The sequence below is a fragment of the Dreissena polymorpha genome, chromosome 16 (genome assembly GCF_020536995.1).
Source record: "Dreissena polymorpha isolate Duluth1 chromosome 16, UMN_Dpol_1.0, whole genome shotgun sequence".
In the NCBI taxonomy this organism is placed as follows: domain Eukaryota; kingdom Metazoa; phylum Mollusca; class Bivalvia; order Myida; family Dreissenidae; genus Dreissena; species Dreissena polymorpha.
In genome coordinates, this window is record NC_068370.1 from 40,048,515 (window position 1) to 40,120,603 (window position 72,089).

At 35.4% G+C, this 72,089-nt stretch overlaps 3 protein-coding genes across 4 annotated transcripts; 1 reads left to right on the plus strand and 2 right to left on the minus strand.

The window, feature by feature from the left end:
- Positions 1 to 7,028: 7,028 nt before the first annotated feature.
- Positions 7,029 to 12,043, plus strand: LOC127862858 (uncharacterized). The gene is made up of 4 exons (XM_052402114.1): positions 7,029 to 7,520; positions 8,629 to 8,813; positions 9,992 to 10,447; positions 10,938 to 12,043. The coding sequence occupies exons 1-4, from the start codon at positions 7,208 to 7,210 to the stop codon at positions 11,334 to 11,336; spliced, it is 1,353 nt and encodes a 450-aa protein (XP_052258074.1). The 5' UTR covers positions 7,029 to 7,207; the 3' UTR covers positions 11,337 to 12,043.
- Positions 12,044 to 18,129: 6,086 nt separating this feature from the next.
- Positions 18,130 to 19,515, minus strand: LOC127861782 (zinc finger protein 64-like). The gene is made up of 2 exons (XM_052400464.1): positions 19,395 to 19,515; positions 18,130 to 18,491 (listed from the first exon to the last, which is right to left on the minus strand). Exons 1-2 carry the CDS (start codon positions 19,513 to 19,515, stop codon positions 18,130 to 18,132), a joined length of 483 nt encoding a protein of 160 aa, XP_052256424.1.
- Positions 19,516 to 34,398: 14,883 nt separating this feature from the next.
- LOC127862861 (uncharacterized protein DDB_G0284459-like) lies at positions 34,399 to 38,292 on the minus strand. 2 transcript variants are annotated; one of them, XM_052402117.1, is made up of 6 exons: positions 38,099 to 38,292; positions 37,866 to 37,947; positions 37,433 to 37,569; positions 36,874 to 37,033; positions 36,063 to 36,164; positions 34,399 to 35,869 (listed from the first exon to the last, which is right to left on the minus strand). In XM_052402117.1, the coding sequence occupies exons 5-6, from the start codon at positions 36,153 to 36,155 to the stop codon at positions 35,234 to 35,236; spliced, it is 729 nt and encodes a 242-aa protein (XP_052258077.1). In that variant the 5' UTR covers positions 36,156 to 36,164; positions 36,874 to 37,033; positions 37,433 to 37,569; positions 37,866 to 37,947; positions 38,099 to 38,292; the 3' UTR covers positions 34,399 to 35,233. The 2 variants fall into 2 exon arrangements, with proteins under 2 accessions (XP_052258077.1, XP_052258078.1); XM_052402118.1 differs by lacking the exon at positions 38,099 to 38,292 and having other exon boundaries at positions 37,866 to 38,081.
- Positions 38,293 to 72,089: the final 33,797 nt, after the last annotated feature.

A 72,089-nucleotide genomic window follows, 5' to 3' on the forward strand; every position in this document is an offset into this window, starting at 1 on the left:
AAAATGCGGGGAAAAAATTGCAAAAAAAAATAGTGTGAGGGTGTGGTGGTCATTTGTGAGAGGATCGTAAAAAAAATAAGGGGGGAGGGGATTCTTGGGTGCGATGGTTGGACGGTATTTCAAAAATAAAACAATAAAAAATAAATATTTGTGTTTTTTAACCGTTTCAAAAAAAAATTGGGAGGGATGGGTGGGGGGTATAGTGTGAGGGTGTGGTGGTCATTTGTGAGATGATCTTAACAAAAAAATTAGGGGGGATTCGGAGGGGGGAGGGCACGGGGGATGGTTTGGGTGGAGTCTATTGTGGTATGTCAGGTAAGAGTAGTTTTGTCAAAGTATCAATCAAATCTAATCATAAATAAAGAAGTTATGGCAATTTTAGCAAAATTTAATAATTTGACCTTGAGAGTCAAGGTCATTCAAAGGTCAAGGTAAAATTCAACTTGCCAGGTACAGTAGCCTCATGATAGCATAAAAGTATTTGAAGTTTGAAAGCAATAGCCTTGATACTTTAGAAGTAAAGTGGATCGAAATACAAAATGTAACCATATATTCAAAGGTACTTAGTCAAAAAAGGGCCATTATTCCGTAAAAATGACAACCAGAGTTATGCAAGTTGTCCTGTTACTGTCCCCTTATGATAGTTTGCGAGTGTTCCTAGTATGAAAGCAATATCTATGATACTTTAGGGGTAAAGTGGACCAAAACACAAAACTTAACCCAATTTTCTAAGTATAAAGGGCCCATAATTCCGTCCAAATGCCAGTCAGAGTTACATAACTTTGCCTGCACAGTTCCCTTATGATAGTTAATAAGTGTTGCAAGTATGAAAGCAATAGCTTTGATACTGTAGAAATAAAGTGGACCTAAACACAAAACTTAACCGAATTTTCAATTTTCTAAGTATAAAAAGGGCACATAATTCTGTCAAAATGCCAGTCAGAGTTACATAACTGTGCCTGCACAGTCCCTTTATGATAGTTAGTAAGCGTTGCAAGTATAAAAGCAATAGCTTTGATACTTAAGGAATAAAATGGACCTAAACACAAAACTTAACCAAAATTTTCAATTTTCTAAGTATAAAAAGGGAACATAATTCTGTCAAAATGCACGCTAGAGTTATCTAACTTTGCCTGCCCAGTCCCCTCATGATAGTAAGTAAGTGTACCAAGTTTGAATGTTATAGCATTGATACTTTCTGAGAATAGTGGACCTAAACGCAAAACTTAACCGGACGCCAACGCCGACGCCAAGGTGATGACAAAAGCTCATTTTTTTTTCAAAAAATAGATGAGCTTATAAAATGACTATGTTTACTTCACATTTCATAGTATCAGTTATTGGTTGCCAAAAACAAAAATGACAATTAAGTTTGTAACCGTCGGAATTATTTAGTGCATTACGACCTTTGCTGATCCGAGTTTTACACAGTTTGCATGGTTTAAAGAGTTACTTCCCTTTACCAGTCATGCCGTTAGAATTTCTATTCAAATTTCGATTTGTTTTTCTAGATTATTTACATGTAATGGAAGGAGAGATTCCAAAACTCGGTATGTTAACAATTCATTAGTATTAAATGTTTAAGTGCGTTAATTGTTTCTATGGCATAATTCTATTTATGTCTTGAATTTGTTTCTAAATGTACCCGACCACTAAGTTTGCAATTTTGGATGCATTTGCATATTCGGATTTAAGACATTATTTCCATATGCATGTTATAATGAAAATTGGTATAAATTTATGATTTTTTTAAATGACAAAGAAGTTACTTATGGTTAGCTTATTAGTTTTTGTCCGGAAACCAATGGAAAATACATGCTGTGCAAAATACATGCTGTATTAAAATCTAATGTGGGTATTCACTGGCTTTGGCGGGAACAGTGGTGGCCTCCGCATGTGTTGCCGGTAAGGATGATACCCTCGACCACGTATACCCGCAGGAGATGGCTGGTAATGACACCTTTCAGTGATTGTTGGCCTTCGAACAATGACTGGTTTATTCTCCTTTCCATTTTGAATGGGAGGAACAACAGCAGCTGGAAAAACAGCCCTTTTCTCCGCTTTGAACTCACGGAGTTCATCAACTAGTTGGCCCAGCAATAAGCCCATCGTATGAACCGCTGATTTCAGTTCAAGAATCTCAGATTTGAGATCATTTATGCAAGTGTCACAAGTTGACGGCGACGATGAAGAAGACGAAGACATGGAAGATACACTCCATGGAGATTTTGTAGGACACACAATTCTTTTATTGGAAGAATGTAAGGGTGACTCTGGAAAGTCAAAAGGTGACAAATCGTGTTCACCTAACGACTAGCGTATGCGATTACTTTTTCTTGTCCACCTTGTATTTGACTTAATACAGCACCTATACCAAAATTACAAGCATCACAATCTAAAATGAATGCTCCATCATTTATTGGTAAGTCATGATATCAGGATTTGTAAGACAATGTTTCAATTTGTCAAACGCTATTTGACATTCATTTGTCCATTTCAAAGAACTATCAGTCTAGGTGGTGACCCCAGCTTTATTCATATTTTGTGTTTATGTTGGTTTGTATTGTGCTGTTTTGTACTATTTGGGCAATCGGTCACTTGCCTTAAATAAAGGACCAACTAATTGTTTTTAATGAAAATTCAATACTGCTCCAGCAGCTGGAGTTTCACTTCTTTATATTGGTGAGATCAAACAATGGTGTTGCAATAGTACTGAAATGGTTTAGATGTTTACGATAATACGAGCAAAGACCAAGAAATTGTTTAACCTCTGTTACATTCTCGGGGACCTTCCATTGTAAAACTTTAGCTACATTACATGGATCTGGTTTGACACCTTTAGCAGACACCCTGTATCCAAGAAATGTAACCTCATCTTTTAACAACTCACATTTTTTAGGCTTGAGCTTTAGATTTGCCTGTCTAAATCTGTTTAAAACCTCAGATAACCTGCTTATGTGGTCATTATGTGCTTCCAAATACAATACAGTCATCAATATAGATGATACATGTTTGCCATTGTAGACTCTTTAAAGCAAGTTCCATAACTCTTTGAAAAGTAGCTCCACTATTGGTCATACAAAACGGCATAGAGGTTAACTCATACAACCCATACTTTGATGTGAATGCTGATTTGGGAATGTCATTTTTATGCAAAGGAACTTGAAAATAACCTGATGTAAGATTTAGTGTTGAAAAATATTTAGATCCTGCTACTGTGCCAATACATTCATCCACTTTTGGTATTGGAAATGCATCTTCTTTAGTGACCTTGTTTAACAAACGATAATCTATGCATTTTTGGTAACTAAACATAGCGGTGAATCCAAAGGGCTGTTTGATGGTCTTATTACCCCTTGGTCAAGAAGTTTATCAATGACCTTTTTTTTCTTCTTGATAAGCAATTGGAACACGCCGAAAAGGTTGTTTGATTGGCCGTGCATTGCCAGTGTCAATAGTGTGCTCAGTTAAATTGGTAAGGCCAGTGTCATTTTCATCCTTTGAGAAAACATCCTGGTATTCTATAAGAACATTTGCAATCTTTTGAATATCAGACTGATTTTTGGCTTTAACTGAGTCAGTGTACAGTGTTTTTAAATGATCCGGTATTTGCTCACTTATGCTGTTATCATTGGATATTTTAATGTTGTCATGAGAAACATTTCTTAGGACTTTGTTTTCAGGTGTTTGAACAAATTGTAATCTCCTTATTGAATTTGTATTGAGGTCCTGCATATTTTCTGACTCAAGTAATTGTACTGGGTCATATGCTACAAATTCTGCTGTACCAATCACAGTGTCTTGATTGATTGAAACATCATTAGGAAATGGATTTATCAGTCTAACTTTAACTGTTGGGGCACTATTGATATTTGCTAAACTTGTGGCCATCATAACAGGGAAATTGTCTTTGAAACTAGCTAATGCCTCAATTGAAATGTCAGCACACTTTCTATTGTCATCCATTTCATATCTGTCTACATATGCATCAATTGTTTGTTCTGTATAGCCATTAATAACATAATGAATGCAGACTTAACTTTCCGTACAGTATTATCACTGTATTGATGACATGTAATTTCTGCGCCATTGAGGAAAATTTTGTTTTGGCTGAGTATAATATCAGCAGGTTTGCCGTTACTTCCTTTTAAAATGTCCATACCAAGTAAAACATCATCTTTTATATCTGCAATTATAACTTCACATTTTGTTTAATATCCATCAATTAGCAATTCTAAATCACATTTTCCAAAATCTGTCAATGGTTCCCCACCTGCATGTAGTAATTTGCCTTTTTTGTAAAGATGGTTTACATGAATCATCAATTTAATTATAAATATTTTTGGAAACTACAGTTTTTTCTGCACCAGTATCAACAACTTAATTAACGTGCACTCCTTAAACACATCCAGCAATATATATACTTGCTGATAATGGGAAACCTCGCCTAATAGGATTATTTGCTGGAATAGCAACATTACTTTGGCCTTCAAAATTGTGGACTGTCTCTTGGCCATTTAAGTCAGTCCTATCTAGTTTAAACATGAGCCAGGGGTAGCATAACTGTAGCTATTGGTGTTGTTTTGATGGTGCCATTGATTTTCACTGCCTTTATTGCTTTGATTTTGACTCATCAGTTGTGTGCTATTGGTGTAGGCATGATTTTCTCTCCCTTTGTGCATATTATTTTGGGATGGGAATGCTGATGCCATTTTACACTTTTCAGTTATTTGGCTTTGCATGTTTTGTAATTGTGGGCAATTTCTTTTTATATGCGACGGTTCATGACAATAGAAACATTTCCTGGCATTGTTCATTCTGCTTTTTATGTGACCTATCCTTTATAAATTGGGCTTTTGGTGCGGTGTTGCAACTTTTGTGAAATTCTACTTGGTTTTGTTGGGCAGTCAATGCATTTAATTCTGCTCTGACAATTTCCCTCAATTTGTCCATGTCATTGGGTTCTATTTTATTTGATAGGTTTTTATGAACACTGTTAACCTCTTTCTTAATGAGCCTTGTTTTAGTTTTACCTGGTGCAATTCTTGCAACATCACATTCTATATCACTGTTATCTGACTGAATCAGTTAGTATGTGTCAAATGTTTTCATTATATGACCTTTTCTTTTGTTTTGTTTCGTGGAAACATACAGCTTCATCAATATGTATGGTTCTTTTATGCATTCTACATGAAAACGAGCCTTATCATCAATTAAACCATCAAGGAATCTTCTTAAAAGATCCTCTTTTCTTGTTTCTTTATCACGATTGACATGGACTTTGTCACACGACATTTTTAATTCAGCAGCATACTCTTCTGCTGTCTCCCCACATTTTTGATTTCTGTGACTGAATTGTACCCAAAATGTTTGAGAGGTTTCAACTATCCTGAATCTGTTTGAGAGTTCTTTGCATAAAGATCTGTAACCTGACCTTGTGTCACGGACCATAAACATATTCACCAGCTATTCCCTGTAATCTAGGTAATATTTAATCTAATTTTTCATCAAGTGTCCATCTTTGCCTTTTTGCAACATCCTCAAATCTGTTAAACCAAACATTCCATGATTCTTTACCTGTGAAGGGAGGTTATTTCGGATAATGTTTGTTTCCCCTGTTAACATGCATTGATGAATTGGACATAAGATTATCTGGGTCAGGAATACTCTCACTATCCGCATCACTCTCACTGTATGCCAACCTTTGACTTTGAAGTCTGTTTTGCCTATGCGAGTCAAGAGATTTATCTCTATTATTTTGCAAATCAAGATTTTTTAAAGCATTTGTTAACTCCTGGGTTACATGTAATACGAATTCTCTAGGCTTGCAACTTTTGCCTCATTGTTTGAAATACTTTGACTCATTGCTTTATTATCATGAGTGTCACCAGCACTCATATGTAACTTTGAACTAGTCATACACTGTGACTGTCCATTATAAGAAAAACTACATTGTTCATCTGTGTTAATAATTTGTAATTCTTCACTTTTTGAATGTTCAACATTCTGCTTCTCATTCCTAATTTGAATGTTATCATTTTCTTCACGAGCTCTATGTCGTGTTAACACCATATCTCTGTCAATAGTTTTGAAAAAAAATGAGAACGGTTTTTAAAAAAATAAATAATTTTCCAAATATAATTTATCCATTTATTCTAATGCAAATCCATTAAATATGAACATTTAAATTCTGCAGAAATGATACAAAATTGGTAGCATGGATTTTTCGCTGCCACCAAAATATGTCACGACTCTGACTTTTGTGAAAGTAAAATATCTTCGGAAGCGGTAGCGAATCGTGTCAAGATAAATTTCTTTTGGTTAAGAAGTGAAAAATAAACACTTATAAATTGTGTCAAACATATCATTTATTATTTTCATCATATCACACATTTATGAACATTATACACTTATGTCAATGATAACATTTCTTGAGAAAAGTTAGAGTTATAAGTTAATTATTATGTTAAAATTATGCATGTTTTCTGTTAAAAATCTGCAAGTTTTCTGTTAAAATTCTGCAAGTTTTCTGTTATAATTCTGCAAGTTTTTCTGTTATATTTGTATGTTATTTCTTTTTCTTATGAGGTTGTTAATTACAAACCATCAACTTTTAAAGCTTTTGTCTTTTATTCTCATATTCTTGCGTTACCACCTACCGACCCAACCGTTGTAGTTAGAGTGATTCAAACTCAGAACTCACGGCCTTTTTTACTCTCAGAAATTATTTTACCGCAGAATTCTGTAAGTATTAGAATGTCATAACGTGAACAGCAGAAGACTGACAGAATCACCAATAACTTTGGATTGTTCAATGAAAAATATAACATTTCAATATGTATTAACCATATAATATATAATACTACATAAATTACCTGCATATTTGCTATTTTAAATGCAAATAGTATTTTAAATTAATAAAAATTAATACAGTATAAAAACAGTTGACAGCAGATTGTTTACGTAATAGTGACGTCATTCTCAGCTACAACGCCACCTAGGTTTAAATAACACTAAGTGAACATCATCGTCGGACACCCCCGGTCTATTCATTACGTTACTCTCCATTCCTAAACCGTGGGAGTTTTATCTAGCATATCGCCGTTTTGACGCGTCATGAACAAATTCGGTTGGCCAATCAAAATAACGTTTACATTTTCAATACTCTCTGCTATGGAGGGAAAAAAGCAGACGTCAACATAAAAAAATGGCTACTAACATGCAGGCCGACAAGAAATGTACCTTTTGTTTAACTACCTTAAAACCAAAATATTATCGCAGTTTAGAATATTTAACTAGCGTAAATCAATATAGTGTCGTTTTTAATGAATTAAGAATAAAAAATCAAGGAGCAGCATGCGGTCTTTGTACAAACAAATTGAATCGAATTGTAAAACTCAATGCCGACGAAACATCAATTATTTTCAAAATCCAAAAAGAAAAGAATGACTTGATAAAAGTATTGAGTGAAATGCCAGGGTTGAAGGCAATGCATGCTGCAGAACAACAGCTTTCTCGAAGTAAGTCAAAATATATTAATATTGCTCATTGTTTCATCAATTCAATACTTATTTAATATACATAGTCGGAACTCGGATAAATAAAATCGGGCAATTGCACTTTACCAGTAAGCACAACACCTAACACCTTATGCACACCTAATAATCCTTTTTATCCTATAAATTTCCTACTGCTCCCAAACCCCTGCTTTGTTGATAGTGGAAAACAACTGTGTACCAGTAAAGTGCAATCTAGCCCAGAAAATAACAAAATTGAAACAAAAGCTATGCATAGCTTTTGACCAACATATGTTGTAAATGTTCTATACAATATGTATACACATAACGTTACTGCACATGATGAGCTTTGTTGATAAGCTCAACAAGTTGTGTCATATTAAACAGATATAGAGTTATTTTTATATGGGCAAAATCCACCCATTGACCTAAATTGCAAACACAAAATAGATATTACATATAATTCAGCAATACTTTACTTAGTAAGAACTGAGTTACTAAGTGAATCAGTTTTATTGAACTTTTTTTTCCAAATTGTCAAAACTTTTCTGATAGCAAGAAATAAATGATTCAGGACAATGAATAGCAATGTTATAGTAGACAATATTTGATTAACTCAAATTGGACGCGATCAACACTTATTAATGCCCATTCACACTGCTATGAATGAATGGACAACACCTTCATAATATATAGGTGGTACATAAAGTCTCAAAGTGGTACATAAAGGGACTGGTACATAAAGGGAATGGTACATGAGGGGTCACACCCGTTGCAAGCTTCCCTTTTTCTGTCTATTTAAATTAATCAATATTTTGATGTATTCAATATACTCCTGTGATAAAAGGAGCGTTATAAATAATAAAACAAATAAATAAATAATAAATTGCAAGGTTGCATGGACTGCAGTCAATAAGCTCGAATAATTATTGATGATACCAAAATACATTTGGTAATGTGTAGCCTGTTGCTTATTCTATCAATCAAATATTTTGCAAGCTGGGAAATTGCAATCTGGATGTTCTTTTGCATGTTCTAATTTTTAGCGTAAAAGGACTCTGACTGACTTATTATTTGTGTTCTCAAAGTGCATATGTATATTGATGAACAGGTTGCAGTACAAATAAAAAGAGACCATTGCCAAGAACCCCAACCGGCGCAACACCCAAAAGTAAAAGGCCATTGTTCTTCACACCTTCAAAACGACCATCTTCTTCTCCTGGGAAAACCTGCCCTAAACAAGTTGCCGATCAAAGCACACAAACAGTACACACGCAGTGTGACTTTCATGTAAAGGTTTGTGCACAATATTTTTCTTTTTGTGTGTTTATTTGAATGTCAGATTAAGGCTCGAATGGTCATTGTCGGCTCGGGTACTACTTGCGTGTACCCAGGGTATTCTTAAGTATACTAACATGTACCCCGGGTACGTTAAATATACTTAAACGTACCCGGTTGATATTTTTCTGTACCAGACTGGTGTATTCACAACCAAAATGTGATGTCGTTAAAAGCATTTCCGATTACCGTTAAACAATATTATTTATCTTAAACAAACTTCTATGTAAAAAAACTGCATCAACATGATTTTTCCATGACATAGAGGCTATTTAATAAAAAAAATATAGCCGACAACGACTGATTTATGGTTAAAATTCCCCAGTTACGTTTTAGTATATTTACTGTACCCGGGGTACATGTTAGTATACTTAAGAGTACCCGGGGTACATGTAAGATTACGGATTGCAGATGAAATATATTAATATATAATTTGGTGTACAGATTACTAATATGTTAATAGAATTTCAAACTTGTATTGGAAATCTAAGGCATTTACAATGCTCACCAGGCATATTACAATATATTACTACATTAAAATATCATGGGAATAACATCATATCAATTATGACATTAAAACGTCAACATTTATTAAATAAAATGGTATTAGGGTTTAATTCAATATATTATGTACCAGTTATAAATAACCAACCAGCTTTATCAAAGTTTAACAGTGCTTGACACATTTTGGCAGTATTTTTTTTCCTTCTTTATTAGGTACCCATATCCAGATCACTAAGAATGAAAATTTTGTCAAATTTCCAACTGAAAAATTCCCAAAATATGCTATTAAGATTATTTATTGATATATGCAATGCTAGTTAAAATGTTCTTGAATATGGAATACAACATTCACAAGTGTATAATCTTGGTTGATTTCACAATAACTTTAATATTCTATGTTATACAAATTAACAAAAGCTTATATTAACAACTTTAACATCATATTAGGATATTTTCTTTCCTTATATTTAGATTAACATGTGAAAATTAGCACTTTACAGAAACTTTGCACAAAGATTCCCAACCGGGTACTTTCCCAAAAATGAAAAAAATATTGCTGCATTCTGGCCTACAATATTGGATGTTTTTGGTATTTTTAAATGTGTACCTAAAAAAGTGTTGTATCCTTTCAGGTGGATGTGAAATACAAAGGAAAGGAGCGATCAAGAATAATTAAGGACATAGTTCAACAGACAGCTTTGAAAGCAATTCTAAACAATAAAAGTGAAATAACTGTTATAAAACATTTAGTGAAAGACCAAACATTTAAAAATGCTTTGATACAAACACTATCCAAAGACATTGAATTTGAAGTTTCCCAGCTGCCTAAGAGAAGAGAGACTGCTTTAAAAGTTGTCAGTATTCAAGATCTGCTAACATTCGATTGGGGATCTCAAGCTGAAATACTTCAGCAGAAAATACCGACTCTAATGTCAATATTAAAGTCAAGCATTGGAGACAACCTCAATAGTCGCTTGCCATATGTCATCGTAGGTGCAAGTGTCATTCTGTATGGAAGATGTCAGCAGTTGAACCTGCTTCAGTACATCATTGGACTTACATTGGATAGATGTGGACTAAATAAAGAAGTATGCATTTGAAACCCATTACTAAGACAAATTGGTATATTTTAAGTCTATATTACTCGCGCCTGCGTCTAGGTTTAATTGTTTTGCATTGAAAAATCACTATGATAAGATGCTTACAGAAGTTAAAATGAATTGAATTATGAAAAAAAAGATTTATTATTAAAATCTGTGCTTAATGTAACACATTCAAAAAATAAAATAAGAATTAAGAATGTGTGATCATGTGTAAAACTTGATATCAATGCATATAATGTCAACATTTTATCCAGGAGTTGTCACTAGTTACTTGTATAGGCACTCATTAAAATGTTGAGGTCAACAGTTCTGAAACACTTACATGAATTACAGAACAGTAGAAAAGCCTAGCGTTTTCTATTCTCTGTTCTTAGATCTTAGTCATGTTTGGTGATGATCTGACAGAGTGCTCAATGAACAGCTTTAATATTTGCCCTTTAACAGAGTACTTTTAATTGATTTTTTCTCATTTCAGGGTCTCAACATACTGCATGACATAGGATTGTCTGTGTCATACACCAGTGTCCACAACAAGAGGAAAAGTCTTGTCAAACAGCACGAAGACAATTTAAATTCTGTTGTCAGAAAGTATGTCAGTGCAAAAATTTCTGAACACGAAAATGTTATAGTGGGTGATTGCCAATCAAACATGAACATTGATGGAGACATTATTCAGAATGAACGGGATTCAAATGTGAACATTGATAGAGACAATGATGTGAACACATTTATTCCAAAACCTTTTGAGATAATTGGCGATAATTTGGATGTCTGCATTGCTCCAACACGGATGACAATGAAAAAGCAAAGACAAAGTTTACATAGGTTTTTGACCATGGTCAAACAAAAAAGAATTACTTATCATGATGATTAAAACAAGTCTTCTACAGTGAACCAAAAACAGATATTATATATTCCGTCATCTGAGTGGATTCCTTCAAGTGAACAAATTGATTCGATTCTAAATAACGTTGTCTTTCATATATCGACAACTTTAATAAAATACATCAAAATGTTATCTCCAATCAAAGTGTCATATCCAAGTTACATTGATCATCCGTACACACATATAACATCGAAAAAGTCAATTGTTTTGAACTGTGACCTAATAGATGCCAGTGAAAATTCATCTCAAGGCATGATAAAAATATTGCAGAATGTCCATGACCTCGCCGTTCCTCATAGTTCAGATACCATATTGCAAAAAGTAGTTTTTGGAGGTGATGTACTGACGAATGAACGTGCTTTTGCAGCTCAAGAAGCTATGCAGAATTGTCAGTCGAAATTTGCAAGTTTAGCTGGCATCATTCACAGACCTGAAGGACTACACACAGAATTTAACTTTCTACAAGTACAAAAGTGTTGAAAGTTTTAACAGTTCTGCCTGTTATAGTTCCAAGTTAATATAGTTTTGCAGTTGGATACAGTTATTACCTTGTTCCAAGTGAGTACATTTTATCGTTATAGGGAAAATCTAGGAATAGTTAGCAAGGTGCTGCATTGTTCTTATTCCATGTGTTAAACATTTTGAAATCAGAATATTTTATAAATTGTCTATTATCAGTAACACATTGCTAAAAACAATGATTGATGTTATGTTTTTATTGGGTAAAAACTTGCCTATAATTATGAAATTGAAATTAAATTGGAAAAAATTAAATATGTATGTCGCCTTTTACTACACTTGGTGATTTTCCTAACTCAACACTTTAAAAACCTACATATCTCAGTAATGGGTAATATTTTTTATTTAAAATTGCACTTGTGTCCATTTAAATACAATATATGCAAGCAAATGCTACACTCATTCATCCGTTACTATGGTATGCTTCAGCAAGTGGGAAAGGTAGACTATTAAATGCAAAGTGAGCGATTGCGCTCCTGAATATTCATATGAGCTTTATTGTTTTGTAAATTATTTTTTTGTTTTCCTTTTGTAAGAACACGCCTTAAATAATTAAACTGAAATAAAACTAGAATTAAATCGCGTTTCAAAATGTTCACATGCAAAAATATGGAACCACACCTACCCACGTTCTTAAGCGTCCAATCAACATGAATGATTATATTGTGAGCTTGCATAGAATGCAGTAAAATGATCGTATGTAAAATTTTAAATCGATATCTTTACTCATTAAAGATATGTTCACGTTTAAAAAATTCCTTATTGAAGATTGATACATTATGAGGAAACAATTAGGTACCTCAATGATTTGCGTACAAAAAATGTGTTAGTAATTTTCAGGTTCTGTCTGTACTCCCAGACTCCATCACAATGGGTATCACTGGGGGCGTTGACACATTCCTCACAATAGGTAACATTTTCAATTGTTATGTACATTTTTATGCCCCCAGATCGAATGATCAGGGGGTATATTGTTTTTTACCTGTCTGTCTGTGATTGACTCATTTTAAGTGTTTGTCTGTCCCAAAACTTTAACCTTGCTCATAAAATGAAAACTTTAGGGTCTTTGTTCTTTAAAAATCACATGTGAGTGCATCTCCTTAAGATCTACAATCAGACATGGTTTAAGGTCACTAGGTCAAAGGTCAAGGTCACTGTTACCTTTACATTCAAAATTATTAAATGTGTCTTAAATAGCTGCCATGCAGCTTTAAAGCGCAGTAGGGAGCATTGTGTTTCACAAGTACAGCTCTTGTTTTTTTTTAAATTCCACAGCAACATTGGAAAATAGTACAATGATTTTTTTTTATAAATAAAATATATTGATCTAAATGTCTTACTTGTTCCATTTTAATTCATAAATGAAGTGGAGGCTGTAGTTGTCTTCATTGATTAATTAGTTGATATTAGTAAATACCTAACACAGCCTAATGCATCATTTTTTTCTATGCAAACTAATATCAAAATGCACATCAAAAGTTTAGAATTTAAGGAATAATTTATCAACTGAATGTAAGAAAAAACAAAAATAAACACACTTTTCATTTAAATTTTGTATTAGTCAACGATTAAAATTCCAGCTATTGCAAATTATTGACACAAAGCTCCCATAATAAAATAAAATACCACATAGGTGATTTAAGTTACAGCTTGTCCTGAAAATGCACAATGGGAAAATGATTTGCTATTATTGTATTGACTAAGACTTTTCATTTCTCACAAACATACATACAACTAAAAATATTTAAACGAAATTGTTAACAAACATTGCGGAAACCAAGTATAAAAAAATATAGCATGTTTGAATTTACATTATGGAAAAATAATACATGATAGATACAAAACATCCATGTGGTATTATGTTAACACATTTTCAGCAATAAACAATGTCAATAATCTTTAAAGACACATTAACATTACAATTACATGCTGTGTAGTAAAATGTCGATCGAGAGAGAGAAGAAGAGAGAGAGAGAGAGAGAGAGAGAGAGAGAGAGAGAGAGAGAGAGAGAGAGAGAGAGAGAGGAGAGAGAGGGAGGGAGGGAGGGAGGGAGGGAGGGAGGAGAGAGAGAGAGAGAGAGAGAGAGAGAGAGAGAGAGAGAGAGAGAGAGAGAGACAGACAGACAGACAGACAGACAGACAGACAGACAGACAGACAGGCAGGCAGGCAGGCAGGCAGGCAGGCAGGGAGAGAGAGAGAGAAGTGGGTAGTTATCGCCCATTTAACATTGTTTTTGCATTAAATGTCACTAACTTGCGATTTTTTCGCAATAAATTTGTACACTGAGGTTTTTTTTACAGTTGAACGTTAAAATGCCGATATGCTTACAATAGTCTTGTACTGAAATTGAAGGTTTCTGTTATTTTTTTCTTTAACAAAATTTGTTCTGAACAAAATCATAAAGCAATTCAAAGAAACATTGTACGGTTGAGTTACAGGCATCTTTCACAGTGGAATCGGTAGTTGCAAACTTTTCTGATTCCTTCCGCTTTGACACAGCGCCACTCTTTGCCATAGTTGTAGAAATTTTTAATTGGCATCTGAATATTTTTGTCTTAGCTTCTTTGCCATGATTCTGCATACTAAAAGGGGTAATATATAGTTTGGGTATACTTACTTCAGCATGGACGGTATTTTCCCGCAATGGACAATTCTGTGTGGTAATGTTCGACCATCCAAGTAAATAGACAACGGTGATTTTTTTGGCATTAACGATTAACAGTCATTATATAAAGAATACAAACTATTATTTCTTACTATTTCAGCACTTTATAGCAATAAAAATATGTTTTGTGGCTAACAATGATTTGGCACCTACCTTACAGATGTTGATAAGACGCTCACATTAAGATACGGTGTGATTTTCATTGACCGAAAACAAAAAGCGCTTAATGAATCTGGTAGAAGTCGTTCTTAGAAAAAATGCAAGATGTATGATGTCATCATAAATGACATAATTTTAATCAAATACGTATAAGAAATAACAATAATTTAAATGGGTGCGATAAATACCACCGGACGATATTACCCGACCTTACTCTCTATATATATGAGGGTGAATATTTGATTAGGTTCCATTTACTGTCCATATTCAACAATTATCTAAATGGTAGACATAAACAGAGATAAGTTTCATAATTACAATGTTAAATAATATGTAAACAGTATTGGATAAGAGTTCTTAGCAGATCACACGCTTAAAGCAGTTTTATGCTTTGTCGAAGCAACTAACCCCCATGTATTTAGTAACGGTGTGTTGTCCGAATTCTTAAAGGGTAATTTTCTTGATTGTTTTATAAAAGAATGTCAAATGAAAATTAAAAAAAAAACAACCATATGGAACTAAATATATTTAAACTTAACTTGTTAACAGTTACAATTAGTAGCTTTTTATGCAGAATATTTATAAATGGTCAGTTATGGCTCTGTCCGTAATTTTTCAAGTCGACACCGTTACGAAGAAAATGTCATCTACCCCGTTAGGAGTTTGGTTAATACGGAACGTCTACTGCATTTGTCACAGAAACTGAATTGTGTCTATGTGTCGTACGAACGAATCAGTACAGAATATGCTGATGTCCTAACATGAACGAAACTTACACAGAAACTATCAATACAGATTTTGCCAAAATGAATAAAACTCTACTTTTGATTATTCTCATGTACTACGTTTTGTGAATTGTTATTTTAGTTGTTCTTTCTCCGTGTCAACATAAAGCTAATACATTTCATACAATTCTCAAAGGATACGTAGATTTAATTTTTGGTACGCTCAAGATTGCGCTTTAAAGGGACCTTTTCACATATTTTGGCATGTATTGAAGTTTGTCGTTAAATGCTTTATGTTGATAAATGTAAACATCGGGTCTAAAAAGCTTATGTACAAAAAAAACAAGAATAACGAACAAGGAAGAATAAAGAACCCTGAACTGGGCACCGACTTCTGGAGTATAAGTCTAACGCTTAGACCACTCGGCAGGATGTATTTTAAACTTTATATAAGCAATCCTTGTAGTGTCACAAAATATAACAATAGCAAAACTCTCCAAATTATTTAATCGTTTCTCGTTGCAACCAAGATGCGTATATTTAAATATTTTAGAGAACAATTACAGTATTACTGTTTCTTCATAAACATCATAACAACAACGCAACTTTGCGAATCTGAAACATGTTTTGTTTATATTTTCAGTTAACCAAATTGTGAAAAGGTCCCTTTAAAGTGCATAGAGTTTAGAAATTATGACGTCATTAGATCTCCCACCAACCACGGCATTGTAATACGTCATACCTGAATATATTTTAATCCAACTAACATGTGTATGTCTCCTAAAGTGGATTTTCTAATACCATGCGTGTTATCATTCTTAGCGTAAGTTTATCTATATTGTTGAAGTTTCTTATATAACATTATTTCAGTATACTAGCGACACACTGACAAAACCAACAAATGTTAATTTCAACTAAAAATCGTTAAGTTACTAACAACACTAACGAGTCACTGAATGGGGTATTTCCACCTTTGAGGCTGTGATAAAAATCTCAAAATTATCTTTTCTTATATTCAATGACAATAATTTTGTTAATGTGTTCAGATTTGGAACGTACAGGAGTTGCGTTTTTTATGTTTTCTGATTGATGAAATTGTTTATGCTCTCTGAATGTGGGGAACATAAAGTCGCCGGTTTGTGAGTCTCCTTTGCTGGGATTGAATTTGCGTTTTCATGTACGTCCTTCCATCTTTCGTTTTGGGCGCTTTGTTTCGGTGCAAGATCACAGACACTATATTAGACCTTGATGCAACTTTATAAGCAGCATCCCTACCGTAGTCCTGCGCAAGGTCATTCAGGGTCAATGCTTTTTCTGTTATGAGTTATTTTCTCATGATTTCTTAAACATGTAACTTTTTGTTTCGGCACCATATATCAAACACAAATAGTATTAATTTAATGACACTTGATATGCTGCATCCAAAAGGTGATCATATGCACGTTGTCCTGTTCCGGTGAGTTTTCAAGGAGATATTACTACTGGAATAATACTTCGTTTCCACAAAATAAATCCTTACATTAACAAAGTACATCATTTGGTAGCTTCCATCAGTTTCACTTACATTCTTGTGTAGTAAACCGCATAGCTTATATCAAAGTTGTTATGTATTGTAATACCATAACAGATAAAAAAAATTCATTGTGGAATTATTTTGTAAAAATACTTACAACTGATCATTGGCTGCCATTTTCCAGTTGTGTACAAAGGTGTAATGTCTTAACAAGACTATTGCCAAGCAATATATGTCCCCTACCGGCTCCACCATTGTCAGAATTTGTGTTGTTGTTGCCATAGCAACCATAATTCTTGACATAGGAAAATATGAAATAACGTGCATAATATCCATATTGCCATCTGTCCGTATTTCAAGTTTCATGAAAAATGAAGAACTTTGAAAGTTATCGCAGGATCCAGAAAATTGTGACGGACTGACAGACAGACTGACGCACAGAGTGAAAACCATAAGTCCCCTCCGATGAAACCGGTAGGGGACAAAAACTACACTAATGATTTCTTACAATGGAATATAAGTATTATCATTATGCAATGCTTTTATAAATGAAACCAAATGAAAAATTTACAAATGAAGTTACCAAAAGGACCACATCCACAATATTAAAAATATTGAGCTCGTTTAAAGATTTCATTAAAATGCAACTTTTCACAAGCAACATAAATAAAAAAAATATTAAATATTTAAAACATAAAAACAAAATAATAACACTCGCTACAAAATATATATCAGAAGGATGTATCGTAAATGCATATAGCTGTGGTTACAATGTAAAATTAGATTCAATACATGTTCACATAGCATCCATGAATAGCATGTATATTGCTATTTTTTACTGAAAAATTTAAAGTAAAATAAACAGAATAAACAAAAACTAACAGGAAAACAAAAGCAACAAGAACATTCTTTAGATTGATATCCAACTCCATTGATAAATTTACACCCATGAAGATTAATATTGATATCTTATATAGTTTCTGAAATATAGCCCTTACAAAATTTTGTGACAGATGACTGACGAAATGCCAATTCTATATCACTCAGCCTTTGACGGGGGATAACAAGCAGAATGCTAGAAACACTTAATTCGGGGTATATACTTCAAAATGAAGTGATTTGTAGAGGTTTTATGAAGTAAAATAAATAAAGCTTGGGCAGAAATCACTTAACAGAAATCCACACAATGTCACTGGCTTTCATTGACCCATGACAGCAGGATGCTGTTGTGTGTGAGGAGCCGTGGCGCTGGAAGCAGTCAAGGCCAGTGGGTGGGTGTTGGGTGGGTGGTTGTACTGCCAGACACTAGCATGTTCCTTCTTCTCGTGGATGGAGAGAGTGTGCGTGTTTTTCAAGACGACCCCACACTCCCTACATGCCACCGCGGTGGACATACTGTGGGCTTTGATGTGTTCCTTGAGCTGCACGTTCCAGGCTGCAGCGTAGCTACACATGGTACATTTGTAGGGTTTCTCTTTGGTGTGTGTCCGCATGTGAGACTTCAGCTGGTATCGCTGCACGCAGGTGAACGTGCATATCGCTGCACGCAGGTGAACGTGCACTGGTCACAGCTGTAGGGGTGAATACATAGGAAAAAAACTTTTAAAATTTTCTATCATTATTGTAGTGTTATGTTTATAAACAAATATCATTGCGGAAGCACCTCAGAAGTGACAACTATTGCAATCTCTAACCAGTTCATCAAACATTATCTTTTTTATGAATGTATCAGCTAATAAATTAACACAAGATCTGAGCTCTATGAGAATCTTAAGTTATACAAAGTTATCAATCATTAACCAAAACATCAGCTGAAAGAGCAAACACATAAATTTCTGGAACAGAAAGTATATTATTGTGTACGGTTGAGTACTTAACTTAATTAATTAATAAGCTTTTAAAAAATACCCAGTTTTGTGTTGTGAGCTTTTTGTTTATGTTTTCACCATTTTTAACAGTATTTCAGTCATATGGTAGTCAGTTAATCTGCACACTCTTTTGCTCTGAAAGCTCAGCAGTTTAAGCGGTTTATTTAAACTGTGTGACTGTGTGCATAATAAAGCCTTAAATATGTTCTTGTGTCATTATTTGTACAAACTGTTACTTGTTACACATTATTAAATGAACAAATAGAACTCGGAAATTCAATAGTGAAAACACACAACAACAACAAAATTCATATTATATGTTGTTAACCCTTTTCCCCATAAGCCAAGTGAAAAGGCTTTTGCAACTAGCATACAACCAGAACAGCCTCTGCAGGTAACTTGCAGTCTGTTTAGGTTTTATGCTATTTGCTGCGCATCAGTATCTAAGGCTTCAACATGAAGCCTTTACAACTTGCATCTAGTAAGAAAGGTTTTTAATTACATTTAACTGTCTAAGGGACTACAATACAAATGCGTAAAAATACGTATCTGAGTGGTAAAAGGTTAATCTGTTAAAAATGACACTTCCAATCTACCTTCATGAGCCCGAATATGCAACCTAAGCATGCTGGCACTTTTGGCAGAATATGGACAAATATGGCACTGATGGCTGCGAATGTTCTTATGAATGTACCGAACATGCGTGTCTGAGCCCATTTTTTCACTGTTTTCACTTATAGAAAACAAACAAGAGACCCGTAAGCAGGTCAATGTCTGGGTTGCTCCGATTAATAACATTCGAAATTCAGCGAGTTATCTTTATATACAAATGGCTAATTTCTGTTGTTGATATATCGGCACGTTACGTTCACAACAGATAGCGTTATGACGTATAACAAAATAAAACAAAGAGTTAATTCAAAATTCTACTGTTACTTTCAGTTTCATAATTATGTTTATTACCACAAAAGCATATATCCAAAAATATCATATAGAGTAAAATGGGTAGTTATCGCCCATTTAACATTGTTTTTGCATTAAATGTCACTAACTTGCGATTTATTCGCAATCAATTTGTACGCTTAGGTTATTTTGCAGTTGAACGTGAAAATGCCGATATGCTTTATAGTCTTAATGTGTTTAATGCAAGAATGCACTAACAAAAATACAAGGTGTATGGTGGCAGTTTTCGGACACTTGAGGTAATTATCGTCCACTTTACAAGTTTTTAAATAAAATCAAATTCTTGTACTGAAATTGACGGTTTCTTTTATTCTTTTCTTTCACAAAATTGGTTCTGAACAAAATCACAAAACAATTCAAAGACGCATTGTACGATTGAGTTACAAGCATCTTTCGCAGTGGAATGGGTAGTTGTAAACTTGCTCTGTGGGTATCTCTAAGATCATTGCGTCCCCTGTGCAGGTAATATGACATGCGGATCCACAGCGAATCCACTCACCGGCAGCTCCTTCGTCGGATATACAACCCGGGCATGCATTTAGTTCATTGATGTCCAAGCTTCATGGGGGTTCTTTCAGTTAATTCAGAGTGCACACTATTAAATGCATTAAACCAATCCCTACCTGTAGTATTGTTTGGAATGGGGTTTGTGCGACCATCACAATCAATGATAGTTTTCACCTCAAGGCAAAGTTCATTGCGTGTTACTTGATAACCGATGGATGCCCTCCCTGAACAGTACTCAACCAATGCATTTTCTTCGGCTGCTGTCAGGACGGTGGAAGGACCAAGTTTCGCTCTATGCTCTGGTGTCCGACCTGCGAGTTTGTCCATTAGAGTGGATTAGGGATCGCGAACATTTCTTCTGCCTTCCGCTTCGACACAGCGCAACTCTTTGCCATAGTTATGGCAAGTTTTAAATAGGCATCTGAATATGTTTGTCGCTTTTTTGAAACTTTTAGTTGCTTTGCCATGATTCTGCAAAATAAAAGAGGCAATAGATATATAGTTGGGGTATACTTACTTCAGCACGGACGATATTTCCCGCAATTGACAATCTGAGTGGCAATTTACGTCCATCCAAGTAAACAGACAACGGTGATTTTTTTTGGCATTAACGATTAACAGTCATTATATTAAGGATACAAACTATCATTTCTCACTATTTTAGCACTTTATAGCATTAAACAGATGTTTTATGACTAACAATTATTTGGTACCTACCTTACAGATGTTGATAAGACGCTCACATTAAGATACGGTTTTGATTTTCATCGACCGAAAACAAAATGCGCTGAATGGAACTGGTAGAAGTCGTTCTAAGAAATTATGTTTGATGTATGATGTCATCATAAATGACGTTATTTTTATCAAATACGTAATAGAAATAACAATAATTTAAATGTGTCCGATAAATACCACCGGGCGATATTACCCGACCTTACTCTACAATCAATAAATTAATGAAACATTTGTAACTGCATCTTATTCTGTATTAAAATCTTTTTCTTGTATTAAATATTCTATCGTAACCGGATGTTTAGACTAATTCTCAGTAAGCAAGTGCATTTTGGCCATGTTAGAATATAAACAATAAGTGTTATAGACCAGCTTATTCAACTATTTAACAATGAACTATAAGGTATTTCAAACATTTTTGCAACAATTTGTGAACAACATTTAACAAACAAACATGTTAAGACAGTCTTTAAATAACCTACCCAGCAACAGAAAAATTGAATGCTGACATGTGCGTTACCAGGGGAATACGTTCAAAAACATTACTCATTTACATATGTATCTACACTTAATATCAAAATGTTACGTTATCTTGATAGAGGACACATCTGTAGACGTTTTCTTTTAATTTAAGCTAATCTTAAGCTTAATATAATCAACAGTGAGGCAGTTGTTTAAAAAAAGACCGCGGGTGATAACATCTGAAAAAAATGAACACACTTTCTAACTAAAAACTGACACACGTACTTTGCGAATCGCCTCACCGTTACAGTAAAATAATCGGCTAGTGATTAGCTACTGATATAATATTAATGACATTATAATTAAGAAGTATAAAATCCAGCCAATGTGTCATTCTAATAATACTGCGTATGTTTAGCATATAATATTAATTACAAGGTTGTATTCATGCGGCATGTCATTAAGGTATGTGCGTTATACATTTCATATTTCAGTAAATAAATGCAATAACTGTGTAAACATTAAATGTTCACAATTTGTAACCAATATAAAATGATAAAGAAACGATCTGTATATGGTGCCATTAATAAAATGTTAATACCAAGTAATTATGTATTGCAAGTTCAAACTCAATAACTTGTTACATAACGATAATAGTGTCTATGTGTCGTTATAAGGACTCGGCACAGAATAGCGTGCATTCCCAAACAGCGTATATGTCTTGTGTACATGAAAGAGACTTCAGTACGATTAAGATATTGCCGTTTTATGTATATCGTCGTATCTAAAGAAATCTTACTGTAACTGACACATATATGAAGTGGGCAGCAGATATATTTGGTTTAATGCTTTCAAGATTATAATATTGGTATTTGTTACATCATGATGAATGTTAAAATCTATATAACGCCCAAAATCAACGAACATTTCGTTTAGTATTTCGTAAAATAAAGTTTACACCAAAACAATCAGTGTTCCTTATAGAAATAGCTACAATTTCAGCGCTAGATGTGGTATGATTACATAGATTTTTGGAGATACAAAATGCTCGTTTTTATTTATTTGTGACCACAATAAATTCCATGCTAATTTCCTAGTTTCTATTTTACCAGACCACATCTGCTGTTGAAATTTCGGCAGTTGCCATAAGGAACATTGATTTTTAATTGTTGAACATTATTTTACGAAATATTGTACGAAAGTTTCGTTGATTTTGAGTAGTAATGTTACTTTAATTTCCCTTGCTAGATTAGTAATGAATTACTCTGTAACAATTTTACTTATTTGAAACTAATTCATTGTAGATTTACACATGTTAATGTGGTTGAATATCGAGATTCGTAGAAGCATAACCACATACGTAATACATGTACTTATCATATTTCCTCGTGTCTTATTCACTTTTCCATTCGTCTTATCATCCTCAGATGGTGCTTTTGATTTGTACCCAAATGATAGACGTTAATGTACTTTGAGTAAATAAGAGGCTGCCTCAAATTCAGACGCATGTGCCCACCAATTACTCTCCAGCATAGCAGTTTTGTATATATCTAATGACATGGCATGGTCATGATAAATTTGTATCTTATTCTGTCAATAGTCCCAAGCATTGACAATTATTTGGATGATCAGATTTCGAAACTTTCGAGAATTATCAAAAGTTCTTGCCACTGCATGACTGATACAGTGAAAGAAACAGTTGCAATCCGGTGGTACATCTTGTACCAAATAGAGAACATGTCTATTCTCTCAAATTTAGTAAGTGAAATATTCTGTCAAATGAAATGTTGTCTTTTTGTTGACTTTCAAACTATTTAAACTTTAAATTTCAACTTTTGGATTTGTTTATTGAATGAAACGCAGATTGTATCAGTTTAAAAATACAGTTTAAGCTTAAGGTGATATTATGGGCATTTTTCACTGTTGAATTGAGCTGAAAAGAATTTACAGGTCAACATAATAAGTTAACATGTGGTAACTGACAAATTATCTACAACTCATCTTGCTAACAGTTGTGTATAAACAATATGTATAATTTTCTATATTTTACATGACCCGCCCAGTCCTGTTAAGCCGAAATGATCTGTAAAACAAAATAGTCTCTTTGTGTCGTATGAACGAATCTGCATAAAAACTACATTTAGACTCGCATCGTACATTAAATAATTTCTGTGGTCAGTTGTCAAAACGAAAGTACGGTTGATATTCAAATGGATTATTTTTCTCTTTCCGTGATATTGTTTTAGTATGTTGATGTTCTACGATAAAAACACAATATTGTCTGATAGACAGCGTTTCTTCAATACGTTGGGAATTGGTACCAGTACTAGTCAAATTGGTACAAGTGAATACATTAAATTGATATTTCCAAAGCATTTTTCGTCTTTTTTATTAGGATCAGAGTAAGTGTAAGTGTGTCGTATGAATATGAATCGTTGCAGGAATTTAAAATGAACCTTTAAACTAAATTAAGATTCACATCGTGCATGCATGATACACATGCTGGCGAATTCGTCTGTACATACATTTTCGATTTCATAATTAAATATCTGGCTTATTTCGCATTTTTCAACACATGTTCTGCTTAACTTTTATTTAAATTTATATTGAAATACAAATATAATAAGTTTGTTAACACATTTCATATAAATAAATAAATATTTGACAAATTGGTATAATCTAGCTTTAAAGCTTTAAACCCGACGATCCATTTCACATTTCAAAATGTCCGAAGTCTTGCAACGAATGTTAAAAATTAAACATGAATCTTCTTTAGAAAGGCGTATACTGTCCAAGGAAGTTGGCACATATGGAGCTTTTTCATTGACGCTTTCATCATTTGCCAACATGGCATGTACAATTGCTCCATGTGGAGCAAAGTTACATTCTTTTATATGTCGATACAAATCGACCTCAGAAGCACACACAAATTTCCTTATGGCACAATAAAATGAAACTTGATCCAAAGCGACGTGGGTTTTTTTTGTTTTAATGAAATATGTTCTATTATTGTCATACAATTATTTTTATTCTTTTGACCATAAACAGTCATTGTAATAACTGATCAGTAGAGCCTAAACAGCAGGCAAATAATAGTTTCTGTTTCTGCCATATGTATCTTTACATTATATTTCCTTTTATTTGGAAATCCATTTGGGAAACAGGTACCCTGTTATTGATTCTACACAATTATTAAAAGAACAATTGTTTGTATCACAACATACCGAGTCTCTTAGTTTCTAGGTCAAATGCAATAATGGTTGGTTTCTCTGGCAAGATTACTGGTTTGAAGATTATGTATCGTATCTGGTATTTGATCCGTGTCGGGGCTGTCTTTGTGCGCTATACCTGTGCAATAAACAGCTGAAAAATAGGGATTTGTTTAGTTTTTTTTGTTTGAACACACATTTTTATGTTGTCAATAATACAGTAAACCAGTGTCAATCGCAATTTTCATTGAAATGCAAATGGATGCATTTTAAAATCAGTAAAAACAGGAAATGAAGTGACGGTTATCAGATCATTATAAATATAAACATACGTGTACTCATCAACGATTGAATTATCCTTGAGGTCAAGGTGGTGTAATGGATAAGGTTTCCGCCTAACGATTGGGAGGTGTTGAGTTGCCTAACTTACACTGGCGGTAAAAAAAGATGATCGGTTATACAACACGTTCTATACAGTTTGATGTTTTCAATGTAAAAAAAATACTGTTACCGCTGATAATCCGAATAAGAGATTCTTCATTAAAGAAAGCATAGGTAGCTACAAGATGCACTTTAATAAGGATTCCATACGCAATTGTTCCCGCAGCATCAATTTTATACATTTGCGCACAGATTGACAGTAGCAAAAATACAATTAAAGTGATAGTATGGACATCTAACAGTTTATAGTTGTGTATTGCAACCGTTGTTTATTTTTGGTGTTTTCACTGCATATACACTTATATTTGTTAATGTACCATCAACATACTAAAACAATATCCAGAAAAGAGAAAATAATACATTTGAACATACTTTCGTTTTGACAACTGACGATCGAAATAATTCGATGTACGATGTGAATCTAAATTACGTTTTAGTGTAGATTCGTTTATACGACACAAAAACACTATTTTGTTTTACGGATTATTAGAGGCTTAGAGGACTCACCAGTCATGTAAAATTTCGAATATATATTTTGTTATAAACAACTGGAAGCAAGATGAGTTGCAGATATTGGTCAGTAACCAAATTTAACTAACTCTTTTGACCTGTTAATTTTTTTCAGCTCAATTGAACAGTGAAAAATGTCCATAATATCACTTTAAAGTGTCACAATATATACAGACATCAATAATCGAATGTGTGAACATGTCAAACAATGCTCGTTTAAAACTAACTGAGTGACAGTCATGTCGTTCAGCTAAATAGCAAACCTATATTTAAACACATACGACTTAACAAATTATATATTTACATACATAAGAGTTCGATTATCGCTTATTTGAGTTTAGCCTGTATTACCGAGGCTTCTGAAAATGATAATTGAGTCGATTACATATTGTGCTGATTCTTTACCACAAGTCGTTGAATAATATTCAAACTATTGTTTTATGTAATGTTAATGTATTTTCGTTGTAAATGCAGTTTGATAATATAAAATAATATATCCAGACGTTATCAAACGTTATGTGTTGAATTTACGCCGAGTTGTGAAATTTTGACGTCTTTTTGACGTCGTTTTCATGTTACAAAGTTGAGTCGGACTTTTTGACGTTCATCAAAAGAACTTGCAAGTTTTTTGTGCAATAAATGACCAAAAATAACAGAATGATTATAATTTATATAATACAATTCATGCTTAATATACAACGCACATTTTAATAATTATTTACCTTTCTGAAATTTCCCTTATGATCTCTTTGATCAGATGTTCCCCATTCTTGAAGAGGCATTCAATGCTTCGATGTTGGATCAGCACGCTTGACACGGCAACATTTCTGGATGACAAAAGAAAAACCTCATCTTCGATTTCCTGCACAATTACACCATCAGACTGAGCTGGCTCGGCTGGCGATGCTGGGGTTAATGGTGATGCCGGTGGTACCGCGGGAGGATACATAAGGCGTGTCATCCTTCAGGACACGGAAGTCAATGTAGTGATCCAGCATGTGCTGTATCACAACATTCACCTCGTTATCATCCCAAAATACAAACCCCCGCAAGCCATATACCTCCAGCGACACCGCATCCATTCCATCGGGCAACCAGCCGCTCACCAACGCATCTAACTGCGCAAAGTCTGCTGGTGCAACAAGAACAATAGTTGTGGGCATCCATCCTGCTTGCTTTCCAAAGTAGAAATGAAGAATAGAACGATGTTATGCTATATATATAGAATGGAATCAGCCAATGAAATAGTCGGGTTAGTGAGTACTAGCTTGCATATTAAATGCTGTGTAGTCATTCTTTACCTTAATGGTGACGTCACTATGGGTTAAACATTGGTTTCAGTTAAGTCGTTGACTAATATTCAAACTTTTGTTTTATGTAATGTTAATGTATTTTCGTTGTAAATGCAGTTTGATTATATAACATAATATATCCAGACGTTATCAAACGTTATGTGTTGAATTTACGCCGAGTTGTGAAATTTTGACAGTCTTTTTGACGTCGTTTTCATGTTACAAAGTGGAGTCGGACTTTTTGACGTTCATCAAAAGAACTTGCAAGTTTTTTTGCAATAAATGACCAAAAATAACAGATTGATTATAAGTTATATAATACCATTCATGCTTAATATACAACGCACATTTTAATAATTATTTACCTTTCTGACATTTCCCTTATGATCTCTTTGATCAGATGTTCCCCATACTCGAAGAGGCTTTCAATGCTTCGATGTCGGATCAGCACGCTTGACACGGCAACATTTCTGGATGACAAAAGAAAAACCTCATCTTCGATTTCCTTCACAATTACACCATCAGATTGAGCTGGATCGGCTGGCGATGCTGGGGTTAATGGTGATGCTGGTGGTACCGCGGGAGGATACATAAGGCGTGTCATCCTTCAGGATACGGAAGTCAATGTAGTGATCCAGCATGTGCTGTATCACAACATTCACCTCGTTATCATCCCAAAATCCAAATCCTGGCAAGCCATATACCTCCAGCGACACCGCATCCATTCCATCGGGCAACCAGCCGCTCACCAACGCATCTAACTGCGCAAAGTCTGCTGGTGCAACAAGAACAATAGTTGTGGGCGCATCCATCCTGCTTGCTTTCCAAAGTAGAAATGAAGAAAAGAACGATGTTATGCTATATATAGAGAATTGAATCAGCCAATGAAATAGTCGGGTTAGTGAGTACTAGCTTGCATATTAAATGCTGTGTAGTCATTCTTTACCTTAATGGTGACGTCACTATGGGTTAAACATTGGTTTCAGTTAAGTCGTTGAATAATATTCAAACTATTGTTTTATGTAATGTTAATGTATTTCCGTTGTAAATGCAGTTTGATTATATAACATAATATATCCAGACGTTATCAAACGTTATGTGTTGAATTTACGCCGAGTTGTGAAATTTTGACAGTCTTTTTGACGTCGTTTTCATGTTACAAAGTGGAGTCGGACTTTTTGACGTTCATCAAAAGAACTTGCAAGTTTTTTTGCAATAAATGACCAAAAATAACAGATTGATTTTAAGTTATATAATACAATTCATGCTTAATATACAACGCACATTTTAATAATTATTTACCTTTCTGACATTTCCCTTATGATCTCTTTGATCAGATGTTCCCCATTCTTGAAGAGGCTTTCAATGCTTCGATGTCGGATCAGCACGCTTGACACGGCAACATTTCTGGATGACAAAAGAAAAACCTCATCTTCGATTTCCTGCACAATTACACCATCAGACTGAGCTGGCTCGGCTGGCGATGCTGGGGTTAATGGTGATGCCGGTGGTACCGCGGGAGGATACATAAGGCGTGTCATCCTTCAGGATACGGAAGTCAATGTAGTGATCCAGCATGTGCTGTATCACAACATTCACCTCGTTATCATCCCAAAATACAAACCCCCGCAAGCCATATACCTCCAGCGACACCGCATCCATTCCATCGGGCAACCAGCCGCTCACCAACGCATCTAACTGCGCAAAGTCTGCTGGTGCAACAAGAACAATAGTTGTGGGCATCCATCCTGCTTGCTTTCCAAAGTAGAAATGAAGAATAGAACGATGTTATGCTATATATATATATAATGGAATCAGCCAATGAAATAGTCGGGTTAGTGAGTACTAGCTTGCATATTAAATGCTGTGTAGTCATTCTTTACCTTGATGGTGACGTCACTATGGGTTAAACATTGGTTTCAGTTAAGTCGTTGAATAATATTCAAACTTTTGTTTTATGTAATGTTAATGTATTTTCGTTGTAAATGCAGTTTGATTATATAACATAATATATCCAGACGATATCAAACGTTATGTGTTGAATTTACGCCGAGTTGTGAAATTTTGACAGTCTTTTTGACGTCGTTTTCATGTTACAAAGTGGAGTCGGACTTTTTGACGTTCATCAAAAGAACTTGCAAGTTTTTTTGCAATAAATGACCAAAAATAACAGATTGATTATAAGTTATATAATACCATTCATGCTTAATATACAACGCACATTTTAATAATTATTTACCTTTCTGACATTTCCCTTATGATCTCTTTGATCAGATGTTCCCCATTCTCGAAGAGGCTTTCAATGCTTCGATGTCGGATCAGCACGCTTGACACGGCAACATTTCTGGATGACAAAAGAAAAACCTCATCTTCGATTTCCTTCACAATTACACCATCAGATTGAGCTGGATCGGCTGGCGATGCTGGGGTTAATGGTGATGCTGGTGGTACCGCGGGAGGATACATAAGGCGTGTCATCCTTCAGGATACGGAAGTCAATGTAGTGATCCAGCATGTGCTGTATCACAACATTCACCTCGTTATCATCCCAAAATCCAAATCCTGGCAAGCCATATACCTCCAGCGACACCGCATCCATTCCATCGGGCAACCAGCCGCTCACCAACGCATCTAATTGCGCAAAGTCTGCTGGTGCAACAAAAACAATAGTTGTGGGCGCATCCATCCTGCTTGCTTTCCAAAGTAGAAATGAAGAAAAGAACGATGTTATGCTATATATAGAGAATTGAATCAGCCAATGAAATAGTCGGGTTAGTGAGTACTAGCTTACATATTAAATGCTGTGTAGTCATTCTTTACCTTGATGGTGACGTCACTATGGGTTAAACATTGGTTTCAGTTAAGTCGTTGAATAATATTCAAACTATTGTTTTATGTAATGTTAATGTATTTCCGTTGTAAATGCAGTTTGATTATATAACATAATATATCCAGACGTTATCAAACGTTATGTGTTGAATTTACGCCGAGTTGTGAAATTTTGACAGTCTTTTTGATGTCGTTTTCATGTTACAAAGTGGAGTCGGACTTTTTGACGTTCATCAAAAGAACTTGCAAGTTTTTTTGCAATAAATGACCAAAAATAACAGATTGATTTTAAGTTATATAATACAATTCATGCTTAATATACAACGCACATTTTAATAATTATTTACCTTTCTGACATTTCCCTTATGATCTCTTTGATCAGATGTTCCCCATTCTCGAAGAGGCTTTCAATGCTTCGATGTCGGATCAGCACGCTTGACACGGCAACATTTCTGGATGACAAAAGAAAAACCTCATCTTCGATTTCCTTCACAATTACACCATCAGATTGAGCTGGCGATGCTGGGGTAATGGTGATGCTGGTGGTACCGCGGGAGGATATATATAAGGCGTGTCATCCTTCAGGATACGGAAGTCAATGTAGTGATCCAGCATGTGCTGTATCACAACATTCACCTCGTTATCATCCCAAAATCCAAATCCCGGCAAGCCATATACCTCCAGCGACACCGCATCCATTCCATCGGGCAACCAGCCGCTCACCAACGCATCTAACTGCGCAAAGTCTGCTGGTGCAACAAGAACAATAGTTGTGGGCGCATCCATCCTGCTTGCTTTCCAAAGTAGAAATGAAGAATAGAACGATGTTATGCTATATATAGAGAAATTGAATCAGCCAATGAAATAGTCGGGTTAGTGAGTACTAGCTTGCATATTAAATGCTGTGTAGTCATTTTTTACCTTGATGGTGACGTCACTATGGGTTAAACATTGGTTTCAGTTAAGTCGTTGAATAATATTCAAACTATTGTTTTATGTAATGTTAATGTATTTTCGTTGTAAATGCAGTTTGATTATATAAAATAATATATCCAGACGTTATCAAACGTTATGTGTTGAATTTACGCCGAGTTGTGAAATTTTGACGTCTTTTTGACGTCGTTTTCATGTTACAAAGTTGAGTCGGACTTTTTGACGTTCATCAAAAGAACTTGCAAGTTTTTTGTGCAATAAATGACCAAAAATAACAGAATGATTATAATTTATATAATACAATTCATGCTTAATATACAACGCACATTTTAATAATTATTTACCTTTCTGAAATTTCCCTTATGATCTCTTTGATCAGATGTTCCCCATTCTTGAAGAGGCTTTCAATGCTTCGATGTCGGATCAGCACGCTTGAAACGGCAACATTTCTGGATGACAAAAGAAAAACCTCATCTTCGATTTCCTGCACAATTACACCATCAGACTGAGCTGGCTCGGCTGGCGATGCTGGGGTTAATGGTGATGCCGGTGGTACCGCGGGAGGATACATAAGGCGTGTCATCCTTCAGGATACGGAAGTCAATGTAGTGATCCAGCATGTGCTGTATCACAACATTCACCTCGTTATCATCCCAAAATACAAACCCCCGCAAGCCATATACCTCCAGCGACACCGCATCCATTCCATCGGGCAACCAGCCGCTCACCAACGCATCTAACTGCGCAAAGTCTGCTGGTGCAACAAGAACAATAGTTGTGGGCATCCATCCTGCTTGCTTTCCAAAGTAGAAATGAAGAATAGAACGATGTTATGCTATATATATAGAATGGAATCAGCCAATGAAATAGTCGGGTTAGTGAGTACTAGCTTGCATATTAAATGCTGTGTAGTCATTCTTTACCTTAATGGTGACGTCACTATGGGTTAAACATTGGTTTCAGTTAAGTCGTTGAATAATATTCAAACTATTGTTTTATGTAATGTTAATGTATTTTCGTTGTAAATGCAGTTTGATTATATAACATAATATATCCAGACGTTATCAAACGTTATGTGTTGAATTTACGCCGAGTTGTGAAATTTTGACGTCGTTTTCATGTTACAAAGTGGAGTCGGACTTTTTGAGGTTCATCAAAAGAACTTGCAAGTTTTTGTGCAATAAATGACCAAAAATAACAGAATGATTATAATTTATATAATACAATTCATGCTTAATATACAACGCACATTTTAAAAATTATATACCTTTCTGACATTTCCCTTATGATCTCTTTGATCAGATGTTCCTCATTCTCGAAGAGGCTTTCAATGCTTCGATGTCGGATCAGCACGCTTGACACGGCAACATTTCTGGATGACAAAAGAAAAACCTCATCTTCGATTTCCTTCACAATTACACCATCAGACTGAGCTGGCTCGGCTGGCGATGCTGGGGTTAATGGTGATGCCGGTGGTACCGCGGGAGGATACATAAGGCGTGTCATCCTTCAGGATACGGAAGTCAATGTAGTGATCCAGCATGTGCTGTATCACAACATTCACCTCGTTATCATTCCAAAATCCAAACCCCCGCAAGTCATATACCTCCAGCGACACCGCATCCATTCCATCGGGCAACCAGCCGCTCACCAACGCATCTAACTGCGCAAAGTCTGCTGGTGCAACAAGAACAATAGTTGTGGGCGCATCCATCCTGCTTGCTTTCCAAAGTAGAAATGAAGAATAGAACGATGTTATGCTATATATAGAGAATGGAATCAGCAAATGAAATAGTCGGGTTAGTGAGTACTAGCTTACATATTAAATGCTGTGTAGTCATTCTTTACCTTGATGGTGACGTCACTATGGGTTAAACATTGGTTTCAGTTAAGTCGTTGAATAATATTCAAACTTTTGTTTTATGTAATGTTAATGTATTTTCATTGTAAATGCAGTTTGATTATATAACATAATATATCCAGACGTTATTAAACGTTATGTGTTGAATTTACGCCGAGTTGTGAAATTTTGACGTCGTTTTCATGTTACAAAGTGGAGTCGGACTTTTAGACGTTCATCAAAAGAAGTTGCAAGTTTTTTGTGCAATAAATGACCAAAAATAACAGAATTATTATAATTTAGATAAAACAATTCATGCTTAATATACAACGCACATTTTAATAATTATTTACCTTTCTGACATTTCCCTTATTATCTCTTTGATCAGATGTTCCCCATTCTCAAAGAGGCTTTCAATGCTTCGATGTCGGATCAGCACGCTTGACACGGCAACATTTCTGGATGACAAAAGAAAAACCTCATCTTCGATTTCCTTCACAATTACACCATCAGACTGAGCTGGCTCGGCTGGCGATGCTGGGGTTAATGGTGATGCCGGTGGTACCGCGGGGGGATACATTGCCACATAGGGCGTGTCATCCTTCAGGATACGGAAGTCAATGTAGTGATCCAGCATGTGCTGTATAACAACATTCACCTCGTTATCATCCCAAAATCCAAACCCCGGCAAGCCATATACCTCCAGCGACACCGCATCCAATCAGACAACCAGCCGCTCACCAACGCATCTAACTGCGCAAAGTCTACTGGTGCAACAAGAACAATAGTTTTGGGCGCATCCATCCTGCTTCCTTTCCAAAGTAGAAATGAAGAATAGAACGATGTTATGCTATATATAGAGAATTCAAATGCATATTAAATGCTGTGTAGTCATTCTTTACATTAATGATGACGTCACTATGGGTTAAACATTGGTTTCAGTTAAGTAAAGTCTACCTTTTGGCCATCTAAAGACATTACTACGTCAGCGAACCAGTAGTGGGAGCTATGCGTTTTGCTTGTTTTCATTTTTTTTTAATCTTCTTGTTCTAGTTCTTGTTAATTTTGTTAATTTGATTAGCTCTGTGATTAGTTGAGCTTTTGATTCCTTGTAATTTGGACTGGTTACCAACCGGTCCTAGCCCCTTGCGTGTCTACCGACCTCATCGTGGTGCAAGGGTGAACATCTATTGATAGTAATATCTTTAAATGGCCAACAGGTAGACTCCACTTAACTGAAACCAATGTTTTCGCTTATTTCTCTTGGAACACACACATACAATGAATGACAGACAGACAGACAGGCCAAAACCAATATGCCCTAGATCTTTCTATTTGCACAATGATCAGCATACCAAATATGCTTTTCTTTACCACTGCCTGCATTACATATATGAAGAAAAGTGGTGGCCCCAAGATGGATCCCTGGTGAACACCAATAGTGTTAGTTTTGAAATAACTTTTGCATTTTTGAAGATAGCAACTTGATATTTGGCATGCATGTGTATCTCGTGGAGCTGCACATTTTGAGTTGTTAAATGTCAAGGTCAAGGTCATCCTCCAAGGTCAAAGGTGAAATATATAGGACAAATCGCTCATTTAATATACACTTTTGCATTATTGAAGAAAGCAACTCGGTATTTGGCATGCAAGTGTATCTCATGGAGCTGCACATCGTGAGTGGTTAATGGTCAAGGTCATCGTTCAAGGTCAAGGTCATCCTTCAAAGTCGAGATCCAACATATGGATAACTTAGTTTGTTCGCACGTTTGTGTTGGTAAAGTGTTTTCGCTTAGCTAAAGGCAATATACAACAACAAGTGACTGTCTGCTATATTATTACAATTATTAATTATCTAAATTTTCGCACGTATGTGTTTTAAAAGTGTTTTGGCTTAGCTCAAGTCCATTTTTTGATTCCAAAGTGTTTTGCTTAGCTCAAGGCACGTTTGTGTTTGAAAAGTGTTTTCGCTTAGCTCAAGGCAATATACAACAACAAGTGACTGTCTGTTATATTATTACAAACTATGTAATAATATTTTATTTTCAGACAAAAATCCTGGGTAGTAAATATAACCAGTACTTATCAATGATCATGTATAAAAAGGAAACAAAAAATCAAGCATTTTCCTGGGTTGAATCAGTACCTACAATGTATACTAATACATATTCATTTAAACAAAGATATAAAATCATATATAACAAACCTTAACAAATAATCAAGTATTTTCCTGGGTAGAACCAGTACTTACAATGCATACTAATATATATTCATTAAAATAAAGACATAAAAACATTTACAAATAATCAAGTATTTTCCTGGGTTGAACCAGTACTTACAATGTATACTAATACATATTCATTTAAATAAAGACATAAAAGCATATAAAAACATTAACAAATAATCAAGTATTTTCCTGGGTTGAACCAGTACTTACAATGTATACTAATACATATTCATTTAAATAAAGACATAGAAGCATATAAAAACATTTACAAATAATCAAGTATTTTCCTGGGTTGAACCAGTACTTACAATGTATACAAATACATATTCATTTAAATAAAGACATAAAAGCATATAAAAACATTTACAGATAATCAAATATTTTCCTGGGTTGAACCAGTACTTACAATGTATACTAATACATATTCATTTAAACAAAGACATAAAAGCATATAAAAAAACATATAAGAAATATCAGCCGGACTATGGCTCTACATAGGGCCTGCCGCCAGGCGAGCTGCACGAGCCTTGGCCAGGTTTCGGATCTTTGCTCGAACCTGCTCAAAGCCCAAACGGCCCATGGTCGCCCGGTTGTAGTTTCGTCTCACGACTTCGATGCCTATACTCTTGCCTGACAAGGACGTCGAGACAATGTCCTCTGCGAATACCATGTTTATGGCAAGTTCGTCCGCCTCCGTAATCATATTTCTCATTCGCCTCTCAGGCCTGGGTGATGGCAAAGCCACCAGAGGGACCACCCGAGCCACCACAGGGACCGGCGGAGCCACCAGAGGGACATCCTCGTCGGAGGAGGCGGAGGTGACGGCCTCAAACGGGACGTATTCCGAGTCCGAACTGGACGACCTCGACAGGGAGCTGGACGACGTAGACGCTCTGGACGACATTGACGAACTCGACGACCTGGGCGCTCGGGACGATCTCGACGACCTAGACGGCCTGGACAGGTCGGACGACCTGGACAGGTCGAACGCCCTGGATGACGGCCTAGACGAACCTGACAACCTTAACCTGACAGACGTGGGTGCCGGTGAAATGGCGGCCTGCATGGCGGGCGTCTCCTCCATGATGGCCGGCGTCTCAACCCCGTCGTCCTCTGGCTCGCTCCACTGTTGAAAAAGAATAAAACACGTGTATATTCGATATCATTAAAAAAAATGTATCTATATATGAATATTCACCTTTATATATATTTGTTATAAAAATCTATATGCCGTCATGTGTCTGAGCAACACTTCTTTGTCAATATTGAAACTATTTAAGAAGTATAATACAAGTAATTAAAACAGGCAATTCACTTACGATATACACTCCCTGTGTATTTGCTCTTATGCCTTTCTCGACCGCCCACTCTATCCACTGAATGGCCGTCATCGATGCCTCCGATGCATCCATCGTCCACAACTGTAATAAAAAAGTAAACACTTGTATAATGGATATCATATAAGCGCGTTGCAACGCTTTTGAATATTTAGATGTTTAAATTGTCAAAAGATGCATAAAATAACTATTTTAGAGAATGGTAAATGTTCAGTATTACTGTTTCTTCAAAAATATCATAACAACAACGCAACTTTGCGAATGTGAATTTTTTGTTTTGTTTATATTGTCCAAACTGTGAAAAGGTCCCTTTAAAGTGCGTAGTGTTTAGAAATTATGACGACATCAGATCTCACACCGACCGCGGGATTGTATTACGTCATACCTGAATAATTTTTACGCCAACTCACATGTGTATGTCTCCTAAAGTGGATTTTTCGAATACCATTCGTGTTATCATTCTTAGCGTAAGTTTATCTATATTGTTGAAGTTTCTTATATATTGTTATTTGAGTATACTAGCGACTGACTGACAAAGCCAACATCAGTAAATTTCAAATACGAATTCAACACTGATTTCACTTATAGAAAATAAACAAGAGACTGGTTAGCAGGTCAAAGTCTGGGTTGCTCCGATAAATAACATTCGAAATTCAGCGAAATAGCTTTATATAAACAATAAATGGCTAGTTTCTGTGTTTGATATATCGGCACGTTACGTTCACAATATATAAGATACTGGCGTCTGTTTGAGTCCGTGTCCCGGGATTCGGACCGGCTGTGGATGGCTTACTTTGTATGTGAGGTATTTTACGGTTCTCGGACTCTCCTTCCGATTATTTTTGGGAAGTCAGTCTAGCAGCGCGTTTAGCGGCTATCTTCCTGGTGCGTGTTTTTGCCCTCGTCCTTGCCTCAATGAAGGCAAACGTCTGGCGTATTTCTTCCTCAAGGAGCTGATGTATATAATAGAAATCAATAGTATCACTTACTTGTTCTAAACTAAATGACAGGGACTGCTACACAAGGTTTTATGACATAAATGAGATAAATGCTGACAGGGATTTAAATTAATGCAAAATTGGAACTACAAAACTATGCGATGTACTTAGTGGTCTTGGATGGGTGCTCGGCTGGATGGTTTAATATTTGTCTTATGTGTTTAATATACGAACTGTTTTCAAACTGAATATGTCTTTATAAATGATCATTCCATCTGCACCACGATGATGATATGATACTGATAAAAGTATCATCACCATATTCTTAACCGTCATTAGCCTATTCACCGATACCATTATTATGCTTCGATATCACTAGCATTGCAAACATTAGTAGCACATTTAGTTGCTCACCCGATTGTCTTTCAATGTGGGCGAAAGCGTCTTCTTCTTAAACTCCACGCGCACTTCAAACGCGCAGTTGTCTTTGCTCATCCTTATGTTGCCTTTTGGGGCGGTAGGAGGTTTTGAAAGGTTCCCTCTCCTTGTTCCTGGGTATCAGATAAAAAACAATCAAAATATATTAGGTCAAATGTTTATAATTCTGTTTCTATAAAGTATGAACAATTAAAGAGTATGTGTTTCACTGTTGACTTGTGTTCATGCATGATATATATAATGAGGCTGTCCCCCTTTTAGTATGCCATATTCCATGCCAATTTAAGCCTTATATTAGTAATGACATGTATTATTGAATTTAAAGTGCGCTGTCAAATACAAAGAAAAGGATTTAAATTTAAATTGATAATATTAGATTTACATTACAAACATGTAAGCATGTGTGTACCCGTTATTTTCGTGCATGGGTCTCTTGAGTAGACCAGTATCGGCCCCTCCACCTTGCACACCTACCAGTCTTGTTTTGGGCACTAAGGACAAGAGCTGGACAAAGTGAACAACTATACATCATTCTGAAAAAGGTTGTTTTTGCAAAATTAAAATAATAATATGAACCACGGACAAATGCTTGATCTGCATCATATTTATATTTGCAATTTGTAATGTTTACATATGACTAACTTCTCCTCCAAAACTGTCAACTGCAGTTTTTTGGGAAAAGCTGCCTTCCCAGAGCTCTCCACAAAACCCCGTCTCTTCCCATCCTGCATAATGGTCCGGCTCTAAGATGAATAAAATATCACTTGAAATAATGAATGAGTAAAAGGTATCCCTCCTCTGAATGGTAACAGTATAGTAACATGCCATTTCCTTTCAATAAACAATATCGATTGTCAGCTAAAAACGTCCTTTAAAAACGTGGACTCAAAATGTGTACCTTGATCAGTATGTATTTCCAACGGGGTGCCGAACCTACAAATGAATTGGTCAAGAAAAACATTTCCTACCCTTTCCGCTTCTTGGCTTTGCAATGGAAAATTTTCGGTCCATTTTGTGAACTCATCAACCAGCACTAGAACATGCCGATTGCCAATTTCAGTCGTTGGCAATGGACCAAGTATATCCATTGACACACGTTCCATTGGCCCACCCGTGGTTTGATTTCCCAATGGTGCCCTATTTGTGGTCCGACTTGGCTTTCTAGAAGCACAAACATCACAGGTTTGACAGTATTGCTCAACATCAATATAAAGAAGTGAAACTCCAGCTGCTGGAGCAGTATTGAATTCTCATTATAAACAATTAGTTGGTCCTTTATTTTAGGCAAGTGACCGACAGCCCAAACAGTACAAAACAGCACAATACAAACCAACATAACACAAAATATAAATAAAGCTGGGGTCACCGCCTTGGAACGGTCAATGCAAAGCATTGGGGGTTGAAACCGGTTATAGAGCGTTCAACCTCACACTTGGCCAAGCAATATTCATAAAAAATTAAAGTGTAAATAACATTTAACGTCATAGCATTGTAACTCAAATAAAACACTAATAAAAGAGAATTGAAACGCATTCAATTTAATTACAATTTAATTACTCAATGGTATTGAAGATACCAGAGCAACAGAGTTACAACTTTTTGACGAACGATCAAATGAAACAACAAACAAGCCGCATCCCAGGCCAGTTAAAGTGTTATTGTACTTTTGCAAGAGTGCTTTTGAACCCAACATGAGCAGATGTTGGTATGTCATGGCAAAGACACAGAAGATCTGTCCGTAGTGACACTGGTACAACAAGTTGAATCTTGACATCGGCGTCGTTTGTAAAATTTCTGCAGAGAAGTTCTCCTTGAAGTTCAAGACTTTCCCATTGTATCCACAAAGATGTTAATTTCGGCGATTCACCCAGGATATCTTTCCATTCGGGTATTGTGTTTGAGTTTTGTTTAGCACGTAAGATGGGGCCAATGTTGTCATCTTTTAGTTGTTCCGCTTGGACCGTCGCTGACTCCCAGTTTTGAAGCAAAAACGGAGTTTGGTCCACTGATTTGGATTTAACTGTCACCGCCCTTACTGACTGACTTGAATGTTCCAAGTTACACTGTTCCAGGTCGCTTATTTCACCGATCTCTTCGGGACTCGCTAAATAACGGACACATACTTTACACGGCTTTCTGGACAACGCATCGGCATTGGAGTGGCTCTTTCCCTTTCGGTGCACAATCTCAAGGTCGTAAGAACATAGTTCCTGTAGCCATCTGGCCATTTGTCCGGTCGGCAATTTTAGGTTTTTCATCAAGCTGACTGCAGAATTATCAGTACGGAGAAGTACACGTTGACCGTATAGGTATGTGTGAAACTTCTTCAAGGCAACGACAACAGCAAGAAGCTCTTTCCGCGTAACACAATATGCCCTTTCATGCACATTGAGTGTCTTGCTCATGTATGCAATGACACGCTTTTTGCCTTCGTCATCCATTTGGGAAAGTACAGCACCCGTGGCAAATTCACTTGCGTCCGTGTCTAGTATGAACTGCTTCCCTAGTTGTGTGTAACTCAGTATTGGACTTGAAACGAGCTTCTGTTGCAAAGCCGTGAATGCTGTTTGACAATCGCTATCCCAAAGGAATTTTGCTTTCTTTTCGCATAACGTGTGCAGTGGCTTGCTATATGTGCAAAATCTTGGACAAATCGTCTGTAGTATGAACAAAGTCCTAAAAAGCTTCGTAGCTGTTTCTTGGTTTGAGGAACGGACCATTCGCTAACGGCTAATGTTTTTGCAGGATCTGTCGAAACACCCTCTTCAGAAACTATATGTCCAATGTACGAAACTTGCTTTTGAAAGAGAACACACTTCGATGCTTTCAGTTTTAGCTTTGCAGCTTTTAATCGCCCCAGCACGTGCTCAAGTCTATCAATCCCTTGTTCAAATGACATGGCCGGCACAATAATGTCGTCCATGTAAACGAGGCATTCTTCCCACTGAAGCCCTATCATAACGTTTTCCATAAGACGTTCAAAGGTAGACGGGGCATTTGCAAGGCCGAAGGGCATGACCGTGAAGTGATAAAGTCCAGAGCCTGTCGCGAAAGCAGTTTTCTCCTTGTCAGCCGGGTCAAGCGCAACTTGCCAAAATCCTGAATTAAGATCCATACAAGAGTACCATTTAGAGTTAGCCAGAGCGTCTAGACATTCATCGACTTTTATTGTGCAATCGTTCAACCGTCGATAATCCACACAAAATCGTGTTGAACCATCCTTCTTGCTTATCAGGACAACAGGCGATGCCCAACTACTTTCTGATGGTTCAATTACACCTTTGGCCAACATGCGTTCTATCTCGTCCTTTTCTACTGGTCGCTTTCCTAGTGGTTGTCTCCGCGGTGCCTGGCGAGTGGGTGCAGCCGTTCCTGTATTGATTCGGTGTTGGACTAGGTCAGTGTGTCCAAGGTCGTCAGTTGACTTTGCAAACACGCTTTCATACTTAAGAAGTACATCTGCTAATTGGTCTATTTGATGCTTTTCTAAATCGGTACTGCTTCGATCAAGTAAGTCTTGTAGATGGTCTGGTAATCGTCTAGACTCCCTTGCATTAATTCGACTACAGCTGAAGGTTTTACTGATTGATGCTTCTGTTTCGTCATAAGCGTCTGTTTCGTAATATGACTCACATCTGGCGACTGCAACATTTTCAAATATGGATACAGGCTCTTCTCCAGTATTGGCTATGTGGATAGTAAATATGTCACTGGTGGTTGTAATGATACCTTCTATCACTAATAAGTTCGGTTCACTCAGGTCAGTGTTCCTAGTTACAAGGGCCAGACAGGATAAGCTATTTGGATTTTCTATTTTAAAATTTACGCTTGCTTTTGAAGAACCAGGAATGTGTTTCCTCTCAGTCGTCAGAACGCGACAAGATACATTTGCCTCCCCTCCTATCCAACACTTTATTTGGAATGATTTAGTATTGATCAATGAGTTTTTGTAATCTATAGCAGTTGCGTGACTCAACAAGAAGTCTTGTCTAAGTATGTCATCTGATACAATGTCACACATCAGTATTTGTTGGTGAATTTGGTCTTTCCCAAAGATTATAGGGACGTTCATTTTGCCATACAGCTTAATTGGTTAACCATCTGCACCTTTCAGTTTGTTTTGTGTCTCAATTAATTTTGGCTTCTGTAGGTGGTCAATCTGATCATATGCTCGTTTCGACATCAGCGATGCTGTGGAACCGTTGTCTACAAGGAACGTGAAGGTCTCATTTAGTATTTTACATTTCGTATTCATGCCATTATCCCACAGGTCCATGATCTCTTGATTATGAAAAGTGCCATTTCGTTCGTCTACAATATGATTTAGATCTAGAATGTGATTTGGCCCTGGATGTACCACTGTCTCTAGGCCACTCAAGTCAGCGGTTTTAAGTTTTCCGACATCTGTTTAACTTGCTTGAATTGGGGGCAATCCCGAATGTAGTGATGTTTTGACTTATAGTGGTGGCAGCCGCTGTATGCCTGCGGGTCACGAATCTTCCTGTACTTTGAGCTACTTTCAAAGCGGTTACTACTGTTTGACTGTCGTTCCAGTGTGTCGAGCCTTGTCATGATTTTCTGCATGTTTTCTTGCATGCTGTTTACTTCTCCATTTGAAACACTTATACTATCCGATTTGGTTATAACCCTAATGTTGGTTTGACGTTTCCTATCTCCGCCCTCCATTATGGATTCGTATTGTTCAACTGCTTCAATGGCTTCAAAAATGCTTGAGCATCGTCTGTCCATGCACCTGCATTTCATTTCCGGGGTAAGCGATTTGTAAAACTGGTTTAAAGCTACACTCTCTTGACCAGATGTACCTATGTTTGGGTATGCACGTTGAGCAATGGGTCTCAGGTCATCTCGAAAGGAAGCTATTGTCTCGCCTGCCTGTCTTTTCCGACTTTCAAATTTGGCTAAATATCGTGGTTGTTGTTTTGAACTACCAAATCGCTCATCAAGTCTTCTTACAAGATTTCGGTACGATTGTTTATCCCATCATCAGACGTGCATTGTCGAAATAAACCACTGTGGAATAAATTTTCCTCTATTTCAGCAGTGCTGAAATATAGCTGTCACGCGCGGCGAAGAATGTTCATATTACTCGGAATCAACTATAAAGTAATCATTTTTAGTAAAATCGAATCAGATTCAACAAAACAAACAATTTGATACCAAGATGTAATATATTTTTAACACATAATGCAACTCAAAAAGCAAATAAACATTATTTACAAATATTAAGTGCGCGTACTCGTGACGTCATTATAAACACGTCATACGACACAATGCATGTTGTTTCACGCTAAAGATGCAGTGTCATTTTTTCATTATTTCTTAAAAATTGGGGACGTAGAGGTATGATAAACAGAAAAACAGGTTAGTTACTGATCTTTTTGTAATGTATGAGGCTCGACACGATTTAAATAATGAAACAATGTTTGCTTAAAATGTCTTTGGGATTTTCCGTCTAGTTCGATTTTCCTATTCTATTTTTAAAGAAATAATTTACGACTAAGAAAATTGATGGGATAAATCGAATACTAGGTCGGTGCCGAATAAAGCAAAGTTTATCTTGCTCGGCACGAAAATCTGAACCACTCGCCAAGGCTTGTGGTTCAGATTTTCTAAGCCTCGCAAAATAAACTTTGCTTTATTCGGCACCGACCTAGTATTCTCTATTTGTCTTCTTGTGGTAGACCAATGTAGAAGGTCCTTGCCGACCCTTTAAGGCACGATGACAGTACAAGTAGCTGTGTCTTCTCTGGCCAGCACAGTTTAAAAAATGAGAGTAGTATTGTTCCCAGTCCTCTTGACCGTCGAATAGGTCCGGTTTTACCGATGGTGTCTCCTTCTGGCGACCAAAGTTTGGTACTGGGCTGGAAAATGGGTATCATCCATCTCTCCTGTTATGGTGGTCTTCTTGCGATGCGTCTTCATAATCACTATCGCTGTCTTGCTCCACCCTGATGCATTTCCCTGGTCTCACCCTTTGTCAGTGGAAACCTCTAGAGCTTGTTTGTGTCAGTTAACATATATCGGTTACGGTTGTTTACTTCCGTTTCAGACAGTTAGTTTATAAACGAATACTAAGCATTTCGTCATCGTCGTGAACATTTGCCGGGTTTTTTCCGAATTTGAGCCGGTCCAAATAACATTTGAGGCGGTCAAATCGGCCGCCGGCCGCCTCCTTATGAAAACGCTGCTACTATGTATGACAGTTTTTATCATCCTACAATTTCTTAGTATGTCGAAACCTTCACTTCCCTTTTATACAAAATACGAAACTGTAGAGTGACAAAACCTCCGTAGATGCAGTAACTTCCCTTCAAAACAATAATTGGGAGCTTATCAGTTTTTTTTTACATTTTGGAAAACATCAAATGAATTAGTTCAATGCAAATATGAACATAAACATTGAAAAGCACGTCGTCTCTGATGCTTTGTAGTTTAATGCTCATAATTGTATAAAACTGTATAGATTAAAGTGATATTATGGGCATTGTTCACTGTTGAATTGAGCTGAAAAGAATTAACAAGTCAAAAGAGTTAGTTAAAATGTGGTTACTGACCAACTATCTGCAACTCATCTTGCTACCAGTTGTTAATATAAATATATTTTATATTCGATATTCTTACGTGACCCACCCAGTCCTCTAAGCCGAAATGATTCGTAAAACAAAATTGTGTCTTTGTGTCGTATGAACGAATCTGCACTAAAACTACATTTAGGTTTACATCGTACATGCATGATCAGTTGTCAAACGAAAGCACTGTTGATTGGCGTTGCACTGGAGTGCGGCGACTAGTATGTAATGCATTTTTTTTCGCATATGGGAAGAGAAGTTATTTTACTGATCAATCTATATATTTTTGTTTTATGAATATCTTGCATAGTGGTGAATTTTTGTGTCTATTACATTTATTACAACATTTATTGCCAATAATGCAAAGCTTATTGTTTTCATTAATAACTGATCCACAACTGATCACAGCGGAAAGATCACAGGGATTACAAACCTAAGGTAATGGCGGACTTATCGTTGTGTGACATGTTGTTGCTTTGCAGCTATATGTTACACTGATTAACGCATGAACAAACAACTCAACAAATATGTAATAGTTTTGTGATTTTATTTTTCCTCAAAAATGATGCACGCAATTTGATTGTCAATATCTCGCTGTGCAAGAGCATATGCCACTTCAACATCGAGGTCGTCTATCTGACTCAAGACATCTTCTTCCAAAGGCGAGGATTGTTGGAAATTGGCGATTTCTTCGTCCATTGCACTAGAATGGTTTGTCGCTAAAATGAGAAATAAAAATTTATTGCAATTTAGTATGGACAACGTATTGAAAAACATATCATACAATTTTCAAACAAAGCATACCTTGCTCTTCTTGTTCATCGTGTAACTCGCCAAGGTTTCGTTTTGCTGATAAAAATGCGATAAAACAGGTCAATAGATTGTATTAAAATTCATCAAATATTTCCTTTTTTATGTCTTGTTAATATAGTGTTCCTAAGAAAAATCGTTAATTTACTAGTATGGTTCATACTTGTTCTACATACTTAAACTGTTGACATTTTTCCAAAAAAAAATAACCTTCCCTGCAATGTGAGTTTTCAGTCTATTTATAGTATGCAAATCTTGAACTTGGCATAGCAGGATTCCATCTGGGCTTTAAAAAGTTGTAGCCACTAACTTTCGCCAAATTCAAACAGTTGTTGCCACACTGGGGCTTCCTTGGGGTAACGAAGATCATGTTATTATAATACAAACACAAACTGGGCATTTTACAGAATGTTTAATACATTAATTTAATAACGGTATTATTAATATTAAATAACAGCACGTTTAACAAGTTTCGAATTACTTATATTTAACAATGTATTCAACATTATCAGTAATTTGGGCAATCAATCATGATATAATGCACCAATGTACCATAGAAGATTAAAAAAGTCTTACCCAATGCAAGCTTTGTGTTCATGTCATAAACTCTGCCATGGCATCGCTGTTGTGACATGTGGTTTTCATGTGATAAAAAATCATCAAAATAACAGTGTTCACACCGAAAATCCTGATTGTCGGTGGTAATTTTTATTCCTATGTAAATCCACACTTTTCGTTGGAACGTTTTTTGAAAATTTAACTTTAATGTTTCGTTTTGTATTCCGAATTATATTCACGCTTGAGACAGGTAAGTTTATGGTGGCCCTCTGTATCTGCCTCACACAGACTTTCATTACACATGTCAGTCACACTCTCTTTTATCTCGAAACATGTCCTGAAATTCAACTTCCTCAGCAAGAAGTTCTTGTCTATATTTCATACAACTTATATGGCATCTGCCCTGGAGTTTGATGATCTGCAAACAACGATGTGGCAAGGTTCTGTTGAAAAAATACAAAGTTGGGGTTAAATATTACACTACAAAGCAAGGTAACACGTTTCCTCAGTTTTGATGTTCAATAAACCGTTTACCTTCTCCGGAGATGCCCGTATCTGCATCCTCGCAGATTCCGTGGAAGGACGAGCTTTGGTAAAAAAAACCACAGCCACGGCCTTCGAGGACTGGCTCATCTCATGTAGAGGGGACCACCACCTGTCGCCGCTCTGTCAACTTTTCACATACAGATTACAGTCTTTGTGCTTTTCGACTACAGTACACAGTCCTTGAATCTCAGTGACTTCAGCATAATTCATTGTATATATTTGGGGAAAAAATATGAATGTGTGTGATATCATGAATCAGCAAGGCAATCAATAGGGCACTGTGTGGTGTTTCTGAAAAGCTGAATGCCAGTGCTCAGTTTTAACGGGATCCAGCCATTTTAGAAAAAAAAACAATAGGAAAATCTCAAAAGAGATCACACAAACATCGACATTGACAACCAAAGACAGTTCTCTTTGACAGGTACTAGTACCTCAACATTTAAACGCATCGCTTACAGTTTCAAACCAGTGGCAATAAAACCTTTACTTAACAGTTCATTATGATTTTGTGATTATGAATATTGACATTTATGAGATAACAGTTTTACATTTCTAATTTTTTATGCAGACAATATTTTAAAGCTTCTGTATTTAAAGTGGTGTACACTGATGAAATTATTTTATCTCATAAGAAGTTAAAAGTAACATTCCTATTAAATCTAAACCGTTCAAGCAATTGCATATTCGACAATTTATCAAAGCCATCTGAGCGTTCACGAAAATTTCTTCTAGGCATTATGCAATAAAATTGACAAAACACTATCACATAATATGTAAATGAAGATCTAATTCACACACAAAGGTCAAAATCGCACATTTTGATTAAATATTCCTTATTTGGTAAGGGTTCTTCCGTACTGAAATGGATTCTCAAAATGTCTTGATGTAATTGTTCTCAATTATCAGGCACAACCCTTCACTTATACCTTTTCTTTAAGTTGTACAACCATCCATAAACACAATTTATTTGGCGGGGGATATTAACGAATTTGCTTGTTAATTAATATATGGTTAACATTACGCATTAGTATTTGTCCACTACCGAAGAAACCGGAGGGGATTTATGGTTTGCGCTGTGTGTGTCACACTTTTCTGGATCCTGCGATAATTTTAACAGTTGTTCATATTTTTCACGAAACTTAAAACATGAATAGATGGCAATATGCGGATTATGCACGTCATTTTGTTTTGTTCCTACGTCAAGAATTCTGATTGCTATGGCAACAAATAGACTAGAAATATTGCTGAAAATGGTGGATACTGCGAATAAACAATTATAACGCGATACATGTATGTTAACAAAATATACATAACAAACAAGTTTTAACGCGAACGTCCATCGGAAACGGTTTGTTTACAAAAAACTACCTCGTTTTTCAGTTGACAGTTGTATGTCTGGATCGCTCTGACGCTTCTTGTCTAATCGGCCACTCTGATTGGTCGATCATTGGCGCTTGCAATGACGTGTAGAATGAGGTTAAATACGGGGTATAACTTTATTTGCATACGGCTGTGTTGAGTTAGTCGTTTGGTTGTTTATTTTATAACAAATGCAACGAAAATTCGTAACAAAACAAGTATGTTTTCACATAAAAAAGGAAAATATTAAGGTGATTATCAAATAGTTTTTTTTAATTTTGGCGAAAACATAATTTAAACATTCGAACAAATAAACAATTCAATGTAACTTAATTTCGGTTGACTTACTTCATGACATGGTTCTCCAAGTATTGTTTGAATACATCTCTATTTGAACAACCGGTCTCCGATATTACTGACATGGCTCCCGCTCTCGCTCCATCCATTAGCTCATCATTCATCCCTTTGCCTACATATCGTATTGTAAAATTTTAAAACCATATTAAATATGAGTTACTATGAAATTTTCATAAAATATCTTATTAAACATTACCAAAAACTCATTCATTACAAATGTTAGTCATTTGAAATAATTGCCTGCAGTGCCTCATATAATTAATTTAATGTATGGGCTCCACAAGGAAAATTTCAAGAAGTTTTGTTGGTAAACATAACATTGTGAAAACAAGAACTTTGAAACATTACGCTAAAGAAATTTTTTAGCAAAGTTTATTATGTACAGACTGGAGTAGTTTTATGAACGGCGATATTGCCTCTGTAGCATGGGATAATTTTAAATGTTTAATTTTGTCAGTATTAGACAATATTGCACCTGTTAAGGAGGTTAGAATTAAACAGCGGACAGAGCCGTGGATTACTTCTTACATTCTTAACTCTATCAACGAAAGAGATAAAGCTTTTCGTTTATTTAAACAGGACAAACCTGATGTGAATTATGATAATTTCAAAAACTTGAAATATAGTACTGCAAATATGATTCATGCTGCTAAGAAAAATTAGTTAACTGATATATTCACGGAGGCCGAAAGCCTTCTATTTGGCCATTTTCCCAAAATATTATATTAAAGTCATCCGCCCATTAAAATTTAAAAGTCAGGCTGCTATTGCAGCAAAGGAAGCCATTTAAGTGTGCAGAGCAACTTCACAGGCTCCAAAGCTTAACACGATAGAGGACTGGGAGGCCGGGTGGAAACTGGCGGAGACGGTAGTAACCGTGGAAACAAAAGCACCCGATACCATGTCACGACCAGCGGGTCCCACTTCTAAGGTAGAAGCGTATATACCCCTACGAAGCCGGCCATGCTCCCCACATGAAGAAGACTCCCTGTCCCTTTCCCAAAAAAGGAACCTAACCATTTATATACTGCCACGCCAATCAAGGAACCGGTTTTCGCAACGTAGTCACCAATACCTGCGCAAGACGAGGAGACATCTCTCCCAGAGACGCCTTTGCTGGAGGAATGAACCAAGCCCATGTAGGAGGAGCACATCCTTAAGCACATGACCCTCCACCTCTTGACATGGGAATATATGCCACTGGTTCCTTCGGCTAAGCGGAACGGGGACCGGTTGTACGTTTACAAGTCCCAATGTATGCCTTGGACTTGCAACGAAAGGACTGGCGACTCATGAGTCCTAAAAAGAAGTTAGCTATGGCCAATCACATGGCCAACTTACCAGATTCAGTAGATGGATTTACAGTCACCGATCCAGATGAGATGATGGATAAATATTTAACAGTCTTTCTGAAATACCATCGGTCCTCGGATTTTTCCGATAATAATTTGGAAAATCCGGAAATGATTCTAATATTTTCGGACATCGTGTCTCAAGTTTCAAGGCAAAAGTGGGAATTTACTGAGTTTTTCATGAATACTCCGATCATGTAAAGCATTTTTTCATTGGTTGCATTTCTTGAATGACGTAAGTGCATATACGGTAGATTGACAAGATTGAGACTGCATCGTCGATGCAAATTACACACAACGTCATCACTATATGCGTACATTTGCAAAGGGAGAGAATCGATATCATGTACTTTTGGTTCCAGTTTTATCCTATTAATTCGTAAGCAAGCCGGGCATTAACACGGGTCGATCTGATCTTCCAGTAATCTGTCAACTGCTATACATGAGTTCAAAGCAAACTGTCAATATCTGCACGGGAGTTCGAAGGAAAACAGAGTAACCCGATATTTTTTTTTTTTGGTGATTTCGTTTTCATTTTATTTTTTGATATCTTAAAATGTTTTAAATCAAATTTAGGTGAAGGAGCCAAACCAAACTCTCTCATTATGATCAAACTCGGCACTGCAGATACTACAGCTTATGACCCTTTAGCCACTTTAGACAAGTGGCTGAACTTGGGATTGACTTTAAGACAGGTATACTATTATAAGGTATGCTAGCCTACAACAGCTTAGCAAAAAATTAAGTATTTTATGCTCATGATACAGGGGGGTGATTATCGTCGACTAAATTATCAGCGCCCACCCAAGCGATGCAGAAGATAAGTCAGAGGATGTGACTTCAGAAGAGGATTCAGACATCCAGGATGAAGAAACACGTGCTAAAGCAATTTTGAATGAATAAATGCATGATTTGTATATTAATATAATTTTAAAAATCACATCTTTGTCTTTCGTCGTCATTTTTTCCTTTTTGGGCCTGAAATGATCAGTCCGGGTCGGAAATGGCTGCATGATTATAGGACATCATGGCCGGCAATAAAGTATAATTTTGGAAAGGACTGTAAATACAGTTATCGTAGGATCCAGGAAAGTGTGACAGACAGACTCGCAGAGCGGTGAAACCGGTAGGGGACAATAATTGCTATTTAATAGTGTTGTTTAACATAACCTTGCGCAATTAATCGGTTTTCTTGTTACATATGTCATTGTTACAGCCTGATGGCTAGATGAGGTATTTATCTTAATGAATTTAATGCTATTTTTCTCATTTTATCAAAGTCAACTGACTTGTCAAGTGGCATTCGTATCCGCCTTCTTGTCTGAAATCTGGCTGGGTATTTTCTAAACCGGCGTTTCAGTTCGAATTTTTGTCATATAAACCCCTCTTTGGTGTCATTTTATTCATGAACTATTTTTTTTCTAAGTAATGCCACATTATAAATTGTAATTTATTGAATAATTTCATCAGAAACTAAATTTTTGCTTAAATATTCATTTTAGATTGCCTTAGTCATTTTTGTAACCTTTGTTTTCATTGGTAAGTATTTTATAACGTGCACACCGTTTGGCAGATCTCTCTATATTCTCTCTCGCTCTACTCTCTATTAAAAGGCGAACGTCACACGGCGGGGGAATTCAAATTCCTAAATCCAAAAAGTAAACATCATACACTAAAAATAATATTTCAACTTAACAAGAAATTTTACAATCCAACCAGTCTAAGGGTGAGCCTTACCACGTTAAATTTTATATTTAAAGCTGTTGTTGTTTTTTGCCTGGTGATCGAACGAGAAGAAATAAAGTAACATTATCGTTAACCTTATAAAGTGTTACGTTTATTACGTTTATTATTTATAATCCCAAAAATCGAAACAAACGTGGAAACACAATTTGCCATCCCGACGAAGTATTACAGTATTCGTCCATTTCGACAAACGCGATTTTTTTTAATTTTAAAGCGCAAACAAGACGGAGTTCTACCTTGTAACCACGATATTTTCTTATCAGCATAGATAAAATATTACTTAAATTTACTATGCCAAATATGTTTCGTGGCTTTAATGATGTCTGTCAGAGTGTGAAATGTTTGTCAAAATGTATGCCTCATCTGATTTAACTTCCTTTCAATTTTAATTATAGTTAATTTGTTTCAAAGTATTTGAATTTATATATCAGAAATTTAACTAGCCAAAATTACATTTCGCTATAAAAAGTCAGACTATTGTAGTAATTGTTTGAAGATTTATGTAAACAATGTTTTAGCCGAATCGTTTTTAGCCAAATGTGGCAGCAAAATGAAAGTATAATTACTTGTTGTTATTGTATACTTAATTATGTTTTAGGTAACTTTCCCTTTTTTGGGATTCTAACTGCTACAGCCCCTTTAATTCTACTGATCATTGTTCAAAAAGCGTTTAATTTATTAAGTAGCATATCACTGTTAATACTTGTCTTTGCATTTGTGGAAGACATTTTACGCTGTTTTTGTTTCAAAAATAGATTGTTTAGTACTGTTAATTTTAAATATGTGAACATTTTTCACTTTTTTCAGATTTCCCACACATCCTCAAAATGTGCTGAAGTTTAAAAGGCATTTTTTTAGAAAGTGCTCCTTGTCAAACAACGTGGGTGCCATTGATGGCACATTGGTGTTAATCGTGGCACCATCAGACCAAGAGGAGGCCTTTGTTTGTCGAAAAGGATTCCACGCCATGAATTGTCAGGCAGTATCGTCACCAGACTTGATGGAATATTTGTTTGTTTTATCAAATACTTGGTTTCATTTCGTTATGCTTTGTTTTTACATGTAAAATCATTGTCACGTTGACTGTGTAATTACCAAAGGCACTGCAGCTAATGTCGTGTCAGTAATATCTGGTTTTGCGTGTTTACAGATATTATTTACCTTGTGGCATGAAAATTCGAATAACATTTATTCAATGAAATAGCTCTCCTTTATTTTTTTTACAATTAAATAGATTCCTGGATGCTGTTGCTCGTTGGGCGGGTTCTACACATGATGCAGCGATATTTGAGAATTCCCGGTTGAAGGTTAAAACTATGAAGACAATTTAACTTGAATTAAATTTGTTCACAAATGCCAGTGAGTAGTAGTAAACATACTGTACATGATGCTTTATGATTAAATTGTTTTCGACGCCAATTAATGTCTGAAGAAACTTCTTTTTTTATTGATTATCCCCTGCTAAAGTCCGACTGATGTTTCTGCATTGTCTGTATTTCCGTCCATCCGTCATACTTTATCCCTAAGGAGCTGTTTCGACTGTTTCCGTAAATGTTTCTCTGTATGTATGTCTTTGTCTATTCATGGCTTGATCTTTTTTTACCAAATTATTCACAGGATTACCTTGACAACCATGATGGGTTGATACTTTTTGGGGACAGTGGTTATGCCCTCAAAAGGTATCTGCTGACACCCATGCCAGTCCCCCGCAACAAGTAGGAACACATGTACAACAGACGGCATCGACAGGGTCGCTTGTGCATCGAGCGAACATTTGGTCTTCTCAAGTCTAGATTCAGGTAGACGGAAATATTAAATTATCATTTACACATTTGTAAATCCAACCAAGTTTGGAAGTAAATGTTGCACTCCTAGATCCGTCTGGTTGCGGTAAAGACGCTTTCGTGGAAAGTGTCATTTCAGACGACAACAGCTACCTGAAAAATGGCTGAAATGCTATGCGAATGCCAACATTGATTTGTTTCGGTCATTTGTTAATATGTGATATGTTAATATATTTATCTATTCATACTTAAATGATATAGTTAAGTGTTAGTATTTCACGAGCCGAAGTCGAACATCAACGTCCATGCGCATGCAATCATAACGCCGTATGAAACACAAACCGTATAACATTTCTTGAGACTATTATATAGAGTTTATGTATAACAAAAATGTGCAGAGCTTATTGTTATTCCTTCATTTTCAGAAATGAACGATTCGCATTCCGGCAGAGGGGTTGCGGACATCCGATGAAAGCCCCAGACACGGTAACGATGTCGATCATCGAAACAATGAAGGACACGCCGTCTTTTCTTTATATTTAACGTATTGAATTGAGCAGGTTTGAGTGTGTTCTTTGACAGCCTCAGTAAGGACTTTGTGAACGTAATCCCTACCTTCCTAGCTGCTTACTTTTAAAGAAATTCGTTATATAATATATAAAGACGTATGTGGATACCAGAATAGAAATGCAAAATTTCTAATGCACTATCAGCTTTCGCAAAACGTAAGCAGGTCGTTATAGAACCCACATGGAATTCGACTCGATGCACAGTGTCATAGAAACTTATGAATAGACAAGTTGTCAACTCACATTTTAACCGCCTGCTTCAAAAATAAGTACTTTTTGCCTTCCGTAACAGAAAGAGAGTAGCTGCCATACAGCAGACTGTGGCCTTCCACACACCGGTCGACACGAACAGTCGTTTCCGAAAAAGTCCAATTTTTGTTTCGCATCACGATGACAGCTGTCGTCTTAATATAATGAAGTGAAACTCAAACTCCTGCAGCAGTATGTCATTCTTATTATACACAATGTTGTGGCCCTTTATTTAAAGCAAGTAATTAATTGCAAAACAGTACGGCACACTAAAAAACTAAATATCCACATAGTAGAAAAAAGCTGGGGTCACCGCATTGGAACGGTTAATGCTAAGTACCGGTTTTACAGCGCTCAACCTCACACTTGGCCGAGCAATATTCATGATACATAAAAATGTGAAAACAATTTAACCTCATATCATGGCAACTCAAATTAAACAATAATAAAAGGGAATTATAACGCATTCAATTTAATTACTCAACTATTTGAGATACGATGAAATGAAATTACGAACAGGCGTCAACAACATCTCTTATTCTTACACAACATATTAAAAAACTAGCATCATATAGTTAATATTTCAGATCATCATCGTGCAAATACAGGAAGCGACAGCAATATTAGGTGTACACATTCCATATTACATAACTTGGTTTTGTATGTGACTGGAATTTACTATGAAAATAAATGTAGAGTAAAATCAGTGTAATACCTATAAAGAATAACTGTATAGACTGAGGCAGTAAAGTCTTTTTATGCACTGTTTTCGTCTTCTGACAACGCGCGAAAACTACGTCATTCAAAAATGCCTGTTATGGGCATAAATACATCAAATCATAATTGTCGTCGGTTCCTCTGAATCCAAGTGACACACAATTGTCAAGCCAAAATGTGTTCAACAAGCCATTTGGCGACCGACGTACCCCAACCATTCCTCGGTAACATTCAATCCCTTCATAAATTATTTGATATGTGGACTGTGTTTTGTTGTCATTTTCTATTTGTTAAAGTTCTCTGTTGCGCCTTTATATGATCCATTATCAGCTAAAGGTGTTTTCCTGTTGTTGTCTTTCAAAATGTGTACAGAATATGTATTGCGTTTAAGATCGTTGCTTGAAATCATGGTCCTGACTATGCTTGGTTCATATTCAGAACCATCCTATGTTCAAACTATAAGTAAATAATTTATCAGAATCTTAAGAACTTGTTAACATCAGCAATTATTTATTTAAAGTATTCTTGGTTTCAGCTTGACAGATTTGTTCTTTTACTTCTTCGTTTGCAAGTGGTTTAAAACATTTGGGCTGAGAGTCTGTTAATTGAAGAAGTACTACGCTGATAAATTTCAGAGGGCTTATGGCAGTCAAAGTCATTAAAAGCAATGTCATACATAGTTTCAAAATCAGTGACACTTGTTTTCACGTTGTTGAAGGGTTTAAGACCAACATATCAAATGTTCACGATGCCTGCATGGTTTTTTTATCAAAATTTTTCATCCGTCCTGTAATTATGTGCATCTTGTTTCTATTTTTTGACAGTAAAATCTTTATATCTATTCTGACTTTCATGTTGAATTCGTCTTAAAATTTGTAAATAGTCCATTTATGATCCAAGATGAGCAACAGTCAAGCTGAATAAGTTTTGTGTTTTACACCTATATCTCTTGCGCGGCCCTTGACTTCACCACACCACTTCTTCCATTATGCACGTGATGCATGACACGTCCTTGCAGTTTCTCCAAATGATTGTACCGTCATTTGTCTCGCCCGATTTGTTAAAGTTAATTTCTATCTGAAGATCGAGGGCTGTTAGCTGCAGCTTTGATATTATTTGCAACCCATTTTTGCAAGCGGCATTGTCATATTGAGCCCTTGCTTGAAACTACCACTCTTCTCCACAATCCACATCAAGCGATAGCACGCTGCCAGGCTTGACATGATAAATTTCGAATATTGCAAATTACAGTTTTGTGTCAAAATGAATTCTGACAGCGCATTGTATATTTTCAGCAAACCAATCAAAATCAAGAACATGTATGCTCGAGCTAGAAAATCAATACACGAACAGAAATGAATTATTATTGCAAAAGCAATCGAACGAAATGCACTTTCAAGCAGGTCAATATTTTCGTTATTCCAATTACCGAGGGTTGGAACAGAGAATTCTTTCAAATACCAGAAACAGACAATCGGAACAGCGTTGTATCAGAAACGTAGGATTTGGACTACGAAATACGCCATTATGAAGCAGGTATATATTGTTTAATAATTATTTCGTTTTGTTTTCAAAGTTTTTAATTGTGTACGATGAGTATGAAATATATATGTAACTTGTCTTCTTTCCGAGTAAACCCAGAGTTGTATGTGCTGCCAATCTTCGTTGGACGATAACATTTGCGAGCATATTTGCTGGAGCGGCGAAGATTTGAAATGTAATAGAACATGTAACGCTCAATTTTTTAAGTCAACGAAAATGTAAGTTGTGTTAATTCTATAATATATCGTTTTCAAGAAAGTGTGCAGTAAAGAAGAACACACTGTTCACTAGTATTCATGGTTCAAACAGAATTCTCAAACCTAAATTCAAGCACTTATCAACGCCCAATTTTCATTTTCAAGGCCGAGAACCGTACGTTAGTTTCCTTAAAAAAGTGCATTTTCAAGCAAGTTTAACACAGTTAATATCATTTATTTGCTCAAACAAATTAAACTTATTCCACAATAACTCATACATGTTATTTCTAGTTATTACATACATGTTATCCATCCTTAACTCAATGAGTCTCACATACAGTTTGTCAACCAGTTCCCGATAATCAGCAGTTCCGATTAATTTGTATTTAATTTTCCATAATGCCCCAATAAAAACAAAATGATAAGTGTCTAAGGTATACATTAGGTAAAGGAATAAATTAACAAAGTTTTAGCAAGAAATCTTTTGTAAATAGCTTACAGGGTGGAAAAATGCAGCAAAAAGTTAACCGGAACTGATTGAATGAGTTATGTTTTGAAATGTGCATATGGGTATAGAAGGCTTTATTATTTTCAAATAAACTTTTTGCTGATTGAAAACAAATGCTATGACAATGTTTTGAAATACTAATTCTGTAAGCTGAATGATTTTTAATAATTTTCCTAAGGTTAAACTTTAATTGCCTATTTATGACAAAAAACTGCATATGCCGTCTGACCTAACCTGTTATCATACAAAATAAATATTACCCTTTATTTTTACATCTTCTCACATTGACACTAAATCCCGAAAAAATTATTGTGGTAAAAAGAATAAACGTTTTTGCCGGGCGATTCTAAACTGAATGTATCTATTTACTTTTTAAAGTTATTCCAAACAAACACATTGCTTCTCAATTTCATGTTTTCTTTGTAGGTTTCCCCTTTCTCGTGGCTTTTCAAAGCGTTTTTCCCCATCCCCTGACATCAACGGTCTTCATACAGACCCGACAATGTGCTTTTTGAATGTCATTTGTTTTCTGTACCCAGGAATATTCAGTTAACCACCCTGGTTTGAAATGACACTTCCCCATTGCTGCGTTTTCACTCGCGAAAATTGATCACAATGGAGAACCTCTGACGTAGTACACATAATCCGTGACGTGTACACATAACGTTTCGTACTCAATAGTGTACGAAACTTATATATTTCGTACTCAACTTTTTGCGCGAAGGAATTTATGATAATTTTTCGTAATATTTCCCTTAAGAACGATTTAAGATTATAATTAAAGCGATGATACATGTAATTTTGAGCAGAAATAAACATTTTCAAGGCTTTTTTACATGAAATAAGCACTTTTCAAGCACTTTTTCAAGGCCAACCTTTGTTCAAGGGCTTTTCAAGCCTAGGACTCGTTTTCAAGCACTTTTCAAGCCCTGTGCGAACCCTGGTATTGTTCCTTGTATACTTAGAACGATTATTATAGTTATATCCATGCCCCACATTCAACATAAGCAACACGAAACAAAATTGTGTCTTTGTGTCATATGAACGAATTTGCACTAAAACGTAATTAAGATTCACATCGTACATCAAATTATTTCTGTCGTCAGTTGTCAAAACTAAAGTATGGTTGATATTTAAATGTATTATTTTTCTCTTTTGTGGATATTGTTTTAGTATGTTGATGCTGCATTAACAAATATAAGTGTATATGCAGTGAAAACACCAAAAATAAACAACGGTTTCGACAGACACCTATAAACTGTTAGATGCCCATAATATCTCTTTAAAGTGATATTATGTACATTTTTCACTGTTGTATTGAACTGAAAAAAATTAACAGGTCAAAATAGTTAGTGAAATGTGGAAACTGACCAATTATCTACAACTCATCTTGCTACCAGTTGTTTATAAAAATATATTATATTCGATATTTTACATGACTCACCGAGTCCACTAAGCCGCAATGATTCGTAAAACAAAATTGTGTCTTTGTGTCGTATGAACGAATCTGCATGAAAACTAAATTTAGACTCACATCGTGTATCGAATTATTTCTGTCATCAGTTGTCAAAACAAAAGTACGGTTGATATTCAAATGCATTATTTTTTAATTTCCGGGATATTGTTTTAGGATGTTGATGCTGCATTAACAAATATAAGTGTATATGAAATGAAAACACCAAAAATAAACAAGGATTGTTGAAAGACACCTATAAACATAGCATATACTGTTAGATGCCCATAATATCACTTTAAGTGTTAAATGGACACTTACCTTTTAATATTACCATTCCAAGAGGTGTGATGTTCACTAGTGAGAGAATTTCATACAAATGCATGCCTGCAGCCTGCATATTTATTATGTCTATACAGAATACATTTTGTAATTGAAACCACCCTCACCGTGTTTTAAGGTTCCATACACGTATACTTATTGTATTGTTGCTTAACACTTGTAAGGAGCGAAGCAGTTTCTTTGTATAATGGTGTCCTCCATTTTCTTGTAATATGTAAACTCTTATAACTCATCACAGAGCTTTTATAGTTATTTTCCTCCGTGTCATAATCATATCTTATAAGTGTTACTAACAATCGCTCATGGGCAGTCCTCATCAGAGCTTTGTTTACATTCGCAACGGCGGCCATCTTGGATTCTTAGAACTTGTCGACCCAGGTCGATTTGCATTAGTTGGTCGTTCGTTCTTTGGTCGGGTCGACCGTGTGCTAAATCGACCAAGGAATACTAGCGTTCTTTTAGAGTCATTTCGGTTCGAGCCTCCACGAAGAAAGGTCGCGTTCTGATCAAGATCATCATAAGTTGCTAGTCAGTGGATGAGCAGCAGGACAATTGAATCGCCGATCCAGTTGACAGTCGATAAGGTTTTCTACTTTCTATCTCATAACTTTTTGCATGAAAGTTAAATAGGTTCATACTCATGAATTGTCTACTTGTTTGATACGTGTTTGTTTACATCCTGTGGTGACTCATCCGCGACATATATTCTTCATGTTTAATTTTTATAAGTCGGTTAGCGTTTTCTTTTTCCGAACAAAATAACTGCTCAGCTACACGAAACAGATATACATAGATATTCCAGAGTTTTATATATCCTCCGCTGGTGTAATCCAAACGATCAATGTTACACAGAATAAAACTTTAAACATATGGCGGCTTTATTTGTTTTAAACCTGCTAACAACTAAGTCAATACGGTTTAGTACAAAACGGGACAGCAGCACGCAACAGTATTAAGCCAATTGGTTCATTCGTTGCAGAGTTATTGATCGGAAACGATTTTTACACTAAGTGTGGTAGTGACATTGACCTAGTGACCTTAATTTAAATATGGGTCATCTACTGCCCAAGGCCAATCCGCATGTGTAGAATCAAGCCAATCGGTCAATTCGTTTACGAGTTATTAATCCGAAACGAACTAGTCCATCGACATTCAGACTTGTCTACATGTACCAACATTCTTACTGGTCTACCGACAGACAGCCAGCAAAACAATATACCCCTTCTTCAAAGAGGGGCATACGAACAAAGAACGTGAATAATTCACATGAGCTGCCAGACACTATCACCTTTTGCAAAGGAATGTACACAAATGAAGTGAGACAAACACTCATGTCCTTTATTATGCAGCATGGTGTCAGTAAAAAAACGTAAATGAAGTAATCACAACTCTACTTAGCAATCTCTCTAGTCAATCCAAAACTCGACAACCAAGCACAGGCGTCAAATGAAGGCTAATGATAGAAGCACGGAGGTTGGCAAACCAACACACCTTAGAAGAACTTCTCAAAAATAACAAACCTTTACAATACAACAAGATGGCACAACAAAGCATCACAGACATTTTCAAGGTAACCAGTTCACAGCATCTGATGGAAAATCTGTAACATTAGGATTAAATGAAATAGAAGGATCTGGCAAAACTATTTTTAAAACCTTTGAATCTTTGCTTGAAGACCCGTCGGAAAGCATGAAATATCCGGAGGAGAGAGAAAATATGGCCAAAATTGTAACATCAATAATCGCTACAATGTCTGACCAATTCTCTACCAATTAAGTTTTAATACAGATCTGCAGAATCTGAAAACAAACAAGTTATACCACATATAGTTGAGAAATAGGAAGACTAAACAGAAAATGAACAGAAAAGCTGTCAAAAATCTTTAATTTCTTTTGCAAAATGCACATTTAAGTCAACTTTGCGAGTGAAAGTAAAACATGTCTTCAGCAGCTGGAAGGCACTGTAATTGCTGATGCGCACAACCGATACAGATTTCACAAGCAAAAATGTTGCACAATGCGGCTTGTGAAAACAGCATCAATGGCCTTCGCAGAAAAAGGTTGCGACAAATCTCGTTTAGGGGTCCATTTTAACATTCATTTGAAAAATTAAGGAAAAATAAAGCAAATGCTATGACAAATAAAGAACAAAAAGCCTAAGAAGCACTGACAAAGTACTAGGATCTCTTCGTTACTTTGCAATATGGACATTCAATTACAAGATAGAGACCTACATCATGTTAGTCAGCCTACTGTGTATTGAGCCGTAAACGATGTTTTAGAAGCTATGATCAACCCAGCACATAGACAATTCATATACATGCCAATAATGTTATAGGACATCCGGCAACAAAAGAAAGATTTCTACAACATCGTTTAATTCCCCAATGATATTGGTGTTATCGATGGAACTCATTACCAGATACAAGCACCACATGTAGATGAACCTCTATTTGTGAACAGAATGATTATCATTTAATAAATGCCGAGATGAATTTGTAATTGTTATTTTATATTAATTTTGTAAGCAATTATTTTGAGCAAAGATGCCTGAATATTGTGAATACAAGATTGTATGCCACCTAACACTAATTATTGTCAGCAATGCTTAATTAATGACATAACTTTACATTACACGTATTACACAAACAATACATAAAATAAATACCAAGTAAAACCAACCAATGCTACATACATAACAATTTTTACCCCATTGTAATCACTTTGATTTACATACCTGTATGAATAAAAAAAGCAAAGCTTTTGGTATCTTGACATATCATGTTTAATGACAGTAACATCATTAGAGACATTGTTCCTCGATGGCCCGGATCTGTACATGATTCGAGAATCCTCCGCAACAGCGGACTTGCTCAGTTCATGGAAGACCATATAAATCCTGAGCCATCAGTATCTTCTGCGTTATTCAGGATACCCATGTAAACGGTGGCTGCTAATACGTTTTTAACACATGCTGGTGAAAACCAAAATATATACAACATTTACGTTTGTAGAAAGTATGTTTCTATGATTTAAATCATCACTTCAATTTTGTCCCTGGTGGAGAGCAAGAACTCGTCCCCAAACCCACCTATTATGGAACGAGCACACAACCTTAGCCTCTCGATCATCCGCCCGGATGCCATATACACTGCTGCAACCTCATAAAGAATCAAATCATAAAATGAAATATGCAAATAAACCTGCACTATTTTAAAGAACGATAGAGCAGCAGAAATTACATGGTATGTTTGAACCGGAGACAAATTTTAATTGTTACATACGTTCGTATTGTATAATTTTGCTTTATTTAAAATCAACTAGTGCACACAAGAGAACCACATCTGTTTAAACATGTAAAAAATAATAGCATTCATATAATGAATGGATTTTATAATTTATGTTTTCAGTTGTCTGTCATTATTAACTTTTTTTCGTTTTATCATATTTTCATAAGTGACATAATACTTAAAAGTAGATTCGATAAATGATTATTCTGTGTACAAACAGGTGCTACGAAAAGCTGTTAAGGATCTAATTGTGAAGGAAATCGAAGATGAGGTTTTTCTTTTGTCATCCAGAAATGTTGACGTGTCAAGCGTGCTGATCCGACATCGAAGCATTGAAAGCCTCTTCGAGAATGGGAAAAATCTGATCAAAGAGATCATCAGGGAAATGTCAGAAAGGTAAATAATTATTAAAATGTGCGTTGTATGTTAAGCATGACTTGTATTAGATAAATTTTAATCATCCTGTTATTTTTGGTCATTTATTGCACAAAAAAACATGCAAGATCATTTATCATTTAATAAATGCCGAGGTGAATTTTTACTTATTTAATATTAATTTTGTAAGCAAATATTTTGAGCAAAGATGCCTGAATATTGTGAATATTCCGACTCCACTTTGTAACATGAAAACGACGTCAAAATTTCACAACTCGGCGTAAATTCAACACATAACGTTTGATAACGTCTGGATATATTATGTTATATAATCAAACTGCATTTACAACGAGAATACATTAACATTACATAAAACAATAGTTTGAATATTATTCAACGGCTTGTGGTAAAGAATCAGCACAATATGTAATCGACTCAATTATCATTTTCAGAAGCCTCGGTAATACAGGCTAAACTCAAATAAGCGATAATCGAACTCTTATGTATGTAAATATATAATTTGTTAAGTCGTATGTGTTTAAATATAGGTTTGCTATTTAGCTGAACGACATGACTGTCACTCAGTTAGTTTTAAACGAGCATTGTTTGACATGTTCACACATTCGAGTATTGATGTCTGTATATATTTTGTCACTTTAAAGTCATATTATGGGCATTTTTCACTGTTGAATTGAGCCGAAAAGAATTAATAGGTCAAAAGAGTTAGTTAAATTATGGTTACTGACCAATATTTGCAACTCATCTTGCTTCCAGTTGTTTATAAAAATATATATTATATTCGAAATTTTATTTGACTGGTGAGTCCTCTAAGCCGAAATGATCCGTAAAACAAAATTGTGTCTTTGTGTCGTATGAATGAATCTGCACTAAAACGTAATTTAGATTCACATCGTACATTGAATTATTTCTGTCATCAGTTGTCAAAACGAAAGTATGTTTGATATTCAAATGTATTATTTTTCTCTTTTCTGGATATTGTTTTAGTATGTGTTGTAAAACCAATCATCTTTTTTTTACCGCCAGTGTAAGTTAGGCATCCCACCACCTTCCAATCGTTAGGCGGAAACCTTATCCATTACACCACCTTGACCTAAAGGATAATTCAATTGTTGATAAGTACATGTATGTTTATATTTATAACGATCTGAATACCGTCATTATTTCATTTGTGTGTACTGATTTTAAAATGCATCCATTAGCATTTCAATGAAAATTGTGATTGAAACTGGTTTACTGTACTATTGATACAATAAAAATGTGTGTTCAAAAGCATTAAACAAATCCCTGTTTTTCATCTGTTTATTGCACAGGTATAGCGCACGAAGACAGCCCCGACACGGATCAAATACCAGATACGATACCTAAGGGAATCTTCAAACCAGTAATCTTGCCAGAAAAAACCAACCATTATTACATTTGGCATGGAAACTACTGGACTCCGTATGTTGTGATACAAACAATTGTTCTTTTAATAATTGTGTAGAATCAATAACAGGGTGCCTGTTCCCCAAATGGATTTCCAAATAAAAGGAAATATAATGTAGATAAATATGGCAGAAATTATTATTTGCATGCTGTTTATGCTCTACTGATCATTTATTACAATGACTTTTTATGGTGAAAAGAATAAGAATACTTGTATGACAATATTATAACATTTCATTAAAACAAAAATTTATGTATTTTCAGAATGTCTTACATCAATACTCGAATATTCCAATATTTTAATGCAAACGTTGCCTTCCAAGGTGGAAAATCTAAGTGTTTCATCATTTCTACAAAAAAACACGTCGCTTTGGATCAAGTTCCATTTTATTGTGCCATATACAAATTTGTGTGAGCTTCTGAAGTCGATTTGTATCGACATATAAAAGAATGTAACTTTGCTCCACATGAAGCAACTGTAAATGCCATGTTGGCAAATGATGAAAGCGTCAATGAAAAAGCTCCATATGTGCCAACTGCCTTGGGCAGTGTACGCATTTCTAAAGAAGATTCATGTTTAATTAACAGTCGTTGCAAGTCTTCGGACATTATGAAATGTGAAATGGAATCGTCGGGTTTTAAACGAGATTATACAATTTTGTCAAATATGTATTAATTTATATGAAATGTGTAAAAAACTTATTAAATTTGTATTTCAATATAAATTAAAATAAAGTTAAAGTGATATTATGGGTGTCTATCGCAACAACAAAGACACAATTTTGTTTTACGGATCATTTCGGCTTACAGGACTGGGTGGGTCACGTAAGATATCGAATATAAAATATATTTTTTTATAAACAACTGGTAGCAAGATGAGTTGCAGATAATTGGACAGTAACCACATTTGAACTAACTCTTTTGACCTAAACATTCTTTTCAGCTTAATTCAACAGTGAACAAGCCTATAATATCACTTTAACCAAACATATCTACTGCACATTTCATATATGTGCCAGTCCAGTAAGATTTCTTCAGATGTGACGTAATACATAAAACGGCAACATCTTAATCGTACTGAAGTCTCTTTCGTGTACGCAAGACATATACGCTGTTTGGGAATACACGCTATTCTGTGCAGAGTCCTTAAAACGACACATAGACACCATTTTCGTTATGCAACAAGTTATTGAGTTTGAACTGGCAATACATAATTACATGGTATTAACATTTGATTTTCGGCACCATATACATATCGTTTCTTAGTTATTTTATATTGGTTACAAATTGTGAACATTAAATGTTTACACAGTTATCGTATTTATTTACTGAAAATATGAAATGTATGACGCACATACCTTAATGACAGGCCGCATGAATACAACCGTGTGATTAATATTATATGCTAAACACATTTGAATGACACATTGGTTGGATTTTATACTTCTTAATTTTAATGTCATTAATATTATATCAGTAGCTAATCACTAGCCGATTATTTTACTGTAACTGTGAGGTGATTCGCAAAGTACGTGTGTCCGTGTCATTTTCAAGTTAGAAAATGTGCATTTGTTTTCCAAATGTTATCAACCGCGGTCTTTTTTCAAACAATTGCCTCACTGTTGATTATATGTTGCGTATGTGTGTGCCTTCATCAACGTATCGTGATGCGACGTAGAAACCATTCACATATTATAGTATCAAAACACTGTATTACGGCTTAAATTAAAAGAAATCGTCCACAGATGTGTCCTCTATCAAGATAACGTAACATTTTGATATTAAGTGTAGATATGTAAATGAGTAATGTTTTTGAACGTATTCCCCTGGTAACGCACATGTTGGCATTCAATTTTTCTGTTGCTGAGTAGGTTATTTCAAGACTGTCTTAACATGTTTGTTTGTCAAATGTTGTTAACAAATTTTTACAAAAATGTTTGAAATACCATATAGTTCATTGTTAAATAGTTGAATAAACTGGTCTATAACACTTATAGTTTATATTTTGGTCCAAATGCACTTGCTTACTGAGAATTAGTCTAAACATCCGGTTACGATAGAATGTTTAATAAAAGAGAAAGATTTTAGTACATAATAAGATGCAGGTACGAATAATTCAGTATTGATTGTATATGATATTTTTGGATATATGATGTGGTGGTAATGAAAATAATAATGAAACTAAAATTGAAAGTAAAAGTATAATTGTTTTGAATGAACTCCTTGTTTTCTTTTGTTATACGTCATAACACTATCTGTTGTCGAAGTAGCGTGCCGATACATTGTATATCAAACACAGAAATTAGCCACTTATTTGTATATAAAGATAATTCGCTGAATTTCGAATGTTATTCATCGGAGCAACCCAGACACTGATCTGCACACGGGTCTCTTGTTTGTTTTCTATAAGTGAAAACAGTGTTAAATTTTTAATTGAAATTAACTTTTGTTGGTTTTGTCAGTGTGTCGCTAGTATACTCAAATAACGTTATATAAGAAACTTCAACAATATAGATAAACTTACGGTAAGAATGGTAACACGCATGGTATAAGAAAATCCACTTTAGGAGACAAACACATGTGAGTTGGATTAACATATATTCAGGTATGACGTAATACAATCCCTCGGTTGGTGGGAGATCTGATGACGTCATAATTTCTAAACCCTACGCACTTTAAAGGGACCTTTTCACATTTTGGTAAATTTAAAAACATGTTTCAGATTCGCAAAGTTGCGTTGTTTTTATGACATTTATGAAGAAACAGTAATACTGTAATTGTTTTCTTAAATATTTATTAAATGCATCTTTTGACGATTTAAACATCTAAAAAATATAAATCGTTGCAACGCGAAACGATTACATAATTTGGAGAGTTTTGCTGTTGTTATATTTTGTGACACTACGAGGATTGCTTATATAAAGTTTAAAATACATCTTGCCGAGTGGTCTAAGCGTTAGACTTATACTCCAGAAGTCAGTGCCCAGTTCAGGGTTCTTTTTCTCTTCCTTGTTCTTTATCTAGTTTATTTGTACTTGAGCTTGTTAGATCCAATGTTTACATTTATCAACATAAAGCATTTAATGACAAACTTCAATACATGCCAAAATATGTGAAAAGGTCGCTTAAAAGCGCCATCTTGAGCGTACCGAAAATCAAATCTACTTATCCTTTGAGAAGTGTATGAAATGTATTAGCTTTATGTTGACACGAAGAATGGACAACTAAAATAACAATTCACAAAACGTAGTACACGAGAATAATCAAAAGGAGAGTTTTATTCATTTTGGCAACATCTTCTGTATTGAAATAGTTTCGTTCATGTTTTTAGGACATCTGCATATTTCTGTACTGATTCGTACGACACTTAGACACAATTCAATTTCTTTGACAAATACCGCACACGTCCCGTATTCATCAAACTCCTAACGTAAAATAACTTGAGAAAAAGTCATATTAACACATTTCTCTTTATATGTATAATCTCGGAATTATTAAGTACATACTGATTCTATTTGCTTAAATAAGTGAATTAATTATTATAGAATAATGATTCGTTGTCATACTTTTAAAGTTATTATAAAGTCGATCATGACAAAATTTACATTTAAACCACCGTAGTATGATGATACAGATTGAATGCAAGTTCCATGACATTTAATATATACAACGGTTGCTGAGAAACGGCTCAGGACTGGCATAACTAATAACAATTCATCAAACATTTGGAAAAAACTAATATCACAGAAATCAACACTCGTAATAAAAAAATATCTTTAAAAGAATAGACATTTAATCCTCCAAACAATTATTATATGCCCAGTCGACACCTTCAGACTTGTTTCTAACACAAAATATTAGCATCAGTTCTTAGAAAACTAGAATAAAGCATGTAAACACTATGACTATGTAAACTGCAAAATGAGACCAAAAACACATTTTCTTTAATCTGCCGCAACTGCTACTTTACTTGTTAAAAAATTAAAAGTTGCATATGCCTCCAGTTCTATTGAGGTTCAAGGTGTGGTTTTCCAAGGTTGGAGTACATTTGAACATATGTCCCCCTTTGTGATTGGTCCCCCTTTTCAATTGCAGGAATATGATTTTGCTTTCCATTTCCAAGCCAGTTTTGCACATTGTCTCTAGCGAACGATTTGCTAGCATGAATGTCGTTCCTGTTAAAATGTTAACTGCCCTGTTGTATGGGTTTCTATCAATGGTCCTTTGAATGCATGCCCTTATACCACTCAGGGTTCCCGGAGAATACAGTTTTCCTTCATTCCTGGAACCTCCGCATAGGATTTTCGAAGTATCAGGCACACTCTCTAGGTCCACCTTGATATTCCGTTTCTGCAGCTAGTCTGAATTAAAGAGGAACTCGTAATTCAAAGGTCAATAATAGCGGACGTTAACATCTGCGGGAGCTTTCAAAATCCATTCTTGCCCTCGTACTGCGAACTCGAGCATGAACGCCCGCGGCCCTCGCAAACGTGTATTATCTCTATAATGATATGGATCATTCGTCTTGATATCTGACAAAGTTTTGGAATAGAACACCAATGGACAGAAGTACATACCGACAGATGGTAAAAAAAACTATATGCATTAATTTTGGGGCATACACATATTCAGTTCATAATTCAAGTGAATTTTCGAAATTAAACTTGCTTGTCAATTATCATACTTTTTATGTGTATAAAGACTGTTATCAATCATCTTGATGGCTTGATTGCTAGAACATTGGTAATCCATCTTTTAATAGAGATCCCGAGTTGCACCTATGCTTAAGGTATATACGACATTTCGAAAACCCACATCGATCGGTTGACCATTATGAAGCCTTACCTGATAAAAAATCAGACGAAATATCTATTTAATTTAGTATATGGTAATTCTTACAATTTTTTTTTGAAACGTTTTTCTAACGTTTTCTTCCAAGAATATTGCTTACACCGTTTTAAGTGAATTTTTCTAAGACCGTTTGACGTGAAAAAACCTAAGAAACTAAAACAAATTTCGTTCGTAAAAAAATTCTGTTCTTGTTGATAGTGACCTCACACCTAATTTCTTTTTCCTTTGTGTACTGTTCTGTGAGAGGTCAAATGTTTACATAACTGAATTCATAAGGCCCTGGTTTAAGGATACGTAACATTTTATCGGTTAATTATAAAAAGAAATTGAAACATATTCTCAGCAGGAAGTGGGGCATAAAGCACTTTTATTCTTTGAAAATGTGTAAAAAATGGCGGAGTACGATGAATGTTTTCTGATTTATGACATGGATTCTGACCTGCCTTTCTATGGATTTGATGAAGTAGAGTTTGAAAGTATTAGAGCTGTGTTAATTGAAGTTCAAATGATTTACTTTGAGCTAGAAATTAACGTTACGAGTAGAGCTAACGGTTCAAATGTGGCATCGGATTTAATGGATTCGCGCGAATTCTGGACGAGTGTTGTGTCTGTAAAATATTAAATGGAAAGCTGTAAATGTATCAAGTCGGAAAAGAAAACGGATGGTTGCATAATGGTATGCGTGAAATTCTACGTATTTATTTTCATAGTTATAGGAGGTTTTTGTGTGACGTCACAAGAGGGGTTGTCCGTTACTAAAAATAGATTGGCCGTCAACTTCGCGATCGCGGCCTATTATATTGTATCAGAGTAAAGGTCGTCTGAAAACTTAATACTTACAATTTCACAAAACAAAACTTTAAATACCCGTATTTTTTTTTTTAAGTAAGTGATATTTCAAAAATTATAAAACATATAATAATTTGAATATTATTATAAGTGGTGTGGGTGCGATAGTGTTATTTTTCATCAGAGATTGAAATTTAGTGTAAGGGGTGTATTGAATCAGTCATAAAACAAAGCCCTTAAATAGCTCAATACATTTCAATCTTGAAATGTAGTTTTAATTTTTTTTTACACTGAATGAATTTTCGTTCCGTTTACATTGAATGAAAATATTAATAATTTAAGCATTCCGATTGAAAAAAAAACCCTGCATATTTTGCCAATTGAACTGTCTTTGCATGTACATGTATATTGAAAACTCTTCTATAGTGATAATGAGCGATACAAACCTAGCATTTTATGATACCATAAATCTACACATTTAATTTATTTTACGCAAGTATTTTATATCCGTATATAATGACCAAACGCGATTGCTTGTTTTCATGATGGTGTTTCGAACACTGCTGCAGTAACGCACGATCTTTACACATTATAGCAAAGTTTACATTAGCAGGTACCCGTTAAATACGTTAATTGTGTAGCAGTAAATTTGTAAAATGTTTTTAATGTTATTTATTAAACACTTTATTGTTATGTTTAAACTGGATAATATATATATACTTAATAGTTCCTAGCTGGTAATCCATTTCGGACAAATGTCTATCTTTTAAATATGTTCAAATATTTTATTAAAGCAACTGTTAAGTTTTTGACTTAATATACTAAGAGATGACATGGAGGTATCATAAATTGTGTTTAATGACTAGACACATGTGGTTTATGCTGAGACCCCATACAGAGTCACACATGTATAGGTCCCTGGGGTCATTACACACTGTTTTCTTAGTAATTGTCTGGACAGTATCCGATCATATCGAGATAATCGGTTCTTGATAAACAAAGGGGCAATTAAACACTGGGTTAAAAATGCTGAAACAAAGAGTGTCAAAACTGGTGTGAACAATTAAATAAAAGCATCTACAGTTATCAAGAGGATTTAGTTAATCTGTAAAAAGCTCTACAGAAAGTTAAAATTGATAACGATTTTAGCAGCAGAGTAGAACGAATATGCAAAACAAGTGTAAGTGAGAGACACGTATTACAACAGTGATCCACGAAACACCAGAAGAAAAGAAAAACAGAAACCACAAACGAAGAAAGAACCAAAGACCATACAAAAGAAAGGAAGAAAACAAGTAAAACTCCTACATTAAAACCACCATACCACAAGTAAACAAAGAACCAAAATATAACAGCTTACAAGATGAGGATAACGAGTTTGAACAAATGTGAAATTAGCAGAACCTATGCCAGAGGTAAGTGTAGTCAAACACGTGCTTCTTATTGTAAGCTGTATATGATGATTGCACTACCAGAAATGATAATAGTTGCATGACCTTAGTATAAATATCTTTATTAACCAATGCAATGTGTAGGTAATCTATATTATACTAACCATATAACCTGCTTGTACCTTCCATATAACCAGGGTGCAGGATCAACAGGGTTTATACTAGTGCTCAAACGGGTACCCTAAAAAACTCGGATCCGCGGGTCAAAAAAATACCCGCGGATCCGGGTGAAAGTTTCTGCGAAGGATACCGGTTCGCAAGCTACGAAGTACAAGATTACATGTTCATGTTTAATTAATAGTTGCACTTTTTTCTTGTAAATAATTGAGTACAGTGAAGGAATATGACATTTGTAAACACACGTAAACAATCAATTACATATTGCGAAGTACACTATTTTTATTAAGAGCACGTGCACTTTCCAATGATTTTCTTAAAAAACAAAAACTGAGAAAATGATCTTATAAGTAAATGACTATTTTTCAATTACTCAATCTCTTTTATTTTATTTACATTTAGAACTGTTTTGTAAGTTATATTCACTTACATATTGCTTTTCAAAGCAGAAGATATGTGAAATCGAAGGTCCTGCGTAGTTGGATGAAATCTTCTGTTTGACTTGGGAATGTGTCTGTACTTGCTCTTCACAAACAACGCTATGTGACTTTTCATTTCAGTGGCATTTGTTATGCCCTCCTTCATTGCAAGTTTCTTTATCTTTTGCAAAACCTCTTTGTCCAGGCGCTGCCCATAGCCAGCCTCCTTCAAGAATTCAACTTTTTTCATTTTTGTAAGTTTCATACATAAAGTATTTATCTCCTTCTGGTTTTCCATATGTTTTATATGTTTCTTTCTACAACTCTTATTTCAAAATATCTCAGGCCATTTCCAAGGTGCTTAAAAACCAGGAAACCCTGTGCCTAAATCTTTCATTTATTAACCGTCCTCACCAATTTGTGTTGCTATCATTCTTCAACATGTATGTAAAATCAACCAGAAGACCAGAGTGAAATTAAAAGGTTGAACATCGTTTCAAATGCTGTTTATATATAAATTATTTGTACAAAAAGTTAACCGTCTACAGTATAATAAGTTTCGATGTAGCAACTTAAAAATTAAACAAATTCAAACAGATACCACAGTATCACACTAATCACGCATGTTTACACCAGTGCATTAGCAAATGTATGGGGAAAGGCCTGATACCTGTTTCACAGACTGTTATTAATATTTAAAAACTTTTACCATGTAAATGCTGATAAAGCAAACAAGAGGCCCAAGTGTGACATGAGTCGCTTACATGAATACAAGCAAACTTACATGCAAATGTTGTAGTTTCACTGACAGGTATCTGATGATCTGACATAATAACTTTCTACCTCCAGTTTCTTTCGGGGATGATTATGGGACATTTTTATTATTTACATGTACAGGAATAAGATTGGCCACAAGTAAATTTAAGTAATATTTTATCCATGCTAATAAGAAAATATCGTGGTTACAAGGTAAAACTCCGTCTTGTTTGCGCTTTAAAATTAAAAAAAAAAAAATCGCGTTTGTCGAAATGGACGAATACTGTAATACTTCGTCGGGATGGCAAATTGTGTTTCCACCTTTGTTTCGATTTTTGGGATCATAAATAATAAACGTAAGACTTTATAAGGTTAACGATAATGTTACTTTATTTCTTCTCGTTCGATCACCAGGCAAAAAACAACAACAGCTTTAAATATAACATTTAACGTGGTAAGGC

Bases quoted from the DNA above. Each gene is read 5' to 3' on its own strand.
- LOC127862858 (XM_052402114.1), top strand. From the start codon at position 7,208: ATGGCTACTAACATGCAGGCCGACAAGAAATGTACCTTTTGTTTAACT. The intron at 7,521-8,628 runs GTAAGTCAAAAT...ATTGATGAACAG, and splicing joins AGAACAACAGCTTTCTCGAA to GTTGCAGTACAAATAAAAAG. The intron at 8,814-9,991 runs GTTTGTGCACAA...GTATCCTTTCAG, and splicing joins AGTGTGACTTTCATGTAAAG to GTGGATGTGAAATACAAAGG.
- LOC127861782 (XM_052400464.1), bottom strand. From the start codon at position 19,515: ATGGGCTCAGACACGCATGTTCGGTACATTCATAAGAACATTCGCAGC. The intron at 18,492-19,394 runs GTAGATTGGAAG...AGCTGTGACCAG, and splicing joins GCATATTCGGGCTCATGAAG to TGCACGTTCACCTGCGTGCA.
- LOC127862861 (XM_052402117.1), bottom strand. From the start codon at position 36,155: ATGGATGCATCGGAGGCATCGATGACGGCCATTCAGTGGATAGAGTGG. The intron at 35,870-36,062 runs GTAAGTGAATTG...CTTTTTCAACAG, and splicing joins ATACACAGGGAGTGTATATC to TGGAGCGAGCCAGAGGACGA.